The 70,937-nt window shown below is 54.9% G+C and overlaps 1 protein-coding gene across 1 annotated transcript; it reads right to left on the bottom strand.

Moving 5' to 3' along the window:
- Positions 1-16,313: 16,313 nt before the first annotated feature.
- On the bottom strand, positions 16,314-53,662 carry KCNJ12 (potassium inwardly rectifying channel subfamily J member 12). Its single transcript, XM_061143694.1, has 3 exons — positions 53,402-53,662; positions 26,996-27,114; positions 16,314-20,844 (listed from the first exon to the last, which is right to left on the bottom strand). Exon 3 carries the CDS (start codon positions 20,781-20,783, stop codon positions 19,500-19,502), a length of 1,284 nt encoding a protein of 427 aa, XP_060999677.1. The 5' UTR covers positions 20,784-20,844; positions 26,996-27,114; positions 53,402-53,662; the 3' UTR covers positions 16,314-19,499.
- Positions 53,663-70,937: the final 17,275 nt, after the last annotated feature.

Raw genomic sequence — 70,937 nt, 5'->3', positions numbered from 1 at the left:
ACCTCTGAGAGTTGGCTCTGAGCAGGGCAAAGTGAGCTGGAAGGAGACGGTCCTGTATCTCTTCCCTCCAAGTGTCAGGTTTTGAGGGTTCTAACTGCTGGACCCCATTCCTTCCCTTGCTCACTTGACTTTCTCTCCCACCAACTGTCTCCTCAGCCTCCACACTGGGGTAAGGGGAAGGTCCTTAAACACATCAGTGGATCAAGGAATTCTCGTTCACCACCCAGGGGCACAGCTTCTGTCCAAGCCCTGGTCCTCCAGGTGTGCGGAGCCAAGCGGGCATTGTTGGGAGCCCCACAGCAGGGGGGCCACACTGGGCTGGTCTCATTCCATTGTTTGATTTTTAACATCTCCTGAACAGCCAACATAGATTAAGCCCCGGGCCAATCACTGGGTCCAGGGAGACAGAAAACACCCCTCTCCATCATCAGACAAAGGAGTGCCTGGGATGGGAATGGCAGGGGACCACTGACCCCAGCCTCACCACTGATCAGAGCCCTGAGCACTGAGTCAGACACCCAGAACTGGCTCCTCCCCAGAGCACCCATGCCTGGGGTCCATAACCATGGGGGCATCTCTTCTAAGGAGCACAGGCCTGGGAATGCCACTGCTACCACCTTCCCATAGTCCCAAAGTGCCCAGAAACCCCACATGTTCTCGTGGACCAGTTGGCACTCTGAATGGGTGACTGACTGCACCTGCAGGGGAAGCAGAGAAAATAGCAGCCAGTGGTGGAAATGGCCAGAAGACGTCCTAGAGCTCTGGGGGCTGCTATCCTTCTGTCACCAAAGCACACTTGGGTCTGCTTGCCTTTGCAGCAATAAAGCCAATCTAGTAACATCCGGTTGTGTGAAGGAAACTGCAGTGTTTACTGAAAGGCTGCAGTTTAGGAGGCCAGGGCAGCTGGTGCTCAAAATACGGCAACTCCCAAACTCCCTGGAGGGTGGAAGGGAGGCACGTTTAAAGGCCAGGTGAGGGAGGGGAGTCACAGAGTAGGAAGGTCAGCTTGTGCACAATTCTGATGGGTTGATGACGTGGTAACATGGTGGGGTCACAGAGGTGAACATCATCAGTTCTCAGCCTCTAGTAGCTCCATGCTCCTGGTCATCAAATAGTTAACTTCTTTCACTTGGGGGGCTTTTAGCATTTGCAAAACAACTCAGGAGTGTGTATCAGATACTATTGTGAGGACCTAGATGGATGGGAAGGCCCCAAAGGGTCCTGGTTGGATGCACTCCCGACCAGTGAGTCCTCCCTCTGGATGTGGATTCTGAGCCAGGGCTGGTGAGAAGTATCTAGCCTAGAGCTCCTGCTTGCCTGGTCATTGATCTTTCCTTCCTCTGATGTGACCTGGAGTCTTGGAAAGAAATGCTGATTCTGTGAGATTGGCTTTTTCCAGTGGTTTCCTTCCCTCTGGTCCTAAAGCAGGAGGTTGAGGCCCAAAGGTGACTTGATGCTGCCAGGGATGAGCCAGAGAGGGGAGAAGTCAGACCTGGGGCAATTTGCTGCCCTCCATCTCAAAGCGTTAAGACCATCTCACTCACCTAGAACTGGAATTTCTAGTCATCTGTTTGTGGCAGGAGGAAGTGGGTTGGGGGGTTAGATGGGGGTCATTTCAGAACCATGGACATGACTCTGTGTCAGAGCCACACACCCAGGTAGCTCTGCTGGGCGGGCTGGATCCCCTTAGAGAGACTGGGCTTGGAGACTGTTAGTTCTCTGTTCCAGCTTCCATGCAAGTGGCCCATCTGGTTGTGCTGAGGCCATGTCCGTGCCATGGACGTAGGCCAGCCCTGGCGTTGACCACCACCTGGTAGCAGCAGGACCCGTGATCTGATCCATGGAGTGGAGTTTATAGGAGGATCTCAGCTACAGGGCCCAGGTACGGGGCTGTGAGCTGCTGCTCCGTAATTGTGGCTTATTTTCCAGAAAACTTACTTGTGGGGGCAGTCTTCTCTGTCAACTCAGATTTTCAAAATATCTACTTCGGTTTGCTGTCAACTAACGTTAATAGGACAGAACCTAATTTGAGTCTTAATTAGCTAAAGTCATGTCAACGTTCAAAATGCACAAATGTTGCAGAGGAAGGGGCCACATGAGGCCAGACGGGGCTGAATGGGAGATCTCGTCCCCGGTGCAACTCCAGGAGGCCCGGAGACTTGGAGGTCCCCACTGATGCTCTTGTTCCTCGGACAGTGAAAAAGACACCAGCTTTAGTCATGGCTGCCCAGTACCTGGTGCAGAGCCAGGAAACCCCTTGCCCACCAGGGCTGTGGCATGCATGTCTGCAAAATTATTCCTTGGCTCATTGAACAATCATGCAAGAATAGCTCCTAGACCCAAGGGAGCAGCCCTGGCACCACCTGCTCTGTCTGCAGGGCATTCTGATTTCTCAGACCTGCTGCTCACAATTTCCCAGGATCCTCCTCTAGTCACCCCTGCCAGAGTGCCTCTCCTGCAACAGCAAATGCCTCCTGCCTTCCCTTCTATGTGCCCCAGGCGTCCTGCAGCTGAATTTTTTATAACAGAGCACAGAGAACAAGGGCCTGACAAGCACACCAGTGTGACAAGCGGTGGCCTCACCATGACCATCGGGGTGTGGTGTGGCTCCTTAGAGCTTCCTGGATGCCTGGGTCAGTCACACACAGGTGTCGCTGCCCCTATTTCTCATTAGACAAAATGTTTGATCTCAGTGAGGCTGCACACCTGTGCACCAGGTGATACTCAATCTCCTGAGGTTGACAACTGTGAGGGACCGATGCCATCAGGGCCCTGTGTCGGAGTCAGAGAGGGAGCCGACGCTTCCAACACTGCAGGCTCCTGAGGGCAGGCATCTCACCCCCCTCCCCGGATTGGGAGGGGGTGTTCTTCCAGGGGAGCAGCCCACATGACAGGCCCTTTATCTGGAAAAGAGAAGCAAAATCAGGTTGACATCTGCCACGATGACATCTTCATCCTGAATACTACTTGGGTGTATTTATTAGAAGGTCACTGTTATTTATTAGAGCTTAAAAATGGGACATCCAGCAGCATGACACAACAAAGGAATGTTCTGGAACCTTTGAAAACTAAGCAAAGGTGCTCAGGCAGCAGTGTTCACTGAAAGGAGAAGAATGCAAACACTGTGGAAGAGATGTGAATAGGTGCGTGATTCTCCACACCAAGTCAAAGATTGTGACAGTTGTGGACCAAGTATGGGGGCGAGCCAGGAATTTTGAGGTCAGGCAGCAGTGACATAAAGTAGGGGCCTGGTTCCCATGGGTAGCACCCATCTCCCCCAACCCTAGATGCACTTCCTGAGAGCAATGAACACAGAAAGGTTATGTGATACAGCAGACAAAATAACCCACTCATGGGATTAATGTCTCCAAGACCAATTTGTCCTCCACCCAAAGAGCTAAGCATCTTATTAAACAGGGCCTAACCAAGGACAGAGTCAAACACAGAACCTGCCACACAATAGGTGCTCAATAAAGAAGCACTGAATTAATGTAGCTGCTCGTACATGGAGGCCAAGTAAGGGATCTGATGCATCTCACTGCCCTTTGTTGACAGACACTGAAAATGCCAGACTGCTATTGAGGTCTAAGGTGGTTAATTATAGAATTCAATACATTTATTTTAAAAGGCATTGCAAAGAGAGTCTTGATAAACAACATACAGCACCTGTCACGTTCATCCCCCTGAAGATTGACTTACGTGCATTGTAGACACTTAACAAGAAGCTCGCATCTACTAGATGTCAGTTTTTTTCAGGTGACAGCTAGAAATATATCCCAGCTGTGCACATCTATTCACGTGCTCTAGTATGGACACAACCACCTCTCTAGAGGCAGCAAAACATACAAGACATGAGATGCCAATTTATTTTCAGAAGTTCATGATCATATGATGGGGGCAGGAAGAAGAGGAACAAGCTTTAAACTATGGGCCTTTATTCTTAGAGACTTCGGTCCCCCATCCACAAGGGACATGCTTGGTTGAAATAACGGCTAATGTGTATAAAAATGAGATAGGAAATTTGACCTGCCCAGAAATGTCCAGACTAGGTGTTTTCCAGCAGGTGAAGCAGGTGTACGTCTGGAAGCAGGGTAGGGGTGGGTTCTCCATCTCAGAGGAGCCAGGCTCAGGGCAGGAGGGAGGGAGGTGGGGCTGCTTTCCCAGTGGTCTGCAGCGGATCCTGGTACCCCCAAGACTTCACTGAGACCCCAGCCACCCACATGGAGCAAACCCCTCAGGAAGACTCTTCAGATAGGCTCTCAAGACAGCACCAGCTCTTGTCAGCACTCTCCAGGACCCTTTGAGGAGCTGCATCTGAAGGAGCTGGTGGTGCCTCCCTGCCCCTCCCCACATGGGTCCTGCATCTCATCCCCACAGCCTCTGCTTTCTCTGTGGGACAATCTCCCTCTTGCCCACAAGTGTCCTCCAAGACAGTGATGCTGGAAAGTCTGGTGCTCAGACCCAGGAGAAACCAGCAGAGAGGTTTTATGGAGACATCACTCCTGATCTCCCTAGATGGAAAATGCTCCCCTGGGAGAAAAGGGAACTCCTGTGCACTGTTCATAGTTGTGTAAACTGGTGCAGCCACTGTGGAAAACAGGAGGAAGCTACCTTCAAAAATTGAAATAGACCTACCATATGACCCAGCAATTCCACTTCCGGGTATATACCCAAAGGAAATGGAATCAGTATCTCAAAGACATATCTATGTCCCTTGGGCATTGCCACATCACCTGCAAAAGTCAAGATAAACAACCGAAGTGTCCGTTGATGGGTGAGTAAATAAAGAAAATATGAGACGTGTGGAGTGTGCATGTATGTGCTGTAGCCTGCCAGGCTCCTCTGTCCATGGGGGTTCTCCCTGAAAGAATGCTGGAGTGGGTTGCCATGCCCTTCTCCAGGGGATCTTCCCAATCCAGGGACCGAACCCAGGTCTCCCACATTGCAGGTAGATTCTTTACTATCTGAGCCACCAGGGAAGCCCCTATTTGTATGTATGTATAAGGAGATACTCAGCTATCTGGGAGGAAGATTTTCCTCTACCCTTCTAGATTCTTCTGGTTGGTATGAGAATTAAACTGACACAAGGCAGATTAACAGGAGAGCATCAAAGTTTAATAACATGTATACATGGGAGAGACCCAGGGAAACTGAATAACTCACCGATGCCAAAACCCTCACCTTAACTATTAATACCATCTTCAGCTAAAGACAAAAGAGGGTGTCAGGTAGGGATCTGGGACTTCAGTGGGAATGCAGACAATTCACATGGAGATGGGAAAGCAAATTTTGGTAAATCAGTGTCTCCTGAGCCCTGCAGAGACAGTGGGACGAGAGTGGACTCTGGTCTCCAGGCTCTGCTGACTCTACCCACTACACAAAACCCAAGTTCTTGGCAGATTTCTCCAGTGACAGCTCTGTTCCAGGAACGGTCTCTATATCTAAATTCTATAGGCAGCTGAGAGGGAGGTAAAGATAACAAAACAAAACACTTCCTGAGTCTTCTGTTTTTTTAAAAAAATCAGCCTAAATGAATCCTCATGCCAGAGAGATATGTTTTTGGGTAACAGATTTTGCCTCCCTACACAGTCAAGGACTCAGGCCCCTGGCTGGCTGGGCTCTTCACAGACTTACACTTCTAGCCCTGGCACCTCCATTCCCAGTGCTTTTATCTGATGCTTGGACAGGGGTCTTTCCCAGGCGACTTCGAGGAGGAGGGGGAAAACTTGAAGGTGCTTTCCACACTCTGACTTGGTACCTAGTACTTTTCCGCTCCAAGCTCACCCCTTCACACCCACCTTGGGTCCCTAGAACCGCCAGAACCTTTTGCTGGGCCTACCCCCGCAGTGAGATAACCCCCACATGCTCTGCCCCACCTAGCCTCAACAGGTGCACCATTTCCCCGGGGAACAATGGAACAGCTGGAGATGCTTGCATCATTCAACCCAGAAAGTGATTAGAGCTTTCACCGCCCCATTCGGGGCCTGTGGCTTTACTCACCTACTCATACCTCTCAGCTCAGCTCCTGACAGATCGGACCTGCCCTTGTGCCCATAACCAGAGAAAGCTGTCAGTTCGTAAGGGCTTGTGTGATTAGATTAGGCCCACCGGGATCTCATCCTGCCAAAGGTCATTGATCAGTAACTTTAATTCCATCTGCCAAGCCCCTTTGCTCAGTAAAATGACATAATCACAGGAGTGGCAGCGGGGCAGACACGCTGGGAGGCAGCTGCCCACTGAGGTTGCTGTACTTTGCTGGGCCTTCAGCAGCTCCTTATCCTGTGTCCAGCTCTCACACCACCTGGGAACATGCTTGCTCACAGCGTGATCGTGATGACATGAACAAACAAGTAAATGTGAGCAATGTTGGATAGATGGGCTCGGCCAGCAGTCACGCTGCAGGGGCTGTCCAGCTGGGTGAGCCCGGTCCAGCGGTGCCCCACGAAAGCCCCAGTCTCCTGTCAAGTGTCAGGTGGCCTAGGGCTCCACTCCTCTACTGAACTGAGTGGTTGGTACCTGAGACTCTTAGCGGGATGAGATAGTTTGTGGGCTATCGTTTTATACAAAATTCCAGATGCTTCTCTGTACAGACTGACACTTCCGTGCCCCATATGTCTTGCCTATCTGTCCTGGTCAGTCTGCATGAACTGACCTCAGGTTGTACATCGGAGATGCCAGTTTGACAACTGTCCTGTCATGACCATTAGCATCCAGACCACGTGTTGGTAGGTGATCATGCCAGTGAGCATCTTCCTACTCAGGTGAGCATCTTTCTCCAAAGGTAGGGGTGGCATGAAGGATAATTTACTGGTCAAACCCATACCCATTGTAACATTACTATGTTCTGCCCAGTAGCTCCGTGTACATATTTACCCATGGTTTGGCCACTCCTGAATGTTACCAGTCTTCTCAGTTGTTGTCATCAGAGAGCTAACAAGAATAGCAAGTAGATTTAGTTTACATTTTCCAGGTTAGTAATCATGTTGTCATTGTCCAGATGGGGGAAAAAAAAAAACAAAACCATACAGATTAGTCTAGCAGAGACCAGTGCAGCACGTAGAAAGCAGGAGACATACGCAGGAGGCACCCGAGACAAGAGAGAATACACGTGGGAAGCTGACACTGCCAGCAAAGTTGCACGAACAAACGACAGGGCTTGGGGCCCGCAGAGCTCACACCCTTGGGGAAGCGCCGTCACCTGGCTGCAGGGAGGCCTCTAGGGCTGGGCTGGAGGAAAGCTACTCAGACTTGGGATGCAGACCTTGGAGAAGGTCCTGCCTGGAGGAAAGGTGGAACTACAGAGGTCCTGGGAAAAAACACAGGACTTCGTCTTCTTGATGTTACAGCGTGTGTCAACTTGGTGTCAGAAAAGCTTTCTCAAATGGGACTCCAAAAATGGGACTCCAAAAATGCAACAGCCATAAGGTAAAAGATTGTTAAATTGGACTCTGTTAAGATTAAACTTTAGGTAAAAACTATAGCCACAAACAGGGATGATGTATTTGTAATATGTTTATCCCATAGAGGATTCACACCCAGAACATCTTTTAAAAAATGCTATAAATCAATTTTTTAAAAGAGAGCCCAATTAAAAGCAATCAAAAGTTTGAACAAGTCCTTCAAAAAAGAACATATCCAAATGGCTAAGAAGCCTCAGAAAGCCAATTCTACTTCATTACTCTTTAGAAAATTCAAGTGAATATGTCATACACAGCACACACACACATCAGAATGACTGAAATCAAACAGACTAGATAAAATATTTTAAACCTGGCAAGATAAGCATTGCTGATGGAGTGTAAATTAGTACAATATAACAACTTTGGAAAGAAAACTGCTTGGCAATATCTATACATCTGAGCATAGACACATACCCCATATGACACAGCCTGACAGGAATTATGGCTTATGTCCATGAGAAGATGTGCCAGTAGGAAAAAGCTAAAAAAATCAAAGAATTAGAAGGTTTACATCAGTAATTGAACAGACACATATATTTTGAAATAGTCAAACAATAGTAGTACCTAGCAATGATGACAGGAATGACTGTTAAATGAAATAATGATATAATATGGACGAATTTCACAGACTTAACATGAACTGGAAAAGCTAGATATGAAAAAGTACCTAATGTGTGTTTGCACCGATTGGAGGTCCAGGAACTGCAAAGTCCAACAGAGACTCCAAGTGTGGTAGGTCCACAGGGTGAGGCTCACCAAGAGGGCACAGAGGGACTTCCTCTCACCTTGGAGACCGGATGTCTGCATGCTGTCCTAGCTGGAGTCCTCCTGCCATCTCCTAACTCTTTGCACCCATCAAGACTCCAGCAGACTACTGCCTCTAAGCTAATGTTAATGGGAAAACTTGGGTCTTGTAATTTCCGTGTTCAAAGAGGAACATGCTTGATCATATTTATATGGACCAGCCTATTCCTACTTGTTCCAAAATCATAAAAACTTAAGGATGCATCTATAGTTGCAAACCACATTTGAGATGGCAGGCACTAAGGATTGCCTGTAAATACTGATGAATACACAACTAATTGTTGTCAGCAGTTGGATGAAGAGACCACATTGCTGGGACAATGTCAATTGTTGTAACAAGCTTAGATACGCTTTGATTACTTACCTTCCAAAAGTCATTCTTTCTGAACAGCAAACGTATTTCTGCAGATGCAGAATTGAGTAAATTACGCAATATAAAGGAAAATGAATAAGCTTAAAATTGTTAATCACACTAAGATATTCATTCTGGATTGTTGTTTATTCTATCCAATATAATCCCCCTGGACCACCCATAAAATTAATTTTGAGTGGATTTTTGTTTATTTTCCACCCCACTTCGAAGAACAGCTGTGTCCTCTAATACCTCACTGCTGAGAAAGAGCAGAAAGTCTGAATGCTATAAATACTGAAGACTCAGCATGTTCATTAAGGGTGGATGAGTGTGTGCAGCTCTTGGAGTTAACCAAATGCTCAAGAAGCAATGACACAAGCAAATCTTGAGTTTACTTGTCCACAGACCAAGCAACACGATCTAATGACTTCCTGCCCTCTGCTGGCTTAAATTGGAATCCCTCGTTTAGATATATTCCAGGAAAAAGACTTCAGGATAGAATTTTTATGGATTTTTCCTCTTAAACAGAAACAAGCAAAAACAAAATAAAAATATGACCATTCTTAATGTATATCCTTAGTCAAATAATCAAAGAGCAAGAAGTATTCTGATCCCATACGAGATGTCAGATCTACATTGTTTTGCCCTTCATGTCATTTGAAGTCATATGAATTCAAGGCTCATGATTGACAGGAGCTCATAATGGCATTTTAGGTGGCCATGACCTACCCATGCCAGTGTGTCCCACACAGAGGAATTCTATTCAAAGTCAGAGAAAAAAGACAGAAACAATGCTGTCTGCCTCTCTGTTCCACTGGCTCTGCCTCTCTCTCTCTGAACCTACATCTGTGTGTGTGTGTGAGACTGTACCTACATCTGTGTGTGTGAGACTGTACCTACATCTGTGTGTGTGGCTGTACCTACATCTATGAGTGTGACTATACCTACGTCTGTGTATATGGCTATACCTACATCTGTGTGTGTGGCTGTACCTACATCCGTGTGTGTGTATGTAAGAGATTATACCTACATCTGTGTGTGTGACTGTACCTACAACTATGAGTGTAACTATATATACTTATGTCTGTGTATGTGGCTATACCCACATCTGTGAGTGTGACTATACCTACATCTGTGTGTGTGACTGTACCTACAACTGTGTGTGGCTGTACCTACATCTGAGTGAGGGTGGCTGTACCTACATCCGTGTGTGTGTTAGAGACTGTACCTACATATGCGTGTGTGGCTCTACCTACATATATGTGTGTGATTGTATGTACAGATGTGTGTTTGCATGCCTGCCTGGCTGTCTTCCTGTCTGGGTGTCTGCCTCTCTTTTCTGTTGGTTTGCCTGTACCTCTCTATCCGTAATCCTGCCTGTCTTTCTCTCTGTGTTGTCCATACAGCTTTCGGTCTCTTGTTGATGTGTCTGTTTATGTGTCCATCTTTCTGATTCTATCTCTTTGTCCATCTATCAGGCTGTATGTTTTTTGGTCACTTTATCTGTCTCTGTCTATCTATCTTTTTTTTCCCTCACTGAGTTCTCCCATGTGCGTGCAATGCATATACTGCATAAAAGCCCCGTCTTTGATGGGCAGGACACATGGACTGGAAACCTTTCCTTGTCAACTTGCTCCTCCAGAGCCAGGGACTCCTGTTCTCTGAGCCCAAACCTACCAGGTTCTAACCCCTCACCTCCTCCCACAGGCAACCCATGCCCTGAGCTCTAGCCCCACAGACTCAGTATGTCTCCATTTGTGACTGAGGATCCTTCACGTTGGCTCAGGCATTGGGAGCTGCTCTTTGGCACTACTGTGTGATAAGACACATGCTGTCACGTGTGTATGTTTAGTGCACTTGCATTTGCGTACATTTCCGGTGTCTGTGCATGTATATGTGTGGGTCTACGTGAATGTGGTTATGTGCGTGTGTTGGTACAAGGCCTCGTCACCCTTTCAAGTATTTTCCAGGTAGTCAGTCAGTTCACAAAGAAAAGTTGTCCCTGTCTGCAGAAACAGCTCCCATCTTGGCCGGGGCGCCCCACACCACACCTTCCACACGTGCTGTGGACCCTCCCCACAGAGCCTGCGGGCAGTGAAGAGAGGCCAGAGGTCTCAGAGGTTACCACTGCGGTGCACGGTGGAATAGGCCGTGAATGGCCCCCTGGGGTTGTGTGGTACACTGCCTGGGCAGCAGCACTTCTCCAAAGCCCAACCTGGGCCTGCCCTGACCCAGGGCTGTGGGATCCGAGCTCCCGCCTCAGTAGACAACAAGAACAGTCCCAGCCTCAACATTGAAGAAGCAACGACCCAGGAAGGGAAAAGAAGCGTCTTTCCACATCATTCCTCGTGTGTCAGAAACAGAGGTTTCAGGAAGGGGCTGCGGCTGGCAGGTCACTCGGGGAGCACGGAACCAGGATCCAGGTGACTGGTCCGCTCTTCTTCATACAGCCAAGCCTTCTGCCTGCTGGAGCAGGCTTCATGCACTGCTCCCGCGGGCCCATCAGGGCCAGGGAGCCCAGGTCACCCAGACCCAAAGCCCAAGGGACTCTAAAGTCTTGCCCAGATACAGAAGGGCAAGAGGCCCAGGGGACCAGGGAGGTGCTAACTATAATCGTCCAGGTCGGCGATGACAGTGGCCTGGACTGGGTGGATGCAGCGGGATGGAGAAATGCATTGGGGCCCAAAACAAATTCTAAAGATTTAAAAGGTCAAGCTGTTGCACCAGAGTGGAGTGGGGGTTAGGGGGATCCAAAACAGTGCAGAGTTCTGGCTTGAGCAGTGACAGCCCAGTGCACTCCTGCTTGTCCTTGCCTCAGCTTCCTCATCTGTAAAGTGCTGTTGAAAGTCTGCTTTCCAACCATCTTTGGAGTTGCTCATCACTGAGTTCTCCTGTTTGTATGTGTGATATGTATACTGATAAACTTCTGCTTGTTTTTCCCTTGTTCCTCTGTCTTTTATTAGTCCAATTTGCAGGATACAAGTTGAAGAATGTGGGAAGATAGAGGGGAAAACCATTTTTTTCCTCTCCTAAATCAGAGAGGGCCTACTTTGGCTTGGCACCTCTGTAGGGAACACGAGGCCACCTCATCTTACACTCGGGAAGGATTATAACTGTATGAGAGCCAGGACAGGCAGTCAACTCACAAACCTCTGGGGCTCCATCTCCCAGGCAGAAAAACAGCGGTTCTCAGGGTAAGGCAACCCAACAGCTTAACATCACCGGGGAACTTGTTAGAAATACACATTTGGGGACTGCCACAGGCCAGATGGGTCAGAACTCACAGTGGTATGACTTTAAACAAGTTCTCAGAGATTCTGATGTAGCCCACAGCCTGTTTTCATGGCCCTCCAGCTAAGAATAGTTTTGCATTTTTTAATAATGGTGAGGTGGAGGGGAGCAGGGAGTGGAATCAGAGAGTAATAGTCTGTGCCATGTGAAAAATATATGGAATCAGATGTCAGTGTCCATAAATGAGGCATTATTTGAACAGTAATAATAATGGCTTTGCTGTCATGCTAACGGAGCCATGCTGCTCCTACCAACCTTGTGGCCACAAAGCCTACAGTATATTCTCTCAGACATCTGCAGGCGAAGTGTCCCTGCCCTGCCCCACAGCAGCAAGCCTGTCTCCAAACCACTGGGCCTGCAGGGCTAGAACCCAGGCCTGCACGCCCACCAGGGCTCGGGGAATGTACCTGGATGGAAGCATGTACGGCTCTGTGTTCTCACCTCTAATGAAAAGTGACCGTCCTCTTCTTTTACAGATGGAGGCAATTCTGCTGCCTGCAGAATGGTGGTGGGCGGCGGAGGAGGTAGGGGTGGTGTTCTTTGCTGGTGACTTTCTGGGACCCCTGACAGTGAGGCTGTGCTTACCTCCAGGAAGCTGGCATCAACAGTTAGTGAGGAAACATGGTTACTGCGTGCGTGCTCAGTTGGTAATTCATATCTGACTCTTTGAGACCCCACAGACTGTAGCCCACCAGGCTCCTCTATCCATTGGTTTCTCCAAGTAAGAATACTGGAGTGGGTTGCCATGTCCTCCTCCAGGGGGTCTTCCCGACCCAGGGATTGAGCCTGTGTCTCATTGGCAGGCAGGTCTTTACCACTAGCACCACCTGGGAAGCCTGTTGTTATTAATATCCCACAAACTTTTTGTTTGTACTTTGGTAACTGTTTTGCACAAGGACGGGTTCCTTGGCAACCATAGGTTGTTTCATTTTGTGCACTTCTGAGAAGGACACCACCACACACACTGTGCAAGCCTGCAGGCACCTCGCAGCTGGGCCAACAAGGAGGAGGCCTCCTGGACCTGCTCCTCGGCCAACTCCATGGCAAGGCCCCAGGCCCCTCCCAGGACAGGTCATGAACAACTTCCTGTGGTTCTTTTACATCTTCTGGGAGCAGCCCAAGCTGCCCAGCCCAAGCTGAGCACCTACAGGGAGCCAGGCACTAGTTACTCTGGGTGGTGGGGCTCCATCATGAACAAGAAAGGACCAGAGTTCCTGCTCCAGAGAGGCTGCAAGGCCATCACAGAGGGCCGAGGAAGGCTGAGGTCTGGAGAAGGAGGTCAGCCCTGCATGGGGCACTGTGTGGTCTTCCCCACCCCAGCCAAACCATTCCTTTTGCTTCTTCCTATTCTCTCACCCCAGGGGCCTTTGCTGGTGCTGACCCCACTCTGGGAAGCCCCTTCCCATATACCTGGGAAACCTCTACTCATCCTTCAGATCTCAGAGGAAATGCCTCTTCCTTGGACACATTGGTCCCTCCAACAAGGCCTCCCCTGCTTTGTCCTTGGGGCCCGAGCATCCCTCTCACTCAGGGGCTGGGCCCCGTGGTGGCGGCTGCCAGAGGTGTCTTTGAGCCACCGGACGCCTGTACCGGGGTGAGCCCGGTGCCCTGCTGCTGGGTCGTTGCCCAGTGGATCTCAACTGTCCCTTCTCTGGAGAATCATTCAGGTTAATAGGAGCCACCTGGGCCCAAAAGTGCTGACAGGCTGTGCCTCCCCGTGCGAAGGGGCCACAGTTCACACGCCTGAACCCAGGGTCAGGCTGGCTGGGCCTCAGCTGCTCCCATATCTGCCTTTCAGTTCCTCTCCTGCTTCTACTGCTTCCTTCGCCAACTCCCCAGACCCTCCCCTCGCCGCCACTGAGTCACGTGCACATGGATCTATTGCAGGCTCACACCACTGAATGTCTGTCCCCTGACCCCCTAGAGTGATGTCAGGAGCTGGGCCTATCCTGCTTCCTCCCAGGGCTTCAATGCCTGGCACACGGTGGCAATATATAAATGCTAATGGAGGAATAGATGGGGCTCCCGTTTCTCATGCAGGGAAACTGGGGCCCAAAGATGGCTGATCATAAACATTTAGGAGGCAAAAGGCCTTTGAGACCCCAGCCCAGCCTTGGGTAAGGACGACTCCTCCTGTGCTGTCTCAGCAGCACTGACAAGAGGGGGCCCAGGGCATTCAGTGGGCTCAGACTCCCTGGAGCGCCAAGCTCTCTACCCTCCCTGCCCCCAGACCAAGCCACTCTCTTCCCAACGTGGCTGGTGGCTGGGCTCTGCCCACGTGGTGTCAGGGGGAAGGTGGGAGCAGGGGCAGCAGGCTGGTGAGACCTGAAGGCCCCTCTCTGGGTGGGAAACCCACAGGACCCACCCTCTGCCCACCCATCTTCCATCAGATGAACACATAGGGAGCACATCTTACCCTGCTTCTGGCACTAGGCCCTCAACAGTGGGTCGAAACACACCGTCCTTGCCCACGGGGAGCCTCTGCAGGAGGCCAGGAAGGATGGGGAGGTGAATCTAGAGGAAGGGTGAGGGGGTGAGGGGAAGGGTTGTCCAGGCAAAGGGAATAGCCCTTGCACAGACTGTGGAGTGGGGACAAAAACGTGCTTTCAAGGGACTAAAGGAAGGCAGGGTGCCTGGAGCAGAGGAGGGGGATGAGGTGGGCAGGATGAAGGCAGGTTGGACAGACAGGACCCAGTGCGGAAGGAAGCCAGGGAAGGCTCACAGGCAGTGGGTGAAAGGCCGGCCTCTGGTTTGGAGACCACTCTGGTCCTGGGGAAGAGTGGCTTGTGGGAGGGGAAGGGGGTGTCCTTTGAGGACACTGCTGTGACCTCGACTCCTTGGCACTGAAGAGAAACCCATTTCCAATTTCCTCCCAAGTCGCAGGCCCCCCCAACAGAAGGTGGACTTGGGGAGACCCTCTAACCAGGCTGTCTGTCCTGACTAGGAGGGCAGTGGCCTCTGCGTCCAATGACCAGACATGAGGCCCACATGGGGCGCTGGGGCTTGAGGCCTAGCTGTGACCCCAGGTCAGATAACTACCCTCCTGCTGCCCTTGGGCAATGCCCTCAACAACCCTGAACTGACCTCCTCCAGGACAATAAGCCTGTCCCCTTATCTCAGATTTTCTCTGCCCCCTCAACCCATTTTTATCTGTTTTAGGGAAGACTCCAAGGTGGACTCATTTCATCCTCTGGGAGGCGGGAAAGAGTAGAGGCAGCTAGTGGGCACGGCTACACACGGATGGGGGTGTGAGGATTTGTGTTCCAACCCAAGGGCACGGTGTCAAGGCTCTCGCTGAATTACCAGGCTCTCTCCTTCACTCTCCAACAAATCTGCAAGCTGGCTGCTGTTGGGAACACCCTTCTTCACCAATGGGGAGACTGAGGCCAGAGGGGTAAGGAAGCCACTCTTAACTGGTGAGCAAGCATGTGGCCTGGGGTTGGACTGAGTCAGGACTGGCCTGAAGGACTCCTCCTGCCTGGAGGCCCAGCCTGGAGGTGCTTTGGTGAGAACTCTCGGGGGTGGGGGTGTCAGGGGTTGGCAGGGAAGGCCATAACTGGCTTAGATTCTGGCACTGGGACCACAGGGAAAGCTTCAGGGCCAGAGGAGGAGAGCACCCACCCCCCTCATCAAGCCAGTCACCTCTGGGTCCAACCCATGGGAACATGAACCAAGAAGACTTCACAGGCACCACAGCCCTTCCCCCAACCCGGCTTCCTCTCCAGCGGCCCGGAATCATTGCGTGGATCTTCACTGACACAAAGGGATCTCCACTCAGGGAAAGTTTGGGCAAAGGGAAGGATTCTTTCCTTGGGGGGGTTCTTCCAACGGAGACCCTCGAGGCGACGATATTCTTAGCCCAGAACAGACCAGCGCGTCCACACTGCAGCCGCACGTGCCTGCCCTCTGCAGCCCCACTGCCCCCACTTCAACCCCTCTCAGCTCACCCACAGCGGTGGGAGCCAGGCCTGCCTCATTCTGGGGGCTCAGCACACATCAGCCCTGCCCTCACCAAACCCCTGTGGGAGAAAGAGAAAGGGAGGCACAGGCCTGGGGAGGACCCTGCAGGGGCCCAGGGCCCAGCTGTGGTGGCTGTCTGGCACACTTGGGCCAGGTCACAGCCTGAGGAGCACTCAGGGGTCTTGCAAGGAGGCCGCTTCTGTCCTCTCTGTCCTCCCTCATCGGCCTCTGTGGAGTGCCCCCCAGGTCACGGGGTGTTGGGTGGGGGTGGGGGGCAACACGAGGGGCAGTGTGCACCACACCAGGCAGGGCCTTTAAACACACGTCTGCACACGGCGCCACTCTAGGAGGCTGAAATGAGTGTAGTGTGGTCTAGTCTCGTGGCCTACATCTCCAGACACTGCTGTGTGTTGAAAATAACATGAAAATTCTCCTCGTTTCACCATTTAAAATATATTTGACATCGATTTAACCTTTGCAGGGGCCTCCTTCCCACCAGGTCCCCTGCCCCCACTGGGAGCCTCTGGGGGCAGGGACTGGGCGGCACAGCACCAGCAGGTATGGCAGGCAGGGGCACCGTGTTCTGAGAAACACACCTGGGCCTGACCGGACACGAGTGGCCCACAGAGACACACACGCCACCCTCGGCAGGCAGGTGCAGCTCTGCTGCCGGAGCCTGGCTCATGCATGTACATGTGTTTGTGAACAGATGCACACAGGCCTCCTAACATGCAGTCGTGTACAGATGCTCACCTTTGGAGGTGGCACACTCACACACTCGTGTGGCTGTCACCTTGTGCCAACGTGCACAGAAGCCTCACCCTGTCACCCATGCTCCTTACATGCCCACGTGGCCAGAATCGGGGCAGAGGGCTGGTGGGACCACAGCTGGGGTCTGTCCTCAGTGCTGTGTGCCCAGCCCCATAGCCTGGAAACAGATTAACCAACAAACATACAAACAGACCCATGGGTAGATACACACGTAGTATCATCCACAGACACCACCTGTCCGGATTCACACACACGTGGAGATGGTCGTGGGCACACATCTGCAGGACACTCCCATGCACAGACTCGAGCACTTCCAGGAAAAACCATCACTGGACACACTTCACCGGCACATGGATGAAATGACTCAACATGGGAATTCACACCTCGGCTCTCACACACTTGGCTCCAGGCCCCTCCCCACGTAAGCAGCTAGCTTTCTCAGGGCAGAGGGCGCCTTGGGCAGCTCCAGCCTCCGCACCACCAGACCCAGGCTGCCAGGAAGCTTCCTGGAAATACCACTGCCAGGGGGCAGGGGCAGAGCAAGTTTGTACACCCACCTGTATAGCACACAGGCAACATGTGACCTACACATGTGTGCCCACAGACTCCCACACAACACACGTGCTCACACACACAGAGCACATGGCACTGAATACCCAGTGGGTTCACACACTCCACACCCCACACACAGGCACACACACCCCAGGGACCACCTGATCCTGCCTCTGCACACAAAGCTCCTCCATCTGCCCTCCTGCTTCAAGGGCACTAAAGAGGAAGACTATTTTGGTCTTTAGCACAAGCAATAAATAAATAAATAAACACAGAGGAGGCAAAAAGCAGATAGTGGAGTTTGAAAACACAGCATCTGCCTTTGGTGAGAGATGAAAGGCAGCTCGGAGTGGCCCTCCTGCAGAGTCTGTGACCTGAGCCGTCCAGTGTGAGCCTGGGAGGTGGACAGGCCTGAGAGGAGGTGCCCCAGGCCACTCCAGACAGCTGGGGCCTGGGTGGGGTGAGTGGAGGGCTGGCCTGGCAGGCCTGTGTGCCAGCCCCAAGCGACCAGGGCCATCTGCTACCCTTATGGCTCCCACGGGGACCCCACACCCCCAGGACTAAGGCTGAAGAAGCCTGGGGCTCAGGGCTGCGAGGGACAGAGGCCCATCCAGTAGATCTTGAGCGGAAGGGCCGCCTCCATCTACCTCGGATTGACCCTTTTGACTATTCCTGACTGAAAGTTAGGGTGCGATCTGAGGCCAGGGCAGGGCTGTCTGGGTGGGAACGGACAGTTGGTGCCAGGACCCCGCATGGCCCCTGACCTTGGGGCAAGCCTCCAGCTGCCTCGGGGTGGGAGGAGGGGAGGGGCTGGAGTCCTAGCACCTCCTGGTCATGAGTTGTCCCACAGCACCTGGGCAGGTGGGCCGGGGAGATGCCTGCTTTCTAATGACTGAACAGCCCAATCATATGTGAGCACAATGCTCTCAGCAGTCCCAGGAAAGGTCCAGACTCCATCCTGAGGCCTGGCCCCTGCCAGCTGCTTTCTCCAAGAACAAGCCTGTGCTGGGCAGCTCTTGGGCTGGCAGAGCCAAAAGCCAGTGACAAACAAGGAACCCAAGCCTCTACCCGACCCAGAGGTGTGTGCTGACAAGCTCACCTTTCCTAGGGCACTCCTGTGCGTTCAACATCAGGGCACAGCCCGGCTGGGCCCCACCCGGGCACACCTGCACTGCTTGCCTTGGGAGGGTGGGGTGCCAGGTCAGCCCAACCTCTGCAGAGGAGTATGGTGGAGTCGGGGGCTGTGAAGAGGACGCGTGAATCCAATTAAAAACAGTGACAATTGGAGCCAGACTCCCAGGGTCTCTAAGGCACGACTCATGCTGGGGCCCCGTGGGGATGGGGCTGAAACACTGCCTTGGAGTTGGGGAACCCAGCTCTCCTTCCCATGGAGCCATCCACCCCCACAGTTCTGGGGAAGGGGTAGAGGCCGCTGGGCAGAAAAGGAAAGAGACAAACAGGAGAACCCGGCAGGTCAGGGTGGGAGGTGGCTGGGGGTTAGGTCCCATCCCGGCCCTGAGACACGCCTCGCCGGAGGCACAGAGTCAAACTTCAAAGTTCTTCCCAGACTCTTCCTGGCCCTTACCCCCACCCCAGTAACACTGGAAAGCTTCCATTAGGATCATTAACATGGTCTCGGTATTGCCATCACAAACGAAACCCAATTCACTTTGTGAGCATAAAGAATGGGGGTGAGCCCCACGCCTACCCTGCAGGCTGCACCATCAGGCACATGCGCTATCTTCACGGAAGAGAGGCCTACCCAGCATTGGGAACTTGCTGGAAACTCCACTCAGCTGCTTGCACCCTAGCAGACTAACAGAATTCTAACTGTCCTTTTTTCCCCCCCAACAAATTATAAAAATCAATCACATGTTAATTTTTTTTTTTTTGTAAACAGTCTTACTCAAACTAAGATTGAGAATGCCAAAACTGGTGTTTCTCCCCAAGGTAAAAACCAGTGAGGCGCCCTACTGCCTGCTGGCCTTCGCCCGCAGAGGTCGGGTGGCTGGTCAGCCGTCTCTGGACAGCCTGCAGCTCCCTCCTCAGGCAGAAGGCCCTGGCTCCTGCAGACCAGTGCCCGGAGGCCACCTCCCCACCCCTGGGCCTGCCCCAGCCCCGGAGGCAGCACAAGCCACCCACTCTCCCGCCAACATTCACAGGCATTGTAAAGAAACATAAAACATCTAAAACGCTACTGAGTCTGCAACCAGGGCCCAAGCTCATCCTGCTCCGGCCCAGAGCCCTCAAGGGCCTCAGGCCTCTCCTTGGAGGGGGCAGATGCTGCACCTCGGCTGACCGACGGCAGCTCAGATCTCAGACTCCCGTCTGTAAGGCCGCTGGTCAAGGGCTGTGCCGGCCTGCGGCCTGTCAAAGTCGCGCCTGGCCTGGGGGCCGAGGCTGTCTTGCTCTCCGTCCGCCTCGTCCTCCTCGTCACGGCTCAGGAAAGCCAGCTCATTCTCGTAGCAGAAGGAGTTGGTGCTTGGCAGCAGGAACTTGTTCTCCACCAGGTCCTTGGCACTGCAGCGGGGCGTGGATGGCACCTCGTAGGTCTTGTGGAAATGCGAGTAGTCGATCTTGTACTGGTTCTTCTCCTCAAAGAGGACAGGCTCAAAGCGGTGGCCCCATAGGATCTCGTTGGCCAGGTAGGAGCTGCGGGCCTGCGTGGTCATGGCCGTGGCCTCCACCATGCCCTCCAGGATGACCACGATCTCGAAGTCATCCGTTTCCAGGTCCTGCCGGCTGATGCCGAACAGAGGGCTGGCCTCGTCGATCTCGTGCAGGATGGTGATGGGAGACACCAGGAAGATGCGGTCCAGGCCCTTGTCAAAGCCGACATCAATGTCGATCTGGTCCAGCGGGATGTACTCGCCCTCCTCCGTGACCCGGGGCTTGATGAGCTGGGCCCGCACGTGGGCCTCCACGATGTGGCTCTTGCGTAGGTTGCCCACGCGCCACATGAGGCAGAGCTTGCCGTCACGCAGCGCCACCACCGCATTGTGGCTGAAGAGCAGCGTCTGTGCGCGCTTCTTGGGCCGCGCCATCTTGGCCATGATGGCGCCAATCATGAAGGAGTCGATGATGCAGCCCACGATGGACTGCGCCACCACCATGAACACGGCCACCGGGCACTCCTCGGTCACGCAGCGCAGCCCGTAGCCGATGGTGGTCTGCGTCTCGATGGAGAAGAGGAAGGCTGCCATGAAGCCGTGTACCTGCAGCACGCACGGCGTGCGGCCGTGCGCCTCCGCGGGCTCCAGGTCCCCGTGGGCCACCGCAATGACCCAGAAGATGACCCCGAACAGCAACCAGGAGGCGAGGAAGGCCAGCGAGAAGATAAGCAGCATGTAGCGCCAGCGGATGTCCACGCACGTGGTGAACATGTCCGCCAGGTAGCGCTGCGACTTCTCATCCATGTTGGCGAACTCGATGTTGCACTGGCCGTTCTTCTTGACGAAGCGATTCCGGCACCGGCGCCGCGTGTGCACCTTGCCGTTGCCGAAGCCGTTGGCGCCCGACATGGTGACCAGGTGCAGCCCGTCCTCCTCTGAAGACACGATGCTGTAGGGGTTTGTGCGGCCGGACGCAGTCATCCAGGAGGCGGGGGCAGCGGGACCCCGCTCGACCCCAGACTGGCTCAGGGTTGGGCAGCTCCTGCAACAGAGAGGAAGGCAGGGCTGATGGTGGTACCGGCCTGGTAGCCGCCGCCCCCCACCCCCACCTCCACACCTCAGCCCCCGGCCCAGCCATGGTTGTGAGACCCAGACTCACCCACAACCAGCTCCTGGTCCTCCCTCCCATCTTAGCCAGCTCCTTGCCTGCCTCCATCCTCCCAGCTGCTCCAGACAAGAACCCTGGGTTCTTCCTCAGTCCCCCTTTCTCCCACCAAGGGCTCTGCTTTCCAATATATTCAGGATTCAGGATCCATCTCCTTCGTCTACCCTCCTGGCCTGAGTCCTTGAAATCACCCACGAAGACCAGCCTGAAAGCCACCTTGCTGGCCTTCCTGCTCCCACCCTGGTGCCAGTGCTCATGGCAGCCACCAGGAGTCAGTCCATCTCGTCTCCAGCCTTGCCCTTGCTCACCCCGGGGCCCACCTGGACACCCTCTTCCAAGCCCTGGCTTTGATGCCTCGGGGGTATCTCCCAGGGCCTCCCTGCACCTGAGAAAACTATACACCCCCCAGAACCCCACCCGAATCCCACACATTCTCCCTGACCTCCTAACACTAGTGACCACAACAACAGCTTGCTCGGGGCTGCATAAGCCGTCCCACTATGAGACCACCAGCTCCCTGAGTACAGGGGTTTGCTGTTTGTTCACAGCAGTTTCACTCTTGGGGCCTGGACCTGGGCCTGATGGACACCCAAAGCTGGACCCACCACCCTCCTGACACTCACACTCTCCCTCAGGTGCCTATTCTCACTGCCCATAAGCTAGGCCTGTGGCCTCCCCATCAGCAAAGGTGGCTAGAAGGGGGCCCATGAGTCATCCTCCAGGGGGGGTCACTGCCTGCTGACCTCAGCCTGGGGACCTCTGCCACCCCTGCCTTCCTCAGCTCTAAATAAGAGCATGTGGGGAGCACTCAGAAGAGTCCTCATCCTCAGCCCACTCAGCACAGCACCTGGTTGGCAAACACACTCGCACACTGGGCAGTCCCAGGCCACACCTCACGGCACTGTTCCCATGGCCAGACAAACCCTGTTCTCACTGCTGGGGGCAAGCATCCAGGTCCCAGATGCACAGGTAGCCACCCCTCCCCATGGCCCTGTTGGCTCTGGTGCAGCATCTGTAGACGGGAGATCCCAACTCCACTTGGCCCCATGGGTGGGCACTAAGGCCATGTGGCTGTCCGTGTCAGGCACCAAGCGGGAACAGCGTAGCAGGGCACTGATGGGCCCCCTGCACCGCCCCCGCCCCTGAAACCCGAAACCAGTCACACCACGAGGTCAGAGTCAGACAAGCCTGGGAGCACTTCAGTGCACTGAGATGCTGAAGCCCCAGAGAAGGTCCCAGGGCAGCCGGTCCACGAGAAAGAGAATGGAGGTGACAGCCAGGAGGTGGCAAAGTTGGGATCAGCCCTGGTCTGTGGGACAGGGTACAGCCAGAGCTGCAGAGAGGGCACCACCTCTGACCTCTGCTCCAAATACCTGGGAGAAGGTGAAGGTGGAGCTCACTCAACCAGCCAGGCTGCAGACCCCTCCGGGCTCCATCTGGTTGCCAGTGTCACTGGATCCCCAGGTCTGGCAAGTACACAATGCTCCCAGCTCATCCATCCACAGGGAGAGCAGGCCAGACCTGTCAGCAAACACTCCTGGGTCACTCCTCAGCAGCCCAAGGAGGTAACTACTGTGGCTATTTCTACTCTCTGGATGGAGTTTCAGAGAGGTCAAGTGACTTTCCCAAAATCACATAACCACTAAGCAGGAGAGCTGAACTCAGAACTACTTCTGTCTGACACAAGGTCTCTCAGTGTGGGGACCCCAGGCTCTGTGGCAGCTCTCCTCACACTGCCATTCTCCCGTACAGATGCTCCAGCTGACTACCTCACCCTGGGTCTGAGGAGCTGAGGCCTGAGGTTATAATGGTGGGCGCTGCTTCTGCCTGGGCCAGCAGGCAAGGAGCCAGTGGTGGGGGTACCCCAGGGACTGTGCCTGGAAGACAGCCCAGCCCAAGATTCCTGGGCCTTCCAAGTGGAGGTGACCAGGATGGGGCACTCAGAAGCCGGCAGCATGCCACCGGATTGCAAGGGGCAGGTCTGTGTGGCTGGGAGGACTTGTGGGATGTCCAGCAGATCACGGCTGCTTCGGGTAAGGCTCTGAGCAGCTTGAGGCCTATAACAGGGACAGAATCAAAAGAATCAAAGGCCAGGAGAGCCCAAACTGGCACGACTGTTCCCAGCAGCTGGGCAGCCTCACATGGAGGCTGTGACTTGGCCTGCTCCCAGGCAGGTGGCGGGTGTCACAGTGATCACTGGCATCTCTGCCTGGGCTGGGTGCCTATGCCCCACCCAGACCTATATCTATTGATGTTTCTCCTAAAACCATAGAGAAAATCCACAGGCCACATTCACAACCACTCCTCCACTATTCAGAGCTGGAAACTGGTACTTGGAGCAAAGTCACCCAGGCAAAGACCCCCGGAAGCCAAGGAGCAGAGACACAGCAGACAGCTCTGTGTGCACATGTGTGCATGTGTGTGTGTGCATGAGATGCCAGGGGTGTGGGGAATCCTCGCAGGTACTTGGTGAACACACCACCACAAAGAAAGGCTGAGAAAAGGACCCACAGTAGGAGTCCTGGCACCACAAACTTGCCAAACATCCAGGGACCCTCCATACACAGAAGAAGGCAAGGGTGCAGGGCTCTGTGGTCTTTAAGGACTTGGTTTAAGAAATGTGGGGGACATCCCTGGCGGTCTAGTGGCTAGGATTCTGCACTTCTACTGCAGGGGACCTGAGTTGGATCCTGTCTCTGGTCTGGGAACTAACATCCCAAAAGTTTTGGCAGGGCATGGCCAAAAAAAAAAAAAAAGAAAAGTGGGACAATACTTCCCTCAACAAGGGAAGTACAGGCCTATCTGGCTCCTGCTCAATGGGTGCATATGGTTAGATTAGACAGACAGGAAGCTAGATTTGCTTTGCTGGAAGAGGCCTTAGCAAGCAAGGAGGCTAGCTCTCCATTTTATAAGTGGGAAAACTGAGGCTGAGAATTGTTCCGGTCACAAAACACCTCGTGGGCCAAGATGAGATACGTAATAAAGACAATAGTTAATACCACAGCAGTTGGAAGCCCAGGTTGACCGGCGGGGGTCCCAGATGTTGCTAGGAGGGGAAGGGGAGGCACTGGGATCCCCCACCTGAGCCGGGACAGGCGACTACAACAGTGGAGGTGGGGTGTGAGGCACCCCCAGTGGGCTGGACCCAGAGACCCCCAAGGGGAGGCAAACCTGTCCTGATCCCAGCGTCTCCAGAGCCGGCATGCCCGCCGGCCACAGCACCCACACACAGAGGCTCCAGCACCCAGAAGGCTCAGTGTACCAGCAGGGACTGGGCTGGGAGCTTTTAGGCAGGCAGCTAACACATGACTACCGGTGGGGCCGAATCATCAGGAGGTGCCTCCGGATGGAGTGGGCCACCCTCTGCCAGGTCCCCTGAGGCTTTGGGCCTTAGGTTTCTGCAGCATCTGAGAGGAGACCGAGGTGAAGCCAAGAAGCACTGACTAGTTGGGTCGATAGAGGGGTCACTGAGGAGGCGCTCAATGTCCCCCTCCCTGGGAGGCTTCCCAGGTGGCAGGACCCCTTCATAGATGTGAACAGAGTGATTAGTATTTGTCAGGCAGTTACTACCTGCCAGGCACTAAGAGCTCAAACAACTCATGTAATCCCTTCTTATGACTTTCTGGGTGAGGAAACTGAAGCTCAGAAAGCTTGAGTCATTTACCCAGGGTCACATAGCCTTTCATAAGTGAGCACCTAGTGTGGGGAGTTGAAGAGAACTCAACTCCCCATTTCCTTATCTCCTCCAGGCCCCAAGGCCAGATTGTGGATATGATATTGTATTCCTAGCCTCAGTCCTCAGGGTCCCTGCAATGCCACGTGGTGATAGGATACAAGTAGCCCCTCTCTCAGCACACAAAAGCAGAGGCAAGACCCTCACCAGCACTCCTGATCTATGGCCATTCAGGGCCTGCTTGGAACCCAGGGAAGGGACACTCACTACCTCATGGTCAAGTCCTTACAAGTCCATGGTCAACTGGAAGAATCCTTACAAAGCACTTGTCTCAGGGAAAGCCAGCATGTAGCCTACCAACACTTCCTCCCCAGTCCATGCCCAAAGCAGACATCATTAACCCATCACAGAGCACTTTCTCACTACAGCCTGTGGTGGCCATGTCCTCTTTTCTAATCCAAACACTATCTATCAGACTCAGCACAAGGGCTTGAAAAATGCAACCCTTCATCCGCAGGTGGGGAGATGGAGGCTCTGAGAAGGGTGCCTTCACTCAGTCAGGAGGGAGCAAGAGGTCTGGGCCAGGCTTGGAGGGTGCACCACAGGGAGACAGGGCAGCTCAGGGTGCAAAGGTGGGACAGGGGCATCCCTGGGGTAGGGAGGGCAGGCTGGCACCTCAGAGTCCAGTAAGCAGGCTAAGGCTGGTTGGGGAGAGCCCAACACCTCTGCCCTCACAGTCTGGGGTGATGATGGCCATCTCCTGTGCCTGCCCACCTTTCCCAGACACAGTCCTTCCCCTTCCCCAGATGTCACCCCCAGGCTGTAAACATTTGGAGTCAACACTGTGCAGGCCTTCAGGGTGGGGCCCCTGCAAGGTCCATGTGACGTCTGAGGAGAGCTGTGTACTGGTGATGGGCCTGGCCGACGCTCAGCTGTCCCTGGGGCCTCCCCACTTCCAGGCCCACCTGCCCAGTTTCCAGCCACCAACATACAGTCTTTCCGCCTGTGCAGCGGCAAGCCAGGGAGCAGTTCCCCACTCCAAAGAGCACACTTGGGGTGCCTGCTCTACTAAAGCTCGCAGGGCCCCTCAGGCCTGAGCCTTCCTCAGGCCTCTGGGCTGCTCCACAGCAGGGACTCCCAACCCTTAGCCCACCACCCCTATGTCCTCCCAGCACTGCAGAGCCAACAGGCTGCTCCTCTTCTCCAAAGCTTAGCCCCTCCCCTCAGTCTCCTTCTTTCCCCCACTCCCAGGACCCTATGGGGTCACTGGGTAGCCCAGTCATTTCGCCAGTCACCCCAGCAACAGGCCTGGCCACCTCCCTCCTCCTCAGCCCCCAAATCCACTCCCTCCCCAGGTCCTGTGCATTTTATCTCCTGAATGATCAAAGCCATCCACCCACTCCTTGCCCACAGACCCCTCCTGTCCAGGCATTCCTATCTGGACACTGCAACAGGCTCCTTATTGATGTTCCTGTGGTGACCCTCACCCCACATGGTCCGGTCTCCAAATCACAGCTAATGGGAATGCTGGAAATCCATCGGTTAGGAACCAGTGGAAGCCCACCACTTCCCTGAGGCCCTTTTAGATTTCTCCAGCCCTGGCCTTCTTCTGTTAGGACCAGAAGGCGCTTTTCCACCTTGTGTGAGAGTTGGTTTTGCCTTGGCCCCATCTCTGGCCAATCTCAGAAGTCCAGAGAGATTGAGGAAGGCCTGGAACAGAGCGGGCACCCAGTAAATGTTTGCTGCTCAGACAAAGACAAGGGAATAAGCTGCTGAACAGAGGCATAGATGAGGAGATGGCTGAATCAATGAATGAGGAGATCGTTACATGTACCAGTGGGTGGTCAAGCGTGTAGATGGATACACGGGGCTGACAGGTAGATGGATGGATAGAGGATGACTAGAGGGGTGGATCAGTTAGGTGGGTGAGAAACGTCTGGATGAGTTGGGTGAATGGATGAGTGGGTGGATGGATGTTTGAGTGGATTGGTTGATGGATGGATGGACTGAGCGGATGGATGGATGGATGGACAGAGTGGGTGGATGGATGTTTGAGCGGATGGATGAATGAGTGGAAGGACAGATGGACAGATGAATCTATGGATGGGTAGGTGGTTGGATGGATGGATGGATGAATGGCTGACTGGATAGCTGGCAGGGGAGGTGAATGGATGGAAGGATGGCTGGATGGGTTGGGTAGGTAGATAAAGAGTTAGATGGATGGAAGATGGATAGAGGGTGGATGAGAGGTCACATAGGTGGGCGGATGGGTGGATGGGCAGGTGGGTAAAGAGATGAGTGCCTGGATGGAAGGATGACTGGATGGACAGGTGCACATCCATGACCCAATCTTACCTCTGGAACTCTATCTTCTAAGTAATGGTGCTCACCAAGCAAGTGATCGTCTTCAAGGCTGCACTAGCAGTGGCTGCCATGTCCCCACCAGCTGGAGAGGCCTCAGTGGCTGGAAGACCCTGAAGTTGACAGAGCACAGTTACCATTCTCCTTGGTGTGGGGAGTTCAACAGTTATAAACTTCCACACAAACCCCCATTTCTGCTTGCTTTCCCAGGACCCCATGGAAGGTGGAGGACCCTGTGAGTCTGTTCATAACAACCCTTCAGAGAAAGGCAGTATGATGTGGGCCCCCAGAGAAAGTGACCGCTGACAGTTACTGAATGCCTATTGCATGCCAGACACTTCGTAGGTGCTTCACAGACACCAACTCAGGCAAGCCTCACGACATTGGAACCCTATGAAGTCGGAGTCACTGCTGCTCCTGCTGCAGAGACAGGGGCACCATGTGGTTCTCCTCAGTCACTGAGGACCTCAGGGTGCGGCCTGTGCACCCGGATACCTGCAGAGCCTTCAGCACGCCAACCACTGAGGTCAGGGCAGTGAGCAGGGGGACGGAGGCATCAGGGAGTCTTTGGAGGCGAGTCCACCTGAGATGTCCTCTGGCCACGGTGCCCATGCAGGCCACTCTCTCGCAGCCACCACTGGCGGGCGTCCACAGTCACACTGGATCTTCCAGCTGGGATTAAGGGAACTGGTGGTGAGTCAGCCCCACATCACAAGCCTTCTGAGGCAGCACCATTGGTGGGTTTAGAAGCATACAAACCCAGTTTCAGTTGCAACTCTGCCTCTCCTCATATGCCACCAGCCATATGACCTTGGCTGAGTCACTTCCTGGCTCGGGGCACCTGCTCGAGCTTTTAGGAGGTGGCCTGGCTGGTCTCCCTTCACTCCAGGCTCACCTCAAGACACCCAGCCCTCAGCCCCCTGCTTCCCCATCCCTCATGGTTCCCAAAGCAGCAGCCAGGGGCGTTGCCATTGGCCCCTCTAAAACCAATGGAGGCTAGACCCTGGACTCCCATCAGGCAGCTGGACTTTTGACAGTGAGGACCAGTTCCAGGGCCTCTGACCTCTTGTCCTTCTCCTGGAGTGGACACCCACTGTGTCTGGCCCTGGGTGCTGGGTTCCTGACCTCAGTGATACTCCAACTTTCACAGCCCACCCTGAGGGATAGAAGGGAAAACTGAGGCTGAGAAGAGCGAAGTCACCAAGAGCTGGAACTCTGAGCAGGGGAGATGACACCTGGCCATGGGGAGGGCAGACGAAGGAGCACCTGCCTCCCACCTCCTGGCGTCATTTGGCCTGCCTGCCCAGGGCTCTTTCAACCTCTGCCTCCCTGCTCCCTAAAATGGGCTTTCTCCTGTGAGGGAAGCAAAACCAGCTCCACAAGGAGGAGGCGGAGCCTTCAAGCAGAGCAGGGACTTGCCCCGGGTCACAAAGACACAGAGTGAGCGGCAGCTCAGAGACAAGAGCCCAGGATCTGACACCCACCCAGCACTCCGTCTTCCCCTGCAGTGGCCACGGCCCATGAAACAGATGTGACCCCCAACCCTCGGAGGTTCACTAAACATGTTCCCGAGGTGGGGGGTCCATAGTCCTCAACAGGGAAGGTCAGCGCAGGGGCAGCGTCTTCAGCTGACGGGGATGATGTGACGTGACAGCGAGACTGTCCCTCGGCCTCCCAGCAAGCGAGGGGAGCCCTCCGCTTTTCCCCCAGGACTGCCCTGTCAGTCAGGGGCGGGTCCCTTCCCCTTCCTGCTCAGCTGTGCTCCAGTGCCATGGGGGGAGTGCCCTGGGCACAAGCTGGGCACCACGTGGGTCCACCACCACAGTCACCGTGCTCACCAATGACAGCCTCCCCTGGAGGGTGGGGCTCGGGGACCAGCGAGCCTCAGCCCAGCATTCAAGGCCTGATCACCTCCTAGCTCCCAGTGGGAACTTCCCTGGGCCTCAGGCTTCTCATCTGCAAAATGGGGAGGCTACAAAGAGGGTGTCCAATGCAGCAGACGCACAGTAAATGCCGACTGTCCCAGTGTTCTAAGAGGATGACACCCTCCTGTGTGGCCCGGTGTGTTGCTCTCAGGACGCACCCAACAGGCACTGAAGCAGGAGAGGCCTGAGCTCTGCAGGGGTTGGGTCTGGCCGCCCTGCCCCCACCCCCCAGCTCTGTGCCCAGGGTGTCATCTCTGGCAAGGGTGCCCAGTAAGTGCCGGCTACAAGAACCACAGCGACCACAACCCCTCAGGCCCCTCAGACTCCGTGGCCTGGAGACAGGGGCTGGATGCACTGACCACAAGGCTGGGCTGAGCCAAGCGGCCGGGAGGGATAAATATCCATTCTCTGAGCCCCGAGGTGAAGCCAGGGCAGGAAGTTCTGGCCCCCAGTGTGGAAGACAGGTCATGCCAGGCACCAGGAAATACTTCCGAGGGTATTTTTATCTTGAGAACATCCTTCCACGAGGAGTAGGAGCTGGAGGGAGACAGGGTGTCCTTGGCCCCAGGGCCCTGGAAGCAGCAGAGGACAGAGGCTTCTGGTGCCCTTTGCTAGACTGGCCATTATAGACTGCCCCATCCCTGGGCCTCCTTGGGTCACGGGACCAAGTGGAGCCAGGGGGTCTTGGGGTTGGGTTACTCATGGGGCCCCAGCTCTGCTCAGTCACTCTGTGACCTAGGACAGGCCCCCATCCCTCTCTGGACCTCCCTCTGGGAGGCAAACTTTCCTGAGGGCTCGCTCACTGCTGGACTCAGCTGGGCACCAGGGGCTCTGTGAGGGACCAGCAGCCTCTGTCGACAAGGGGCACCTCATCAAGCAGGAAGACAGCAAGCTAGGTCGCAGCCACAGCAGGCAGCATCAGTGGCACGGTCAGAGCCTTTGGAGGCCAGGAGAGGAGTGTGACCCAGTCAGGGGACAGGGGACTCCCTGGAGAGGGCCCAGCTGAGACTGACCACAGCACTGCCAGGAGCACCCGGGGTCCAGAGAACAGGGTGCCCATTGGCTCTGCTCCTCACACACCGGGCCTTGGGCAAAGCTTGCCCAACTCTGAACTCTGTTCCTACTACACACGAGGGGGCTGGCCCTTCCAGCAACTGCATTCAGAATCCTAAAGATTTGGGGCTGAGCAGGGCGTAGAAAGAGACCCTAAAAGCAGGGAGGTGATGGGCTGAGTGCCTGCGCACTTCACACCAATGCATGTAGAAGCAGAGGTCCTGAGAGGCCCTGCACGTCATTTTAGTGAGTTTGGACTTGACCCCAAGGTCAATGGGGTGCCAGAGAAGAGTCTGAAAGTATAAAACCAGAGGCAGTATGGCTTGCATTCAACTCTTGTCTCTGTCCCTTCCTGACCTTGAGCAAGTCATATAACTCTCTGAGCCCAGTTTTCTCACCAGTGAGATGGGATGAAGAATGTTATCTATTTCATGTGGTCATGATGGGTTTCATCAGGTTAGTACATGGAGCTGGAAATATGCTGGTCCCCCCACGCCTTCCCACCACCACATCTCTGAGCCTCTGACTCGCCCTGAAGGGGGAGGGCCTGGACTGCACTTCACTCCAAGCAGGAAGGGGAGAGCAGATAGACAGAATGGGAGGGACCATGCAGTGAGCGAAGGCACTGTGGTGTCTGTTTTCCTTAGAGCTGTAATTTATCACTATTCAACTTAAGTCTCAAAACATTTTCTAAGTGTGCGCAGGAGAGCAGAGACCTGAGACAAAGGGACAAGAAACACCCTGGGATGTGAAAGGCCATGAAACAAAAGGTTGGAAAATTGTCCACCATAAAAATATTCATGATGTTGCTTATTAAAATGCATTATAAGCAAAACGAAAGGTAAATGATAACGTTTGCTATAGAAAGGGCTGATATACTTAGTATATAAAGGGTTCTTATAAATCAACAAGAGAAAAGGACACAGTGGGAATGTGAACCTCCCATCCTCAGTTGGGGACGTCTCAGAAATGTCCACACCCAGAGCCTCAGCCTGGGCTGGACCCTCATCTCAGAAAGCCCTGCTCTGCATTTCATCCTTCAAGTTCCAAGGATGCCTCCTCTACAAAGCCTTTCAAGATTTCCCTGGGTCCCCTGCTGCTCCCTCCCAGGTCCCAGCAGCACATTTCTTAGAACCCTGGAATCGAATGCCTAGCTTCTGCTGAGTGCCTGGCACTGCACCCAAGAACAGTCCAGGTGAGATGGCCCACGTGTCTTTGAGCAAGGAGGAAGTAAGTTGCAGAGAGAAGCATTGTGTCCACCATCGGCAGGCCTTGAGCAGCAGATCCAAGCCCCGCACCCACGACCTGGCCTCTGTCCCTCTGCGTCCAGCCACCTCCTCCCTAAGGAGCCCTCCTGACCGAGGGCCACCTTGCTTCACGGCAGGCTGGGCGCGGTGTGAGGCCTTCCAGCCAAAGGTCAGGCAGAACACGGCCTGACTCCCGGCCTCAGTGACCCATGGACCTGGACGCTTGCTAGGGGAGCAGAGGGACAGTTGTTTTCTCAGCTTTCCTCTTCTCTCCATCCTCATCTTGTAAATCTAGCTTTATTTGGGGAACAGAAGATACACCAGGAAGGCCTGACAGACCTCTGAGGTCCAGGGTTCACCCTGGGATGGGCCTGAGGCTGTGCTCTGAGATCAGGAGTCCAGGAACAGGGTGGCCTTCCGGACGACCCATCATTCCACCCAGGATCCTCTGGAGAGCTGGGCTCCAGGAGCACAACCGAGGCCTTAGGCCTCCGCCTGTTCGATGGACAGGGCATTCACTCACTCAGCAGACACCGCCTGGGCCTCCACTGTATGCAGACATGGTGCTCAGGGCCAAGATTGCATGGGGGCAAGGCAGACAAAAACCACGCTGAAGAGGAAAGAACCGAGTCATACCTGAAGCAGAAAGGCCACAGGAAGACCTCTCTGAGGGGGTGACATGGGACTTGAGGCCTGCAGGAGACAGCAGCGTTCTTGGAAATATGAGCAAGGACAAAGCCCTTGAGGCTGGGATGTCGCTCCCTGTGCTCAGGGAACTGGAGGGAGGCAGCGGGGCTAGAGCTGCGTGTGCCGGGGCACCCGAGCCTCCTCTTTCTCATCTGCCAGCAGTAAGAACAATCCACGCCCCAGAAATGGCTTTTGGAGGAAACACTCCCACATCCTGCCTTGCTCGAGGAGACTGAGGCTCAGGGTGGGAAGGCAGCAAGCTAGAGGGCATCTGACCCTCTGACCCACACAGCCTCACACTGGCTTCTGCCACAGACGCTTTTCCAACCCTAACAACTAGAGCTGTGCACCCACGTGGACACTGTGACACGTGCTACTTGCACTCACACTATGGTTCCTTTGGATAGTCACAACAGACTGGGGCTCAGAGAGGGTGAGCACCATGCCCAGGGTCACACAGCTGGTTCAGCAGCGCTGGGTAGGAATCACTGGAGTCCAGATTCAGGGCCATGGAAACCAAGACTCGGGCACTGACCACATGTCTGGCCCCGATGTCTCCAGGAAAAACCACAGTTTTCTCCAAGGGGCTCAGGACTGCCTCCTACAGGAAGCTTTCCCCTGGCTGCCTCTCCTTCACGGCAAACCAGTACTGGGGGAAGGCAGGGGCTGCAGAGAGCCCAAGACTAGGGGACGGGGGCCTGGCGTCTGGACCGTATTAGGCCCAGCTGTGCTGTGTGGCCTTGAGCCACTGACCCTCTCTGAGCCTGTGCCCAGGAAGATGAGGTAGATAGTGGGGGTGGTTTCCCCAAGAGCAGGAAGGCTGGCCACTGAGAGCCCCAGGAAAAGCTTTCTCCTACCTCTGTGTGCACCTTTCAACAATCCTGAGACTCTGCCCCAAGAGGAAGCAACAGGGTCAGAGAGACCTTGCCCCAAGTCTACAGGTTAGTCAGTGCCATCCTTAGGCCGGGCATCCTGGAGAGGTCATGCGTACCCAGGGGCTGGAGCACATGACCAGAAGCCAAGGGATGGGGAGGCTGCTCCCACCTTCATCTGAACTGTCAGCACTGCCAGCAGCCGGGGCTGGGGAATCCTCCTGCACACGGTCCCAGCCTCGCCGGCTCCAGCCTACCCTCCTCTACCTCTGAGCTGCGTGTTTATATGACTAATCCTTGCCTCATTTCCAAATTTGTGAAAGGGACCCAGTTCTACTGCCTGCCTGTTAGTCTACGCACAGTGCCCAGACCCCAGTCCAGCACACAAAGGTATGCACAAGCATGTGTACACGTCCTGCGTGGACAGACGGCCTGGGGTGTGGGTGCATGTGACTTCAGGAGCGTCAGGGTGTGCATGCACGTGGCCCCAGTTTGTTTCCCCAGAAACAGATCTAGAGTGGAGGGTTTAGGAGCAGGCAGTTTACTTGGGAGGTGACCAGAGAAGGACAGTGCTGGAAGCAGGTGCTGTGGGAGCTGGAGGCTGCAGGGGCTGGGAGACAGGGTGCTATGGTTCATCGCACAGCTGCGTGGCCAGAGGTGGCACTCATGTAGAGACCAGGGCACGAGAAACAACGCTCACACACTGATCGGTGAGCATCTACACACCCCTGCTCCTCTGGGAACATCAGCAAAGGGGCCTGGGCTGTGCCCTCATGAGGGCACATCTGTGCCTCCATCATGCCAGGGCCAGACACCCTGGGGTGAGTCTCCATGTGTCTGTTCTTGCATGCATGTATCTGTATATGTGAGCTGTGTGTACACACATGGGTAGGAGGTGTGACACAGCCATGCACACATGTTCAGGCTACATGCATGTGCATGCACTGAAGTCCCTCACCTGACCCTGGCTGCAGCTGTGGGGTGAAGGAGATGGCTGGCCTGGTCACCCTGGTAATGGGGCAGGAGCTGACTAAGCTGGGGCAGCCTTGGTTCAAAAGAAAAAAAAAATCAAACCACTGAACACAAAGAGGAGCAGGAGGGCTGAGAGGGCCAGTCTTGGCCCAGGCTCCACTCGCAGCCTGGCTTGTCTGTCCTTGAACCAGTGAGGGCTGCCAGAGCCAGGACACGAGTGCTCGACCCAGTGGGCAGACAGTCGGTGGTGTGGGGTCCCTTCGGAGACTCGGGAGCCCACCCGGGAAGGCAGCAGGCAGGGACAGGGACTGGGTGGGGCCGCCCTGCAGGCTCACCGGGCCCCAGGAGAGGGCGCTCCAGACGCCAGGCACACCAGGGCCGCCGGGCCGAGCCGCACGCGTCACCCTCTCCCGCCTGTTGAGGCGCTAACTGCACCGCCGCCTTGAGGCCGGGGCACTAACCCGGGTCGTGTGATGATTTATTCACGAGCTCCCGTCCCCTTCCCGTCCCCACGACCAGCTCGTCAGCCTCGCTGCCCTGCCGGCTGGGGAGGGAGGCGGATCCTTGCTCGCAAACATTGCCCGCTATTTATATCTCATCAGACGGAACCAGCCGGGCGCCGCTCCCCGCAGGCAGCCACCCGGCAGCGTCAGGCGGAGTCGAGGTGCGCACACTCTGCTCGGGAGCCTGGGCCAGACCTCCGCTCACTGCTACAGGGGCTTTGCCCTGCCGGCTCACTGCGTCCTGAGAAGGCCCTCTGAGGGAGGGTCTGCTGCTGTCCCCAGCGGGCAGATAAGGAAACTGAGGGCTAAAGTGACTTCTCCAAGGCCACACAGCCTATAAGATGCAGAGCTGGGGACGAACCCCCAGCCAGGCCGCCCCCAAAGCCTGGGCCTTCGCTGCCCAGCACAGACCTCCCCAGTTGAATCCCAGAGGCGAGGGACTCATTACGACTCCTGTTTTACAGAAGAGGAAACTAAGGCTCAGAGAGGAGAAGGGACTTGCCCACGGTCATGCAGCCGGGAAGGGAAGCCAGACATATGACCCTGCCTGGTAATGTGCCCCAATCCATGCCCTGGTGACCCTCCGGTGCGTGCAGGGAGCAGCCCCGGGGGGAGAGAATGGCTCAGCATAGCCAGTCCCCACTGCTACCTGAAGCAGAAGCCATGTGGAGCCCCTTCACCTTTCAAGGTGGCCCTGCCTCAACACCCAGCCCACCTTCCAGACAGCTGTGGAGGCCAGCTTGCCAGGCTCCAGTGCCTCCAAGGGCCCAGCTGTCAGCACAGGGACAAGTGTGAAGAGGCTTGGCATCCTACTGCTAACCTCTGACCATCACCCTCACAGACAAGGGCCCCTTCACCAGGCCACAGCAGCACTGGATGGGGGATTCCGGGAATCCCTTGCCCATCCCCCAGGCATCCTGTAATCCCTGGCTTCTCTTGAGACCCTGGGAACTGAGCCAGCTAGAACTCTGGCTACCGAAGGGCAGTGCGGGCCCCTCTCGGGGCCTCAGTGTCCTCATCTGTAAGACAGGTGCACACAGGCCCTCTGGGGGACTGGGCCCTTGAGACGTGGGGCCCAGCACCGGGCCTTCACACAGTCACCACTCAGCCTGTGGCCACAGGGTAGAGGCTTTCATGTCAACGTTTACAAAGCGGGAAGCAGCCCACCTGTGACCCACAGAGCTGCATGGGCTTCGCATTGTGCCAATTCTGGGCTCAGATTCCATCTCTGACTCCTTGGTTGTGTGTCTAGGCACCTGGCAGCCCCTCTGAGCCATGGTCTCCCTGCCTTCCCGCAGGCCTGTCCAGGTGTCTGCCGGACTCCACTCCAGCCTCAGCAAGCGCCTGAGAGCCAAACAGCTCCTCATTCCACTCGACCCCAAGGTCAGGGCAGCAGACACCTCTGAGGGACTCCTCCACCTGGGCCTCCCCTCGGGGCCCAGTGAGGGCCCGCAGTGCCCCGGCCACAGGGCACGGCCCCTCCCTCCCCTCCCCCAGCCAGTCCACAACCCTGCCTGTGTGCTGACTACGTGCAATCCTAGGGTTGCAGCTCAGACGAGGCCCAGAGGAAGCTCAGATGTGACTGCTTTGAGGACTGACAAGTTCATAAAGAGCCTAGAGAAGAGTGACCACCATCACCATCATGAGCAGCAGCAGCATTTCTGTGCCAAGCACCAGGGGGACAGCAGGAGGGACCTGCTCACTCCAGCACTGGCCATGCTGTGCGCTCGTGGTCTGTTTCCAGGCCTGCCAGGCCCCAGGAGTCCTCAAGCATGACCAGGCAGCCCTTTTCTGTGGCCCCAGCAGGGCCAAGAAAGGGTTGCTGGAAAGAAGATGAACGCATGTTTTCCAATGGTTCGCCTCTGGCAATGCTGAACCCTAGCAGCTCCCACTGGCAGAGTGCCAGCCGCTGGCCAAATTCTGCCTCATCCCTCGGCCTGGGTCTGGGGCCACCCCCACCCTCCATGGCCCCTGGGTTTCTTTGTGTCACACAAACCCTGGCCACACTAGGTGTCCTGAGTTTCTGGATCTGATTCATCTCACCCAGCACAATGCCGGGCAGGAGCGAGGGCTGATGTCTGGGTGCAGAACCCGAAATGAGTGTGCACGCCCACCAGGACTTTATCTCTATGCTCTCCCTTAAGCCTCCCAAGAGTCTTGCTTTGACATGAGAAGAAACTGAGGCACAGGAAGGTGGCCTCTGAACGCTGAAGACTATGTAGGCTGTGACCAGCAGTGGCAACAGCCCCCTTGAGCCCTGGTGGCACTCCCAGCCCCAAGCTTAGGGAAGCCACATTCTAGCCCGAGTGGAGGCCCTCAATGGAGACGTGGAGGCTGGAAGGTGAAGCAGGAGGCTGCACTCGGGTCTCTGCGGCCTGCTGTGTATAGTGGTTGTAGGGACAAGCCCAGCACCTGGCGGTGGGCACTCAGCCACCAGCTGTGGAAGGCAGGGCAGGGGGTCCTCACTGTCCAGGGTCCACCAGCCTCCTGCCACTCAGGCCTCCACCTCCTATTGACAGGTCACCGGTTCAGGGGTCTCAGGCCCCCAGAGGGGCATTAAAGGTCCTGGCACCAGGTCAACAGCCAGCAGACAGTGATGGCCCGATAAGCAACGAAGAGGAGGTACCAGGCCTGGCACAAAGGCAGGGAGTTGCAGAGACTCTGTGCCCATCAGCAAGGGCAGCATGGGGGTGAAGTGAGCAGACCAGCCCTGAAAATAGCCAGGGATGTGGGGACAGACCATTTGGGGCCCTGAAGCCAGGCTTTTGAAGGCTTCTCTGTCAGCCACAGCCAGACTTCTACACAGAGGCTCAGAGGGACACCTCAAGCCCCAGAAAGTCCCCGAACCCCTCTGAGCCTCGTGCCTTCCTCTGTAAACAGGGTCAGAAGAGCACTGGCCCCTCCTGAGGTCACCTCAGCCATGCATCAATATCCATGAAAGCCCAAGGCAGCAGAAGCTTCCAGGAGCGTCCTTTCCTGAGACGGAGGAGCCCGCCCTCCCTGCAGCTGGGGAGGGGGGGCGGAGGGGTGACAGGGTCAGAAAACCCATGAGCTGGGGAGGTGCTGGGATAGAGTGCAGGACGGGGGACAGCAGACGGCACCGGGACCTAAAAGTTACTGAGGGTCTGAGCACAATACACGCAGCAGCGGGGCCCAAACTCTCAGGTGCTGCCCACACGCATTGTGCTCTCCCCCACCTGCACCATCGGCTGCATCCGCTTCACTGGTCACAGTGCCCGAACTCCTCACGCCCTCTTACACACTCAGACACATGCCCTCCACACAATCACGGCCCTGAACGGCCACTGAACACACAGTCAAGCGCCCCTCCTGCCCACTGTCGGTCCACACTGTTTACCATTCACGCAGCCTGACCCTGTCTACAAGACTGGTCCCAAGCCTACACTCTGAACCCACTTGCTTGGGCTCTCCCCCTTGAGGACGCTGTGTTGTAAGAAGGGGGACACAGAAAGGAGGGTGGGGGTCCGTGAGACCCTGCACTCCCACAGCCCCCGCACCCCAGGCCAAGGGGAGCCAGGTGGCTTGGACTCCCTCCAAATCCAGCCACCAGCATAGTGCTGATGGGAGCTCCTGCCAGCTCCTCAGTGCTGACAGGCTGATTAGGGGGTGGGGGGCCAGCTGGGCCCCCGCCTCCCACTGGAGCAGCTGCAGCCTTTGAGGGGTGCCGCAGGAGGGGCTCCTGTCCCCTGCCTGCCTTTCTGCCCTCCCTGCAGCAGGCGGACTCACCCTTCCCTGGGGAGCCCACGCCTGGGGGACCGGGCACTGCAGGGCATACACACGTCCACAACTGTGCCCCTTAAGTGAGCACACGCTGAGCACCTACTGTGTGCCAGGCCTGTGGGACCCAGGGTTCCTGCGGCTCCGCTTGGGTCTGGAGTGGGCGATGTGACTCCATCGCACTCCCAGCGACACGGGGCTCAGGGGCTCCTCAGTTCACCGTGATCCTCTCCTATGAGGGCATACACCAAAGAGTCAAGAACCCGACTGCAGCCTGACACACCTGACCTGGTGAACAGCGTCCACCCCAGCCTCTCCCCTCAGGCCCCCTCTTGGTTCCTCCCCAAGTCCACATGGATCTCTGCTCAGACGACCCTGCCCTCTCACAGGTTCTCAGGTCACTAACTCAGCCGCCCATGGACACGTGAGGGCCGGGATTCTTTTTTTCCTCAAGAATGTTTCTTAGAGCAGTTTTAGGTTTACAACAAAATTAAGGGGAGGGAACAGAGAGTTGCCATTTACCCTGACCCCGCACATGCACAGCCTCCCCCATCATCAATATTCCTCAATACAGCAGGACCTTCGCTATGACCCATGGCCCTGCCTGGGCCCGTCAACATCACCCAGAGTCCACAGGTTACATCAGGACCCACTCGTGGTGCTGTACGGCCTGTGGGTTTGGACAAATGGACAAAGACTTGTATCTGCCTTGACAGTATCACACAGAACAGTTCACTGACCTAAAAACTCTGTGCTCTGCCTATCCATCTCCCCTTCTCCACCCCTGGCAACCACCGATCTGCCTGTTGTTTCCATAGGTCTGCCTTTTCCAGAACATTTGGTAGCTGGAATCAATGGCACAGCATGCAGCCCTTCGGGATTGGCTTCTTTCACGCATACAGCTAAGTATGCATTTGGGTTCTTCCATGTCTTTTCATGGCTTCAAAGCTTGTTTCTTTTTAGTGCTAAAGAATACTGCACTGTCAGGGTGGACCACAGTTTATTTATCCATCACCTACTGAAGGACCTATTGCTTCCAAGTTTTAGCAATAACCACTAAAGCTGCTAGAAACATCTGCATGCAGGGTTTTGTGTGCATATAAGTTTTCAGCTTCCTTGGGTAAATACCAAGGGGTATCTGTTGGGTTATATGGTAAAATATGTTTAGTTTTATAAGAAACATCCAAAGTGTCTTCCAAAGTGACTCTACCATTTGTATTCCATCAGCAGTGATGAGAGTTCCTGTTGCTCCACCTCCTCGCCAGCCCTTCTAAAGGTATGTAGCAGTATCTCACTGTTGTTTTGACTTACACTTCCCTGAAGATAAATGATATAGAGCATCTTTTCATATGTTTACTTGCCATTTGTATATCTTCTTTTGCTGAGGTATCTGTTCAGGTCTCTGGTCCGTGTTTTTTTTTTTTTTTTAATTGTCTGTCATTTGTTCTCTATTGCTGAGTGTTAAGAGTTTTTGGTTTATTTTGGATAACAGCCCTTGATCAGATGTGTCTTTTGCAAATATTTTCTCCCTGTCTGAAGCTTGCCTTCTCATTCTATTGACATCATCTTTCCCAGAGCATTTAATTTTAATGAAGTCCATCCAGCTTGTCAATTCTTTCTTTCATGGATCATGCCTTTGATATTGCATCTAAAAAGCCATTAACTATACCCAAGGTCATCTTAGTTTTCTCCTACACCATCTTCTAGGAGTTTCATAGCTTTGTGCCTTACATTTACATTGATGACCCAGTTTGCGTTAAGTCTGGTGAAGGGTAATGTGGTCTGTGTCCAGATTAAGTTCTTTGCATGTGGACATCCAGTGGTTCCAGCACCATTTGTTGAAGGACCATCCTTGCTCCCCTGCCTCTACTCCACTGTCAATGATCTGTTGGCTGTGTTTGTGTGTGTCTATTTCTGGGCTCTCTATTTCGCTCCATTGATCTATCTGTCTGTTCCGTTGCCAATCCCACACTGTCTTGATTACTGTAGCTTTATAGTAAGTCTTTAAGTCAGTTAGCATCAGTCCTACAACTTTGTTCTTCTCCTTCAATAGTGTGTTGGCTGCTCTGGGTCCTTCACTTCTCCATATAAACCTTAGAATTAGTTTGTCGATATCTACTAAATAACTTTCTGGGATTTTTGATTGGGATACATTGAACCTGTAGATCAAGCTGGGAATAACTGACATCTAACAATATTGAGTCTTCCTATCCATGTACATGGAATATCTCTCCATTTATTTTAGCTTTTCTTTGATCTCATTCATCAGAGTTTTGTTGGATTTATATCTAGGTAGTTTGAGGGCTTCCCTGGTAGCTCAGGTGGTAAAAATCCACCTGCAATGCAGGAGACCCAGGTTTTATTCCTGGGTCAGGAAGATCCCCTGGAGAAGGGATAGGCTACCCACTCCAGTATTCATGGGCTTCCCTGGTGGTTCAGAAGGTGAAAAATCTGCCCACAATGCAGGAGACCCAGGTTTGAGCCTAGGTCAGGAAGATTCCCTGGAGGAGGGCATGGCAACCCACTATTCTTGCCTGGAGAATCCCCACTGATAGAGGAGCCTGGCAGACACGACTGAGCAACTAAGCCCAGCACAATTTCATTGTCGGGGTGCTAATACAAATGGTATTGTGATTTTAATTTTAGATTTCACTTGTTTACTGCTAGTGTATATGAAAGTGATTGACTTTTATACATTAACCTTGTATCCTGCAACCTTGTTTTAACTGCGTATTAGGTTGGTGCAAAAGTAATTGCAGTTTTGCATTGTTAACCTTTGCCATCTGATATTGGAATACATTCTTAAATAAATGTGGTTATGTTATACATCATTTTAATACACATATTTTGCTTTATTTTTTTTGCTAATGACATCACTTGCTATTTATTTTATATGTAGTTTAGACTATGGAAATGATGTTTGACAAAAAGCAAATTCAAGCAATTTTCTTATTCGAGTTCAAAATGGGTCGTAAAGCAGTTGAGACAACTTGCAACATTAACAGTGCATTTGGCCCAGGAACTGCTAGCAAAGGTACAATGCAGGGATGTTCAAGAAGTTTTGCAAAGGAGGTGAGAGCCTTGAAGATGGGGAGCATAGTAGCCCGCCATCACAAGTTGACAACAACCAACTGAGAGCAATCATCAAAGCTGATTCTCTCACAACTGCATGAGAAGTCACCGGAGAACTCAATGTCGACCATTAACAGTCATTCAGCATCTGAAGCAAATTGGAAAGATGAAAAGCTCAATAAGTGGGTGTCTCATGAGCTGACCAAAACCAAAAAAATTGTTTTGAAGTGTCATCTTCTCTTATTCTATGCAACAACAACAAACCATTTCTCTATCAGATTATTGTGACATCTGACAAAAAGTGGATTTTATATGACAACTGGTGATGACCAGCTCAGTGGTTGGACTGATAAGAAGGTCCAAAGCACTTCCCAAAGCCAAATTTGCACCAAAAGAAGGTCACGGTCACTGTTTGGTGGTCTGCTGCCCATCTGATCCACTACAGCGTTCTGAATCCTGGTTAAACCATTAAATCTGAGAAGTATGCTCAGCAAATCGATGAGATGCACCCAAAACTGCAATGCCTGCAGCCATACTGGTCAACTGAATGGGCCCAATTCTTCTCCACAACAACACGAGACTGAATGCCACACAACCAGCGCTTCAAAAGTTAAACAACTTGGGTTACGAAGTTTTGCCTCATCCACCATATTCATCTGACCTCTCACCAACCAACTACCACTTCTTGAAGCTTCTCGACAGGTTTTTGCAGGGAAAACACTTCCACAACCAACAGGAGGCAGAAAATGCTTTCCAAGAGTTCATCTAATCCCAAAACATGGGTTTTTACGCTACAGGAATAAACACACTGATTTCCTTATTTCTCATTGGCAAAAATGTATTGATTGTAATGGTTCCTATTTTGAGTAATCAAGATGTGTTTGAACCTAGTTATAATGATTTAAAATTCACATCTGAAACTGCAATTACATTTGCACCAATCTAAATAGTTCCATGGGCTTCCCTGGTGGCTTGGTGGTAAAGAACCTGTCTGTCAATGCAGGAGATGCAGGAGACACAGGTTCGATCCCTGGGTCGGGAAGATCCCCTGGAGAAGGAAATGGTAACCCACTCCAGTACTCTTGCCTGGAGAATCCCATGGACAGAGAAGCCTGGTGGGCTACAGTCCATGGGGTCGATTGCAAAGAGCTGGACACAACTGAAGCAACTTAGCATGGAGCACGGAAATATTTCCTGGAGTTTTTGTGTCAATTTCTTCAGATTTTCTACATAGATGATCATGTCATTTGTGGATAGAGACAGTTTTATGTCTTCCTCCCCAATGTGTATATCTTTTACTTCCTCTTCTTATCTCCTTAGCCAGGATTGCCAGTAAGATGTTGAAAAACAGTCATGAGAGACAACTTCCTTGCCTTGTTCCTGATTCTAGTGGGAAGTTTCTCATCGTTCAGTAGGATGTCACTTCTAGATTTCTGTAGCTGCCTTTAACAAGTTGAGAAAGTTTCCCTCGATTCCTAGTTCACTGAGAATCTGTAATTACAAACGGATGTTGGCCGGGCTTTGTTTTGTCCCCTGGTATGTCCTGGTGCTTGGAGGAAGCGTCGGCCCATGGCAGGCCCTCAGTGGTCACCTCTGGAAGGAACGGGTGCAGCAATGTAGAGAAGGTTTTAGCAGGGAGAAGGAGACACCACAGCGCTGGCCTTGGGTGGGTGGGAGCGGAGGGGCCGAGTGGACATGGAGCACAACAATCCAGTCACAGGAAAGGGATGAAGGCAGGGTAAAGGGATGCAGGTGGCGGGAGGTGGGAAGTCACAGGGAAGGGATGCAGGCGTGGTGAAGGGGTGCAGGTGGCAGGAGGTGGGAGCTGCAGTGGGAGCAAGTAGAAGGCTCCTCTTCGATTTTCTCAGTAATGAGGAGGCCACACTGTCGGCTGAGAGTCCAGGTGCCTAGAAGGGAGGCAGGGCCCCAGGACCAAGATAGCAGCTTCTGGATGGAGAGGGAGGAGGTGGGTCTGGGGCCAGAGCAAGAGAGGGGTTCATGAAGCACCAGGGCAGAAGACAGTCATGCCCTTTAAATCTCATCTCCTGCATGTCCAAGAGGGACAAGGTGGGCTCAGGAAGCAGGTGGCAGGGGACCAGGGCACCAGGGATGGTTCTGAAGGGCTCTCTAAGTTCCACTGGCTGCACACTCACCCTGGGAGGCACGGGCGCCACCACAGCCTTCTGTGGGGCCAGGGCCAGACACCCCTCCCCTGAGGTACCTTCTTTGCTCCACCAGCCCCAGTCCTTGCCGAGGACTTCTACTCAGGCCACGTGAATTCATTTAACTTAGGTCCAAAGTGAAGTGGATGGGGGATGAATTGATGGGCAGTGCTGCTCCACCCCAAGCGGCTCCACTGTGCCCTCGCATCCTAGCCTCTCAGCAGCACTCACGGGAAGGTCTGCGGAAAGTCCAACACACCCACCTATGCAGAAGCACAGAACTCAGCCCTGGGAGGGGTCAGGGCTCCTGGGACAAGGGGCTGATGGAGAGATGGGCGCCTCCCCTCTGCCTAAGGAAAGGATAAAGGAGGCCTGATCCCTACCCTGAGAGCTTTAGCAGGGCCCTGGCCTAAATCTTTCCCTTGCATGAGCCTCTCAGCACAGAGCAGTTGCTCAAACAATGACCTGTCTTCCTATCCCAGTTTTGTGGGAGTAAAGATGAGGGAGATTGGACCAGCCCCAAGTCCTGTGGCTGAGGTCTCAGGGGATGGAGGGGGGAAGATCATTCAGCCCCTCCCCTTCTTGAGCCTCAATTTTCCCAGTGGTAAAATGGACAGGCCGCTGAGAACCCTTCACCATCTAGGCTTCTGAAATACTCCTAAAACCTGGCACACAGAATCACGTTTGAAAGGGCAGACTTGGCCCTGTTTCTCAGAATAGTGAGACTCAGAAGGGTGAAGCTACTTGCCTGGAGCCACAAACAGGGCAAGGGGCAGCCCTACTTAAATCCAGGCCAACCTGGCTCATGCCCAACACTGCACCTGGATCCTCAGCCCAGGTCTCAGCCTTCCCTCAAGGGAGAGCCCAGCAGGACCCGTGGCCTTCCTACAGGACCTCACGTCTTTGGAAGGCCCTGGGGCCTCCAGCCTCGGCGCTTCTCCACCTGGCCGCCTGCCTCCGTTGGTGCCTCATCTCTCAATCCTGCCCCTCTCCCAGCCAGTACATTTGAGAATTAAATGAGACAAAGTTCGGGAGAGCACTGTGCGCAGTGCCTGGAACCAGAAGCCAGAGCAAACAGTCATCTTCATTATTATCTTTGGGTGCCGAGTCTCAGTGAAACATCAGAGCACTTCCTGAGAAATAAAGGCACCCAGTGACACCATGGGTTGCTGAAGTCACAGCCAAGGCAGGGATTTTGCTGAAGCATCCAAAATATCCTGATGGTCATCAGGAGCCAAGGGAGGGGGCTGAGGACACCCAAGCTCCCAGGGCAGCAACCTCAGGCCAGCAGATCCCAGCGGCTCAACAGCACATCAGCCATCTCCAAAGGGACTCTGGCAGCCTAGGGAAGCAGCCAGGATGGGGGCACAGGAATATTGAAGCCCATCTTTCTCTCTCCAGTGACAGCAGGCTTGCAGGGAAACCAAGACACCTGAGGAGGCCCTGCAGGCTCCAGGTGCAAATGGACTATTAGAAACGAGAGAGGCTGGGCTGCTATGTGAGCTCTCTGAGCCTCAGTGTTGGCATCTGGAAAATAGGGCAGCTGCTTCTCCATCCTTGGGTCTAACCATGAGGACCCACCAGGATGAGAAAGGGTGCCACATGTGGAAGGGGCACCAGGAAAGACCTCAACCTGGGGAAGGACAATGGTTAAGGAAATAAGCGTTCAGCAGGAGCTAGCAGCAGCCAGGAAGGGAACCACAGAAAGGTATTTCAACAGGAAGAAAAGCTCCACTGGCTCTAAAACGAGAAAGGTGCCCGTGGAGGCGCTGACAAGGACAGAGTCTCGTCCTCTCTCCCAGGGGCAGGGAGCGACCACCCTGGAGGGCACATCGCTAGTGGCTCTAAGAGTTGCCAAGGCACAGGCCCTCTGACCCAGCAGGGCCACATGCGGACTTCTTGCTTGTGTAATCCTGGCACAGGGACCTCAGGACCCAGGTGATCACAGCAGCATTATGTGGGGTGTCGAGGCCACTCATGAACCAGAAATCCAGCCCAATGCACGCAATGCGGGTGACTGTAAAACCATTCTGCTCATGGATGTACTGATCAAAGGTGCCATCTACTATACCCCTCCTCTGCATTTACTCTGAGAGTTCCCAGCAGTCTGATGAGGAGGAGGACCATCAATGCCTCCACTTGCAGATGAGCAAATAGAGACACAGAACAGTCAAGCGATCTGCCCAAGGACACACAACTGGTAAGTAGCACAAACCAAGCATACTGAATGTGCTTCTCTCTCCAAGATACATTGCCTAAAACTACATATTTTTCTTAAAGGAGAAAAAAATCAGGATGCAGGGCAGCATACCCAGGTTGACCACGTGTAATGGGTTGAGTGATGGCTCTCCCAAACTACGTGTTCACCCAGTACCTGTGAATGTGAGTTCATTTAAGTAAAGAGTCTTTTCAGATATAATTAAGCAAGGGATCTGGAGATGAGATCATCCTGGATCATACACACTAAGTCACTTCAGTGATGTCTGACTTTGTGTGACCCCATGGACTGTAGCTGCCAAGCTCCTCTGTCTATAGGAATCTCCAGGCAAGAATACTGGAGTGGGTAGCCATGCCCTCCTCCAGGGGATCTTCCCAACCCAGGGATCAAACCTATGTCTCTTAAGTCTCCTGCATTGATAGGCGGGTTCTTTACCACTGAGTCATCAGGGGAAAATGGCCCTAAATCCAATGACAAGTGTCCTCTAGGGAGGAGAGAAGACTCAGGGAGCAGAAGGCCATGTGCAGACACATGGAAGGGACACGTCTACCAGCCAAGGAACCCCAGGAAGCCTCAAGGAGGAAGCGACTCTGCCAACATCTTGAATTCAGACTTTGGCCCTGGAACTGAGAGACAATAGCTTGCTCTGTTTTAAGCCCCCCAGTCTGTTTTGTCTTATTATGGAAGAAAGTAGTACAGACTCCACCTGCTGCCCACCATCCGACTTCTATTTTCCCCTTGGGACCTAGCTGACTGATGGAGACGGCAGCTCCACGCAGGGCAGTGCAGACAGGTCAGCCGTGCAGATTTGTTCAACCACTTGCCCTCATGTGCCCAGTTCCCAGATGAGCAGACTGCGACCACAGGCTCAGGTCACAGCTCCCAGGGGTGCTGCTCCCCCGCCACCCTCTCCTCCAGTGTCTGATCTGAGGCCCACCAGGAGGGCAGCTGGGTCAGGAAAGGACCCAGAGCTTGGTCACCTCACTCTGCAGCCTCAGGGTCAGGGCATCTGCCACAGGATTGGGACAAAGCCCACAAGTGCCCTGAGGCTATAGCTGGCAGGGCCAGCAGAGGAAAGAAAGAAGGTGGCTGGGGTCTCCTCTGCTATGAAGCCCCCAGGGAGGGGACAGGCCATTCTGTGGCTGCCCTCAAGGACTTCTGAAGGCATCCCCTCCAACGGTCCTGAAGGCTCCTGGAGCTGGGCTGGGGGTTGGGGGGAACTTGGCCACCCTGGCCAGGCAGGTGCTGCTAACAGCTTGAGGCACAGCGGGCCAAGGTGATGGGCACAGTTAGCCTCCGGCCTGCATGGCAGAGGGGCTGGGGGCAGGGAGCGAGGAGGCTGCCCTGACCACAGAGCTGGAGCGGAAAGGGGATAAGGAAACAGATTCCCAGACGGACGCATGATGCTCACATCCACTTCACAAGCAGGACTGCTGAGGCTCAGGCTGATCACCCGGGCAGTCCTCTCAACTCAGCCTCTCAGACCCTTTCCACAGGGGCCCTCAGTGGGGCCAGGCGGGGACCGTCCTTCTGATTCCTCCAAACCAGGTGACAGGAGTGATGGTGGCACCCAGCAGGAAGTTCAGTGGCAGATTGAGGGTGACCGTCCCCAGCAGAGGCCTGTTTCCCCCCACCACCACCACCCCCAGGGCCTCAGAGGAGCAACCTGGCCGGTGCTTTCCCTGCAGGGTCAGGCACCACACCGGCCTCAGCCGCACATTTGTCCATGCTGGGCCACGTGGTCCCTGAGACCCAGAGGGCATGGACAGCCCAGGTTTGACTGCAGCAGGGTGACCTCCCCACGGATGCTGAGCCAGGGCTCCACCCTGGGCCCCTGGAACTAGGATTTCTGAGGGTGGAGCCAGATCTGGATTCTCCAACTGCTGCCCCAGGGGGCTGAGGAAGGAGGTACCCCAGCAAAGATCCAACACACCTGCCAGGGCCGAGATACACCAATTCTGCAATCCCAGGGTCTCTGTCCCAAAGAGGCCACAACCATAACTCAGAGCCCACTGCCTGGGAACTTGGGTGGCTGTACGTTCCTAGATTCCACAGCTAAGATTCCATGGTCCCAAGGCTCTGACTTAGCCCTCAAGCCAACACCATCGAAGGAGATAGGATGAAGCCCCTGGGGATGGGGCCTGGGCACCAGCATGTACAGCAGGGATGGAAGATGAGAAACATGGAAATGGGGATGGGGAGAGAGACACAGGGCGCTGCTGATGGATGTACTGGTGAAGCACTCGGACAACCCAGAAAGTTCTCTAATGACAGTCACCTCAAGAGCATGTAACTTCATGGTAGGGGTGAGGGGAAGACAAAGTTTGAGAAAAAGAAATTCATTTCTATCCTTAAAATTGTCTGATGCTTTACCATGAGCATGTAACACTCTTGTCATAAAAAGCTGTGATAATTAGCAGAAGAATATGACAAAGTCTATGCTTCTTTAAGTGTCTGTTCACTTGTTTCATGAGCCCCCCAACTGAGACATCAGTTCCCAGGCCCCAGCCCCAGGCACAGGGCATAGCAGTGATGCTTGCTGGAGACTTAATTGTCAGAAGAATGAATAATGCTGAATTCTGAGCTCCTCGAGGCCTGTGTCGCCTGTGTCACTAAAACTCACCCATCGGAGACCTCCAGGGCTCTTTGAGAACAGAAAGAGAGCCCAGCAAGGATAGCGAGATCTAGGGGCCCATCCCAAGGGTGTCATGTGAGAGGGGCTCCAGGGCCCTGCCCACACCCTGCCTCCACAAGGTCATGGCCCAGGCCCCTGGGAAACCCCACCTCTGAGCCCCCACCTGCCCCCAGATCCCAGCTCCCGCAGGAGTCGCCAACATCCATCCACCTCTACCCTCCCAGTGACAGTGACCCAGAGAGGCACCTCTCTGGAAAGAAGCCAGATGAAGCCAGCTCCCCTTGGCACCCCTGGCCCAGCTTGGCCTGGAACCAATAGCCCAGAGGCACAGGGTCGGGGCAGGGGGTGGCGTGACTGCTACCACCCAGAATGCCAGCTGCTGGCAGAGATTTATTTTTGCTTTAAGTGCTGGGGAATTGCAGGCTGGAGCAGCCAACTCAGGGGGCTTGGGTTGCAGCTGGAAGGAGAGGAGGTGGGCGGGGAGTGGGGGCACACAGCCCCTCCCTGACCTCGGCCATCGGCTGTTCAAACACACACACAGAGCTCAATACCTCTATCTCCACATTCCCCCCACCCACCCACCCAGCGCAGCTCTCCAAGGGATGCCTCCAAGATGCTGTGAGGAGGCTTTAGGGGCAGAGGGTCTCAACTGCTGCCCCCAACTCTGCTCCTAGAGAGACCTGCCACCTCCAGCTGGGGCTGGCCCCCTCAGGCCACAGGCTGCCCACTCCCACAGTGGGCATGTCCCACCGTCCTCTCCCCCAGGATGCCCCCACAGTTGGGGACCATGGCCACAGTGAGCTGGTGGAACCAGGTTGTGTCCCAGAGGTGAGCTCAGGAGATGAGCTCTCAAGGTACTAACACTCCAAGACAGGAAACATGACAAACACGAGGTACTGCTTTGCCCAGGGGAGCCTGGAGAGGCAAGACCTGAAGGTGATGAGGGCGGAGTCAAGTGGACGCCTGCAGGGGAGTGTCAGGGCTGGAGCTGGCCTTTGTGCTGGAGGTGCAGAGGGGAGGGAGCAGGATGACCTGACGGGAAGAGGAAGTGAAGGCATAAGAAGGACCAGTCTGCAGGGCCCGGTGGACCAGGACGAGGAGGGCCCAGAGCCCAGACCCTAGGGGCCACGCAAAGAGAGCCATGTGTGGTGCTACATGACTGAAGGCTAATTAGGGGCCCAGGGCCCCCACGGCCTCACGCAGCCTTTGCAGCTGCCACTTCAGCAGCTGGGCAGGAAGAAGGAGCAGCGGGACACGGGTGGGGTGAGTGGAGGCAGTGGAGTGGGGAGGGGACTCGCCTGCCCTCGCTGGGCCTCAGTTTCCCCACCTGTCCAAGGAGAGGAAGGTATCAGGGGAGGGGCAGGTGTGCCCAGGGTCACTCACAGCTAAAGCCCCAGCACTGGCCCATGCCCTCCGCCACAGAGCCCCCTCCACTCCACACCCCATTTCTTTTAGGAACCCCCCCACCCAAGAGGCTCACACAGAAGCTCACATTTCACTGTCCCGTCCTGGGCATCTCAGAAGCCTCCCAGCCTGGTGCTTTGATCCCACTTCACAGATGACAGACTGAGGCCCAAGAGGAGAAGTGACTCGCCACAGTCAGGCCACCGGCTGCACTTGCCCCAGTTGCCTGCCCCAAAGTCTCTCCCGAAACAAGGAGATCCCTGAGGGCAAGGGCCGGGTCTCCATTTACTCAACACCCATTTATTAATCACCTTCTGTATGCCAGACGCTGCACTGGGGCCACAGCTAAGTAGAGAGAACCAGAGTCTCCACCCCAGGAGCACACTTCTGCTGAGGCTCTGCGGCAGAGAAAGCAGCCCAGACACAGACCCGCTGAACATTTACAGAGCTCCTACTGCATGCCAGGCCTTAACCAGGCCCTGAGGACACAGCAACCTGGGACTGGGATGGCGGGCAGACACCAGGGCCTGTAGGGGACCAGCCCTGGGTGCAGAAGCCGCCTCAGTCAGCCTGGCACAGAGACGCATCTGGGCAGGGTATCTGGGGGATGCAGGAAGGTGGGCTCTGGGTCAGAGCCGTGTTCCAGTCTCTCCGGGAACCTCCCTGGGACTCAAAAGCTACTGCCACCCTCTGCACTGGCTGACCATTAGGAAATTAAATCAGCTGGCAGAGTGCTGGGCCCTCAGCCAGTGCCCAGTGAGGGCTCCAATTCTGCTCTCGGCCCCAGATCCTCTGGAAAACCCGCCCGCCTGAGCCTGGCCTCACCCCCACCCCCACCCCCACTCCCCACCCCCATGGCTTCTCTGAAGCCTCTGAGCCTCCTGCTCTGCCCGCAGCCCAGTTTCAGGCTGGCTCTCTTTCATCTCTGGCCTTCCCCTGGCTGTCTCCCTACCACATGGCCAAATTCCTCTGGAGCAGCCATCCTGTGGACCAAGCCCACACCCACCACACCTTCCGAGTGGCCAACCCAGCCTCCACCCCCTTGCTGTCCATGAGCTGCCTCCCCCAGCCCCTCCTCCAGGTCAGCGGGGGCCAGGCTCCAGCTGCAGCCCCAGGGGAGGGGCACGTGTGCCCAGTGTCACTCACAGCAAAAGCCCCAGCAGGGGCCCAGCAACAGGCACCAGGTGAACCCAGTCAAAGGAGAGCCAGCCCCAGCTGGGAGCAGCAGGCTGAGAGTGGGATTCAGGTGGGCCCTGAGGGGGCTCCAGCAGCCTGCAGCCTGGAGCCAGACAAGGGCCACAGAGGCTGCTGGGAGTGACGGTGCATTTGCTTCCACCCCAGACGCTGTGCCAAGGCTCCGGGTGCCATGCTTGGTGCTGCCAGCCATGGCCCAGGGCACCTGAGGCCTCGCCAGGCCAGAGGAATCTGCCCACAGCCAAGCCGGTCCCAGTGCTTCCCAACGACAGGGCGCTGCCGTCGCTGTGACTGCTGTTACTGTTATCACTCCTGTTGCTACCACTTCACTGCCTCCGGGCCACCCGTGTCACCTGGTCCTGTCTGGGCACACATGAGAGGAGGGACAGCATGGCCCTGGGACAGGAAACCCACCAGGGCGGCCCTCTGGCCTAGGGAGAGCAAGGTGGAGTTTTATGCTCAAACTCCTGACAAGCTGTGTGGCTCTGGGCAAGATCTTACCCCTCCCCGGGCACCTTTTCCTCCCAGTACAGCACAGTTCACTGAACATCCTTCCACCAGGCACATATCTCAGGGGGTCCCCTCCTGAGCAACCGGCAGCCCAATGGGGGTCTGACATGGCAGTCGGGCATGGGAGGAGGTCCAGGGAGAGACCAACAAAGTCAGGCTCTGCCCCTTTCACCAAGGGAAGGACCATCCCATTCAGGTCTAGGGATGGGGCTCTGCTCTACCCTCAGCTGGACATGGGGCACAGGTAAGGTCTGGGACTGGGGATTCAGATGTGCCAGGTGTGTCCCAATCACAGTGGTAAAGAATCCACCTGCCAGTACAGGAGACCTCGGTTTGATCCCTGGGTTGGGAAGATCCCTTGGAGAAGGAAATGGCAACCCATGCCCATGTTCTTACCTGGAGAATCCCATGGACAGAGGAGCCTGGCGGGCTACAGCCCATGGGGTCGCAAAGAGTTGGACATGACTGAGCACACAAACATATACACACACAGGTGTCTTTAAACACCTGTGTTTATAGAATGCCCAGCACATGCTCTTAGCAGTACATCAGTAGAGAAGAGGGACCTCCCCTGCTGTCCAGCATACTGGTGCCCACTTCTTGTCCCCAAGGGTGCTCAAGCAAGCCCCTCCCCCTTGCACCCTGCTCTCCCTTGGGGTCTTGGCCCCAAATGATGGAAGCCCCCTTTCTGGAGCTGCCAAAACTGGGCCCCCTACCTGGAAGGGAGGGGCTTCCGGAAAGCTGAGGGGCAGATTTTGCTGGGGAGTTTCTTTGGGATGGGAATCCAGCATGAGGTGGAGGTGCTCTTCTCACAACGGAGGAGTGAGCACGCCACAGGAAGGCCAGAAGCCCCCACTGCTCCATGGGTTGTCCGCTCTCTGGCCCTCCCTGGCCACATGGTGGCGGTCGGGGTGGAGACCTGTGATGAGGCACGGCAAAGGAGCAAACTAGCACAAGGGGAGGCTGGGGTCTCAGTCAGGCAGCAGCCAGGGCCTGGCTGTCCTTTGCACCTAGGGAGCAGGTGAGGGGTAGGCCAGAGGCTACCAGCTTCTGGGTTCACACCTTCGAGGAGGCGGCTGCTGATTTCAGGGGCGTGTGGGCGCCTCTGTGCTCCCAGGAAACCGAGCCTGAAAACCCCGGGCAGTGGGACGCAACATGGATATGGGGGACAGGAGGTCCCCAGCACTTTATTCCAGGGTCCGTCCTGGGCACGGGGGAGCAGAGAAGAAGCGGGCAGTGGTCCCAGGCAGGGCAGTGCTGCCGGAGGGTGAGCCGCCCAGGAAAAGGGAAGCAGGGTGGCCAGGTCCTAGCAGATTCAGGCCGTGGGGAGGCAGAACTAAAGACCACCTCCAAAGAGACACTTTCCTGTGCTCTCCCATTCTGAACACAGGTGTTTAAATATTCACATGACATGTGCACACTCGTCAGAACAGGCCTCGAATCCCATCTGAAGCCCGACAGGAGCTCTGCGCCCAGCTGCTCTCGCCGGGGCCCCTCCCCACGCCCCAGGACGTCCAGAGCAGACCGCGGCACAGTGAGGGGACCCCGGCCCTGAATCCGCCGGGCTTCTCAGCCAAGCCCCCTGCTCCGCGATCAAGGCCGATTTCTAAAAGCAAAGAAAAAAAAAAAAAGGTGCGCCTGGACTCACTGGCTAGCTCACTCGCCAGCGGAGAACACCGTTTCCAGAATGTTTTTGCTCCATTAGAGCACAGAAGATGGGAAAGAGAGCCGACTCCAAGGACCCGGAGCCCTTGGGCCTGGGGGCATTTTCCCGGCCGACAGTAATCCGCACTTCCCTCCGCACCCCGACCCCGGTCGGGGGTCTCCGGAGAAGGTCATGGATAAAACTGACGCTGCCCACGAAAGTGCCTTCCCACGCTCCCTCCCGAATCTTTTCGTGCAAGTAGTCCAGAAGGGGACCGTGGGCGCCTCAAAGTTTCCCGGAGCGCCCCCAGGACGAAGGTTAGCAAGAAGCGAAGTTCCTTGGTGGCGGTGGCTGGAGACATGGCAGGGGAGAAAAGCTTGCAGTCAGCATTTCCTCCGATAGCTCACCAGGGAGGGGGAGAAAGGGGGGAAAAAAGAAAAAACAGAAAACGAGAGGACGAACCAAGCCCGCCGTCCCACCTGCCCTGCTGCGGCACCCTCTCTTGCTCGGTCGGCCCGGGAGGGGACCGGCGGGGAGCTGGAGCCGAGCCCCCGGGCGCTTACCTCGGTCAGTGCCCTGGGCACTGCGCGCTCCGCGTCCTCCGAGCTCCGGGCGGCTGTTCCTGGCCCCGGCAGCCGCCGCGCTGCCTGCATCGCTGCCGCCGCCTCAGGGCAGCCCCCGGGGGCGCTCCATGCTGAGGGGCGCGTCGGTCTGGGCCGCCGATCGCCCTGGTCCAGCCGCGGGTCGGGGGCGCGCGCCTGGACGGCGCCCCCGGTCGCGGGGCGCACGCTCCGGTCGGCGCGGTTGGCTTCCGTCCCTCCGTCCGGCAGCTCGTGCGGCCGATCCAACCCCTCCCCCGCCTGCTGCTATCTGATCCCGGGCTGGGCCCGGCGCGCTCCCCTACGCCCAGGCGCCCCGCGCCTCCACGCCCGCTCCGGCCGCTCGCCCTCAGCTACGGTTCCCCGGGAGGCGGTGGCAGAGGCAAGGCCCGGAGAAGGCGGGGAGAGTGGAATGGAGGGCGAGGAGGCGGCAGGAGACTGAGGCTCGGCGCGCTCCCAGCTCCGCGCCCGGCTGTCACCAGAACCCAGCTCGGCAACAACTCTAACTCTCCGCCGAGAGCACTCCCGCCCTGAGCCGCTCCGCCGCCGCCCCCGCCCACCAGACCCAGGCCTGACCGGGCGTCCCTGGCCCTGGCCCCCCTCCACACACAGACACACCACCAGCCACTTGCGCACTGGAGCGCGCGCGGGAGCGTGCACACGCGCGCGCACACACACATACACACACACAGGCGGAGGCATGTCCTCCCAGGGACCCACACAGGTGCATGGCGAACGCACACACAGCCAAGTACACGAGCTCAGGCGTCTGGATCCACACATGCAGAATGCATGCTGTGACATACATGATGGTTGAAAGTGCACAGGTGGGATAAACACTCATACTTCCACGTGCAGGCTGGTGGCTGCAGGAGGGCACCTGTGCACAGATATCAACTTGCACATTCCCATGGACTCCTTTCCCGTTCCACACCAGGCATGCACACTCGGACACACATATTTCCCCCTCTTTAATAGAATTTCTCTCCTCATCTTGTGCTCTGCTTGACTCTTCCTCTCTCCTACTTTCTCTCTGTGCTCCTCCCCCTGCCCTCTTTCTCGGAGAACCTGACCCCCATGTGACCCTCTTCTCTTGCCACCCCTGCCTCTGCCTCTTCCCAGCCTGTTCCCACAGGCCTGCCCTTCAAGCCTCCTGGGGCCTATTGTCTGGGCCTCAGATCTCTCAGCCATTGGCAGGGCCCAGGCCTTTCATCCCGGCACACAGACCTGCCCTGCTGGACCTTGGCCTAAAAGGGAGACCCCATTTTATCACCAATCTGAACCCTTGCTCAGCTCAGGGGCCACAGATTTGGGCCAAGGAGGCAGGTCTGTGCCCAGAGCAGCAGCCTCAAAGAGCTCTCTGGCCCCCTCAGCCTCCAGCTTCCCCTTTAATGTGAAATATAATTATGTGTCTGCACAGCAGGGAGACTGGCTGCAGGATTCTAACCAAGGAGGATGGCTTTCTGGCCACCGCCCAGATTGCTGGCGGCTCAGACAGAGCGGTCTACAGGCCCCACCAGCCCCAGGCTCCCAGCCCCAGGCAGCTGGTGGTTTGGCCTGGCCAAGGCCACCCAGAAAACTCACCCCAGGCTGTTCAGAGTTGGAGCCACACCAGGTCTTCTGCCCAGCGGTGGCGACGGATCCCCTCACCTCCCTGTGCCTCACTCTCCTCGCCCGGGTCGTGCAGCTACAGAGAGGACTGAGGACCAAGCAGACCCAACGCCCTCGGCAGGCTCACGGCAGAACGCTGACCGAGCGCTGGCTCACAACCACACTTCACTGTTACCACGACACTGGCCCTGTTTCACCAGCTCAAAGGTATATCTGCCCCCAGAATGAGCGCCCTTGCTTTGACAGCTTGCGGTGGAGAGAAGGGGCATCCCAGGAGATCCCAGCCACAGCCCCTCCCCCTGCCCACTGGTACTTGGTGTCCTGGTTTTCTCCTCCTCGGAGACCAGCTCCCTAGGGACCAAAGGCTCTCAGGAAACTTTTCCTCCCTCTCCCTCACAGTGACCGAGGAGGGAGGTGGCTCAGTTCCCCACCCTCCCCGGCCCAGTTTCCCAGAAGACAGAGGACAGAGTACCACCCTAGGAGGAAGGGACCCCAAGACACCCAGGGTCCCCAGAGGAGCCAAGACACCTCTCAGCTGGGAGACAGTTCCTCTCAGCTGGGGAATAGACAGGAATACCTTGGATCAACTCTGTGTCGAACTCAAGCAGGTCTTGGGACGAGGGCACCCTCAGCCCCAAGTACAGAGCCCCCACACAGAGGGCCAGTCTCAGAACTAGTCAGCTGGACCCCGGGGCCCCAGCCTCCCCCAGAACCTTTATCAGACCTATTTCCCAGAGAAGCAGGCATCTTCCCAAGGTCATCCAGCAGAGGTATAAGCCTGACTCCTCAGGCTCTGCAACCCCCTCCTGACCGGCCTGCCAGGTGGGAACTCAATTTCTCACCCTAGTACGCACCCACCAGCAGCCACTATGGGCCCCTGGCTGGGCAACAAGGGTCACCACCTTCCCTGGGGAGGCACTCCCATGTCCGGATGCAGGCACTGTCTACCTGTGGGCAGAGGGCTCATGGCCCTTCCAGGGCACTGCCCACAGCAGTGGGGGGCATCACACCTCCTTCTGATGTGGAGGGAGCCCAGCAGGGCCAGGTAGGGGGAACTTGGACTCACCCTGTGAGGTCCCACTTCCTTCTCTGTAAAACAAACCCCCTCCCACAGCTGCGTGAGAAGCCAGTGAGATGAGCAGGAGCTTTGGCTACAGCTAGCCCTTCCCAGCACACCTTGCTCTGAAATACTCTCTTCTACTCCAGGGTGGGGCCCAGACCCTCCCAGCCTTGAGTGGGGCACACAGTAGCTGTTCAAGAAACATTCACTGAGCCGGGCATTCTCAGAGCCACAGACAGGCCAGAAGGGCAAAAAGCCCCTTGGTCCAATTGAGCTGCTCCTTTATTTGAGAAGTGTGAGGCCCAGAGACTAGGGGCTGCTCCTGAGGCCACAGAGCCATGAGGAGCAGGGGTGGGTGAGGAGGGGACCCTGCAGGCTGGGGTTTACTGGGCTGAGTGGCCAGCAGGCTCAGAGCTGCCAGCTCCTGTAACACTGGCATCTTAATATGACAACACCAGTGTCAATTAACCAGTGACTGGGATATGAAAACCAGGCAGTACCTCACTGGTACCTCGCCCTGCAGACTGCCACCCTGAGGCTCCCAAGGTTCCTTCCAGTGTCACAGCCCCAGGAACTGCCTCCTCCCCAAACCTGCCCAGGTCTCTCATTCCTCAGCAGGAAACCCTCAAAACATATAAGGGGCTCACAGCCTCCCAGGGCAGGAGAGAAAACCAAAGTCCCAGTGCTCCCCACCCTCAGCCTCCCTGTTCCCAACACACTGCCTGGCCATCCAGGCCTCAGAGGCCACCAGCTTGGTTCTGCTGCTGAGCCCTCCTCCCAGGTTGTTCTTCCTTCAGGGGCACCTCAGGGCACCTCTTGGAGAGGCCCGCCCACAGTCTCCCTTCCCCCGCTTTGCTTTCTTCCCAGCAGGCCACTTTCTGCAGCATCTTGTTTACTGTCGGTCTTCTCCAAGGTATGTCGGCTGTATGAGGGCAGGGATAACATCCACCCAGCATGCTCGCAGCCCACAGCCCCAGAACAGTAGAAAGGGGTTGCCTGGGGAGGATGTGACAGGCGCGCAGGTCGAGGCTGAGGTCCTCTGTCAGGGGTGCTGTGGAGACATGACTGCAGGTAGAGGTCCAGAACGTGACAGCTGGGAGCTCCTGACCATGAATTCCTCTGTCCCCGGGCACCTGCAGGCCCTGGGCTGACCCTCAGCATCTATCTGATGAGAACAGAACTCCAGGAACAGAGGGCAGCCCTGGAAACAGGACACTGAGTCCTGCCCAGCCGGTCAGGAAGCAGGCATTGATCTCAGCCTGGAGCAGGCTGGCTGACGTCTCCCTCCCGCAGGCTCTGCACTCAGCCTCCTCCCCATGCTGCCCCGCGGCTGCAGCTGTCTGGAGGTCAGGGGGCAGCACCAGGGTGAAGGCCACTCCATCCAGTGTCTCCTGTCCGCTGGGCAGGTGCCGTCCTGGCTGGGCCACTTGGGAGGCCTTGGTGGTCCACATCCTCCCACTCTTTGGGACCCTCTCCTGAGAATCTTACCCAGGCCAACCCTGTGCCCTCTGCCACCTGCTTGCTGGAGGGATGGCTGGAATCACAGTGAGCCCAGAACACAGGTGACCCACGCCTGGCTGTGAGCTTTACTGTGATTGGTTGGAGGTGGACATGTGATCGAAGTCAACCAATGAGAACCAGCCCCAAGACTTTAAATTAGCTGTCCGATGAACTCTGTCCGCAGGGGCTGCTAGGGACACATTTGCACCAATGTGGGCTCAGCCCACCTGAGAGGACCCCTCCCAGAGGAGAGCAGAAGTGAGAGTGCAAAAAAACTGACTGCAGACGAGGTCGTGGGAGCCCCTTTAGAGCAATCCCTGGGCTCTGCTCCTAGCGTCAAGGGGTTGCTGAGGAGGTAAGCAGTCCAGCAAGGCCTCCACACCACCCCCAGACTTCCCGAACCTCTCTCTCCTCCTCCTTGGCAGAACCGTGGGGGTCCAAGACCTTCTCCCTTCCTCTGGAGGGGCTATGACCTGCGGGTCCAGGCCGACAGGAATAAAGGGCAACAGAGGTGGGGAGGGAAGTCGCTTCAGCTCTCACAGTGAAAAATTGCTTTCCCCAAGGAGGCCTTCCCGCTGGGATAATCCACCCAGTGGGCACTGCCTGTACCCATTGCAGTCTCTACAGGGGACCATCACCCATCTATGGAGCCTCTGCCCCAGGACCAGCCCCTCACCCCTCCCTCCTCAAAAGGGGGCAGGGCTGGAGCTCTCTGCCTCCATCTCTCTTCTGAACTGGGCCTGACTCCGAAATAGAGGTATCTGTAAGGCCGGACAACGGAGAGTGAATTGGCCAAGACATCGTCTCCACTTCCTCACCAGCCCCCAGAGGATCAAGAAGCAGAACAGGGCCTATTACATGATCCTATTTATGTTAAGAACAGCTACAGATAGATTTGCATCAGCAAAGCAAAAACTCTGGAGGTCTGGAGCCTTTTTCCCTCACTCACTTCTGTGTGGAGGCAAATGTCCACCCTGCTTCCTGAGTTCTCTGGGCTCAGGCCAGTCTGGGGGGTCCCTGCCCCTGCGCCGCCCCCCACCAGACCTCTCAGCAGGAGCTCAGCCTCCACCCTGAGGAATGAGAGTGGTTTGCACAGTACAACAGGTGGGTTTCAGGGCTGGTCATTTTTGTTTGTTTTTTCTTTTTAATTTTGTGCAGAAAGCATTTATCACATCAGCATTTTTTAAGTCAAGTTATCTCATAAATGTAATAAAGTGACAGGGTGGACAGGGCTCCCTGGTGTCCTAAGTGCCCGTCTCAGGGATCAGCCTGGGTGGAAGCGCCTGTATAAGGAGCACCGACAGCCTGGGCTCTTAACAGGGGCAGGGCTGGGGTGGAGGGAGGGAGGAGACTTGGCTCCTGCCTTCTCCTCCTATACCTCCGTTTCCTCCACTGTGGAGCACGTGTGGCACCCAGGTATAGTGCCCAGCACCTGGGCAGCCCTCAGATGCTTCACTGGAAGAGCAGACAGAGGATGCGGCTCTCCCATCGCGGTAGGCGGTTCCTCCGCCTCGCTGGTGCCTTGCCCTCCCAGCCCGGGTCCCACGCCTGCCCCAGGCACCCACAGCCTGCCAGCTGCCCACACCACATCACTGTCCTTCTCCAAGCCTGATTCTCCCTCAGATTGGGGGCTCCTCAAGAGCAGAGGGGGCTTCCCCCCTCCCCTTCCCCAAACACATCCCCCTTCCAGCTTGGGTATCTCCCTCTCCACTGCATCAGAACTACCTCCAGCCCGGGTCACCCCCTGCCTGCAGCCTAGCCACCACCGCCCAAGTTAAGAAGACACATCCCTTGATGCTGGGGATTCACCCCATACCCAGGGAGGTGAGGAGCACACAGTTTTGGGGAGTGAGGACCATGCTCTGGTCTGGAAGGACAAGGGTCTGGAAGTGCCACAAATGGCACTCAGTAGGTACTCGATAAATATTTGCTGAATGAACCTAATGGGGCAAATTCTTTAAGACACAGTGAAGAAGCACAATGCAGAAGAGACGGGATTGGATGTCATCAGTGTATGTTGCTTAAGCAGGGCATGTGCACACACACAACCTAGGACACCTTCTGAAAAGACACCAGAAACTGACTCCCCAGAGGAGGATCAGGAGGTTAGGGGCAGGAGGGAGATGCGCTGTTCTCTGTGGGTCGGTTGCCGGTTGTGCCTTTACACCACCTTCAAGAGTTCCGTGTGCCCCCCCACCCCACACACACACATCAATTCATTTAAAAATAGCCCGGGAACTTCCCTGGTGGTCCAGTGGTTGGCAGTCTGCCTTACAGTGCTGGGGACATGGATTCGATCCCTGGTCCAGGAAGATTCCACATGCTGCAGGGCAACTAAGCCTGGGTCAAAACTACTGAAGCCCTCATGCCCCGGAGCCCATACTCCAGAAAAAGAAGCCACTGCCATGAGAAACTGCATGCCCACAATTAGAGAGTAGCCCCTGCTCCCTGCAAATAGAGAAAGCCCTCCCACAGCAAGGAAGACCCAGCATAGCCAGAAATAAATAAAATAAAAGCTGGAGGGGAGAAGGGGCTCCCTGCTGCCCAGGAGCCTGGTCCAGAGAGCCATCCTGACCCCCCTTCCCCCCACCCCTGCCGCTCCTTCCTGTGACCGCTCCTTCCGGCTCCAGATTCCCCGTGGAGCTGCCCAACCCCGTCCTGTCTGTGGTGATTAATAAACACTCTGTGATGACCTAAATCTCACAGAAGCTCCTTGGGGACAGCTTCGCCCTGTGCCAGGGGCCAGGAGGAGCTGCTGGTCTGAGGGAAGGGACCTCACGGCTCCCCAGTGGTCTGTAGGAGCCTACACACCTGGGCCTGCCCTGTTCTCTTGGCCCAGTGCTACCCCTACTGGCATCTTGGCAACAGGCTCAGAGCTGGAGGGAACTCTGCCCCCAGACTGGGCCATCCACAGCTGGGGACAGTTAGTACCGCCTCCATTTAAAATCCATTAACCTAGGGATGGGGACGACAAACAGAATCAACTGTACATCCTTAGAACCTGGCCCAGCCCCAGGGAACATCCCTCTGTGAACACAGAGGGTTCAGTAATGACCACAGGTTCTGGGGTTAGATAGGCTTGGATTAAAATCCTGATACCATCACTTACAAGCTGCGTGACCTTGGGTGAGTTACTTAACTTCTCTGTGCCTTAGTTTATTCCTCTGCACAGTGGGGACTATACTAGTGCCTACCCTGCAGGCACTATGGTAAGGATGTGCTGTGTGTACTTAATTGCTTCAGTCATGTCTGACTCTTTGCGACCCTAGGGACTGTAACCCACCAGGTTCCTCTGTCCATGGAGATCCTCCAGGCAAGGATACTGGAGTGAGTTGCCATGCCCTCCTCCAGGGGATCTTCCCAGCCCCAGGATCAAACACAGATCTCCCACATTACAGGCAGATTCTTTACTGTCTATGCCACCAAGGAACTGGTAAGGATAAGACACAGAAAAATCACTCACCCAGTGTTTGGCACAGTGCAAGGCCTCCATAAAGACCAGTGATCGTCACTTGTCACTGTCCATCACTGAATGTGGCCTTGTTATTGCTGCTGTTCTTCCTGGCAGAGAGGGTAGGAGCAGGCAAAATGTCAGGGATGGACTTGGGCCCACGTGTTTGAATGGGGAGAGTATCACTATTTTTACCAAGCACAGCTGAAATTTAGCATTTCCTTCAGCTGTAAATTGAAGCAGCAAACCCTGGTATCTGCAGTAGCAGTAGATGAAGTAGTAGTACTTCATCACCAAGAAGAGACACAGAAGTGCTCATATCCCACTCTTGGGGCTGGGGTTATGTCACTGATGTTCATTTCTGGCCCCAAAGTGTGGTTGAGATGAAACGTGCCGTTCGGCTTTATCATCAATGTGCACACACAGCTCACATCTTGCCATATCACAGCGAGCTTTTTAGCCTCTGTGATAACTGGCCCTGCAGGGATCCTGGATGTTAGGTGATGCATTTAAAAACTAAGATTCTGAGGAGGTGTCTAAGGCACAGGAAAGGGCCAGAAAGTCCCAGAGAGGCGGCACCACAACTCTGGCCCTGGGCCTGTGGCCACACACTTCAGAGCCCCAAGCTCACCCTTCCTAAAGCACAGCTATCTGCATAAGCTCCAAGGTCAGACCAGAAGGGGATTCTGTGCTCTGGGGTGGGGGCCAGGCAGGTCTGTCCTTGGGGGTGCCCTAAGAGACCTCATGCCTTCACTACTGGCCTTGCTGTTTCTAAGTCCACCAGGGAGCTGTCTTCCCCAGGTGCAGCTTTCAGTCCCTCCCCAGCATCCGGGCTGAGGCTCCTGATACCCCTGGAGAGCCAGAATCTCCAGCACCCAAAACCAGCACTCAGAAGATGGGGCAGCGAAAGAGATGAGAGGGCCCAGGTCGGGGAAGCTGGGAGGGTGCAGGCATTGTTCACAAGGGACTCTGTAATGGGGCAGGTGGGTTGCCTGGAGAAAGCAGTCCCTCCTCCCATTCCCACAGCCAGCAGCTCAGCTGAATATGGGGGCCCAGAACCCGGGTTTCTTGGAGAGGCCGGCCCCAAGACCTCAGAATATTTTCAGCTCATCCCTGGGTTCAACACACTGAATTCTCCAGGCAACCTCTCCACCTACACCCCATTCTCCCTGTGAGAGCACCTTGGCCACTTTGTGTTGAGGGAAACCAAGGTACAGAGACCTTGAGTCCAATATCACATGGCCATGAAGTACTGACTCCAGACTTGAGGTTCACAACAGCTGCTGCCCCCTTCCTGACAGAGTCTCGGGGCTGTTTCCGCCTACTCCTCAGGTGCCTAAATGCCCAGCATTACAAAATGAATGGGAGCAAGGAGGGCCTTTGGGCAGAGAGAACAGAAAAGACAAATGGTTGGTGGTGGGACCAGGTGGTAGGTGTGGAATCAAAGTCTCTTGGAGGCCAAAAGTCAGCCTCCTTCTGGTCCATTCTTCCTGCAGAAGAAAGAGCAACTTTTCCTACCACCAGGGCAGCTCAAAGCCAGACATAGCTGCCATTGGGGTAGTCAGAGCCACATTATAAGAGGTGTGCAAATAGCCAGGACTCTTCTGTCCTTGAGCAGCAGGCAGGGGCTGCTTCTGTCTGGGTGGGGCTCTGGTCAGCGTGTCGTGTGTGTGTGTGTTCATCGGGACAGGGGGCATGTCGAGACGAGAGGGCAGTGCCCAGAGCTGGGGCACCATTGTCCAGGGATCTCTCCTGGGCTTTCCATCAAACCAGGTCTTAGGCACAAAATGGGTGCAGTGAGGGAAGCAAGATGAGGAATCCGGGGTCTTGTGTCAGCACATAGCTCACACCGGGTGAGGAGGTGCTGCCCTTACCTGCGCCCCCCCATCCCAGTTGGGGCCCCTTTCAGCCTTGCTGGTCTCAGGGGCTCTGAAGGTTGGGCTCACACTCACCCCCAGCATCATTTGAGGAGGACAGAGGGGGGTTAAGAAAGGGTTTTTGTCATTTGTTGTTAGCCCTTAGTAAGTCATTTCACATCTCAGACTCAGCTTTTTTCATCTCTGAAATGGGGACATAAATGCCTCCATCACCAAGTTGAAATGGGAATTTAATGAGATTGAGTATGTGAAATGCAGGCGGGGCACATAGGAGTCCCTCCGTGCATCATAGCTGCTTCTTCTCATCATCGTCATAATTGTCCTTCTCCTAGCCATCTGTTCACCCACCCATCCTCTCATCGATTGATCCATCCATCCATCTGCCTGCCTATCCAGCCACCTATTGATCCATTCATCTATCCATTGACCCTCCGTCTGTCCCTCAATTCCCTTTCTTAATCATTTACAGCACCAGTTTTTTATTCACCTCTCACCTCCATCTAGTGGGGAGGTTGAAGTCAGAGGGAGGTGAGAGGTGAATGAAAAAACTGATCCTGTAAATGAGGAAGAAAGGAAACTGAGGGATAGGTAGGTGAATGAGGCCTCAGACGGGTGGGGGCTCAGGAGGGCCTCCTCTGGAGCCTGGAGAAATTTTGATTTTGTCTCCACGGGAGGTGGAGCTGTTACAGCTACTGTCAATAACACTGAGCCTCTCTAACACACTCAATCCTCCATGGAGACCTGCGTGCTCCCATTTCACAGATGGGGAAGTGGAGGCCCATGGGGTGGTTCCTGGGAGCCCCCAGAAATGATTCTCTATCAGGTTCCCATTTCCCAGCCACTGTTCCATTCCCAGACATATTTGTAAAAACAAAATCATGATTTAAAAAATTAGTCTGAGGGGCTTCCCTGGTGGTCCAGTGGCTAAGACTCCACACTCCCAGTGCTGGGGGCCCAGGTTCCATCTCTGGTCAGGGAACTAGATCCCCACGCTGCAACTAAGAGTTCACCTGTTGTGACTAAGGATCCTGAGTGCCACAACTCCTGGTGCAGCCAAATAAAATTTTTTTAATTAATTTGAAATTTAAAATTTAATTCTAAAATGGAATTCAAAATGTTCAGCTTTTCCTCACTCACCCTGACTACCTGCCAATGGCCAGACTCTGCTGAGGGCCAAGCTCCTGGGGATGACAATCTCTGGCCGACCACTGTGGAAACCTTCTCGAGGGCCTGTGGGTTGGAGACCCTGATCCTTCCCGGCACAGGCACTTCAGAATTCTGAAATTTCAGTCCAGCCTCCATCCCAGCTGAAGAGATGAGGTAACTAAGGGCCGAGGACACACCAGGGACTCCTGCCAGCAGGTGAGACACATGGGATGATTTACTGAGAAAAGTTGAACCAAACCAGGAAAAAAATGACATCAAGTTCTCCAGCTGTGAGCAAAAGGAAGATGGTGGTCCAGGTAGCAGGAACCTACCAGGCCTGGTTAAGAATCAAAGCGACTCAGGGTAGGGCCCGGCAGGGCCAGAGGGAGACCATGAGACAAGCTGATGAGGACCACTCAGGCCAGGGAACTGGGACCTTATCAGGAGGGCGAGGCAGGCAGTGGAGGGGAGAGGGATGGAGGGTATAAAGCCGATGGTGACCCAGACAGAGATAAACACTGGTCTGTCCTTCCCAGAAGGCCCTCCTTTCCACTTAGCATGGTCAAGGAGAAAGGGTCTGTCTGCTTCTGGGATCCTCACCGAAGTGTCCCCCACAGCACCTGGAATTCCTCCATCATGAGGGCATGAGCTTGTAGGATAAGAGGACCCTCCTGGCCTTGACACTTAAAGAAACCTCCATTCCTCCCTCCCCTAGCACCAGTGCCCACCCCCCACACCAGCTTTGCCGAGATTTGGGGCTCTCTCCTCACCATGATGGGCTTGATATAAAATAATTGAGCATGTGTAACAGTTTTTCTCCCATGCTGCTCAGTTGCTTCAGCCATGTCCAACGCTTTGTGACCTCGTGGACTATAGCCCACCAGGCTCCTCTGTCCATGGGGATTCTCTAGGCAAGAATTCTGGGCTGGATTGCCGTGCCCTCCTCCAGAGGATCTTCCTGACCCAGGGATCAAACCCATATCTCCTGCAGCTCCTGCATTGCAGGCAGATTCTTCACCCACTGAACCACTTCCTGGAGTATCCCAATTACAGCACCACTTGACATTCCTCCCCACTTGAAGACCGTCTTCCCCTCCCCCCACCATCCCCTTAGCAAGGCAGGCAGGCGGCCGCCCTCCCACCGCACCCACTCACACTCCTCTCCAGCCTGTCCCCCATGGTTGGCAAAGGCCGGATCCCGACCCTTGCTGAACCTCAGTTCCTTCCTGCATGAAGCCCAAAGGGTAGCAGCCCGCATCTCATCAGGGCCCCGGGAGGAGCCAGTAAAGGAATATTACGAAGCACTCAGTGTGGACAGCCTGGGTCACCGGCCAGTCCTGCCATGAGGGACGCAGGCGGCACAGCCTTTCAGCACCGGCCCTGCAGTCCACCAACACTCTGGGGGCCCTCAGCTCAGTGGTGTCCTCCCCGACAGCCCCCAGCCCAAGTCCCCAGACTACAGAGGCCCCCTGACTCTTGCTCACGGGAAACCGTGTTTTATATCCTGCACGGCACTTTCCTTCAGAAATTGCCCCATTGGTCGCTTCACATGTTTATTTTCCACCTCGCCCCGGGAATATTTGTCTCTTTCACTGCTATGCTCAGGGCCTGACATACAGTGGATCCTCAATAAATGGAATTAGACTCTCCCAGTTAGAAAGTATGAGAAGCTGGCAGGAAGCTCAGGAGACCTAGGGTTGGTGAATGAATGAATTCGGTAACTAGGAGAGTCTGAGTCTTGTTCTTACACTGAAGGGTTGATAGAACACTGGGGCTGTGAGCTCGGTGGATGTTTGTTGACTGCCTACCTGATCTGGCACAGCTGCTCCTGGGTAAAAGGCACTTCATGCACACTGGAGGGAGGACGCAGAGGACAGCATACGACCCCTACTTGGTAAAGGGACAGAGGGGAGTTTGGGCTGCTGGCCCCACAGCCCACCCCCTCCCTACCTGCCATCACCCCCTGCTCAGAGGTCCAGCCACCAGCTCACATCTGCCAGGCTCTCCCTTGCCTTTGTCCTCCTCAGCCCTACACAGGCTAGCCAGCCCTTGAGCAGAGGTGGGGGCCTCTGAGCCTGCCGGGTTAGTGTGGGGGCAGAAGCTCTGCCAGGAAGCGCAGGTCCCCGGCTGGAGTGGGGGTTGGGACGGGGCTAATGGATTGTTAATGGCCAAGCTGCTGCTGCGACCCGACCTGGTGGCCCTCGCTTCCCCGGGGGCTGTTAACAGTGTTAATGGGGCTGACGGGCCCTCCAGAAGCAGCCCTCCCCTCTTGGCCCAAGGTCATCAGGGCTGTTAAGTGGATAAGTAGCAGAGAGGGAAGGGAAGAGCAAGCCCCGCTCCTCCACCACCCTGGGGAGTCTAAAAACCAGCTTGGAACCTGGGGAGAGGACACTGCCCTCCATGCCCTCTCACAAGTGAGAAGACAGAGGCCGGTGCCTGCTTCCGGTTCTGTTCATCCCTCTCCGTTGCCCCTGTGACCATGGCTCACCCCTCCTCTCTGGGCCTCAGTCACAGACTGAGTCAGGAGCCCAGTCACAGACCCTCGGGGACACTTCCAACCCAGGCCAAGGGGGCATCTGAGGGTGACTCAGCAGTGGGGCCCATGGGTTTTCAGGACCAACAGCAGGCATAAAAGGGGAGAGCAGAGGGAAACTAGGAGGGCCGTGAAGCCCAGCCACGCTTGAAGTTTGGGCTCCTACTGTCAGCAGTAGTGGGTGAACAGGGGATCTCTGTGCTGGGAAGGTTGGAATCAGGTGCCAGAAAAATCCAGGTGCCATGTGAAGAGGAATTTAGGTGGACAAGTGTGACCCAGGGTGGCCACAAGGCAGCCACTGACCATGTCCAGCCAGGGATAGTGGCAGTGGAGGTGGGGAGGAGGTTTGGAATTCAGCAGGTAGAACTGCAGAGGTTACTGAGGGCCTGAGTGTTGTGGGGGAGGGGAAGCAAGGAAGTAAAAGCCCACCCCAGGGCCTTTGCACCCGCTGTTGCCTCTGCCAGGAATGCTCTTCCCCAAATGGATTCTCATTCAGTCCTTCACCTGTTAAGTCTTTGCTCAGCCGTGACCTGCTCTGGGAGGCCTTCCCAGACCACTAGATGTTAACCTGCAGTTCCTCCCATCCAGCAGCATGGGCCCTTCTCTCCTGCCTTTTTCTTTTCAATGCACTATGTCCCCCCGATATTTATTAATCCCCAACTTGAATGTCAGCTCCATGAGGACAGGGCCATTGTTCTGCCACCACTGTGCCCCTAGCCCCTTGCACAGGGCCTGGCATTCAGTAGGTGCCCAGTAAGTGTCATAGAATAGGGAAGACTGACACGAAATGGGTTTGGGGGGGGGGGGGGGCGGAGGCAGAAGTCAGTGAGCACAGAACTGGCAACCACTGATTTGACAGTATTTGCAGAGCACCTACTGTGTGCCAGGCATGGCTCTGAGCACTGAGAGGTGAGCACATCAGATGATGTGGAGGCAACACTCCCCAGGGAGACAATAGGTAAACACGCCGGTGCAGCTGGGGGAAACAGGGTGGCTCAGGTGTGCATGGGGCTGGGAAGACGCAGAGCACAGGCGCTGGCAGACTGCCCAGGGTTGGCACAGGGGGACCCTGCCCGTCTTCTGCCCAGTGACAGGTGGGGACAGCTCCAGCTTCCTGGCAGTCTTGACGCTCCGTGTGACCTGGGACGTTGTCTACCACCTGAGGTCCCCCGGGCCCCTCCCCCCGCCTGAAATGGGAGGAACAACCCCCATCTGCCATGCGGGCCTCGCACCTCTCGGAACCTCAGTTTGCCCGAGTGCTCGGTGGTGGTAGACGCGTGGCTTCTGGCTTTCACCTCAAGCCAGGATGAATGCCCCCACCCCAGGAGGGGAGAGGGGCCTGAATGATGGGGGAGGAAGGCAGAGCCCAAGCCCAAAATAGCCTGAGATGGCAGAATGATGGAGGCGGCGCGGGCTGGGCAGCAGAGATGGATGGCTCTGTGCCGGCCATGAATAAAACATCGGGCTCCCTCCACCCTGTGCTCAGTGTTTGGAGGGTCGCCCTGCCTGTCCACCCTGGGTCCTGCCTTCTCCTTCGCCTGCTTGACTCCTCAGCACCAAGAGGGCAAATCGAGGCTCTCACAGGCCGGTCCTGTCCCCTCCTGCCAAGCCAACAGCCTTACAGCACCCTAAACCCACACTCACGGCCACACCTCCCCGACTGGCCTGCAGTGACTCACCTCCCAGGAGGCCCTGCCTCTTTCTCCCCTGCAGCAATAATGCCTCCATCTGGAGGGCCAGACAACGGCAATCTCTCAGGAAGACTTGCTTGCCCCTGACACAGAGGACCACCCCGTGTGACAGCCAACCGCCTCACCAGGGGTCCCTCCCTCTCCCTCAGCCTCTACTCTGCCAGTGCACTCCAAATGCAGTCAACTGGAGGTACCATTTCACCCCAGAAGGGCATGGGGAAGTGGGCATCACACTCACCACTGGCCAAATGGCCACCATGGAGGGCCATTCAGCCAAGCTTGCCAGAGACCACTGACCCCTGGGCCTGATGAACACTTTGTTCTTGTTTAGTCACTCAGTCATGTCCGATTCTTTGTGACCCCATAGACTGTAGCCCATCAGGCTCCTCTGTCCACAGGATTTCCCAGGCAAGAATATTTGAGTGGGTTGCCATTCCCTCCTCCAGGGAATATTTTCGATCCAGGGATCAAATCCATGTCTCCTGCATTGGTAGGAGCCACATGGGAATCCCACTGAAGACTCTAGCTCATGAATATCCTCAAACACATGTGGCACGCCTGATCAAGGACACTTGCTGCACCATTTCAGTTCAGTTCAGTTCAGTCCTTCGATCGCATCTGACTCTATGTGACCCCATGGACTGCAAATGCCAGGCTCCCTGTCCATCACCAACTCCTGGAGCTTGCTCAAACTCATGTCCATCGAGTTGGTAATGCCACCCAACCATCTCATCCTCTGTCATCCCCTTCTCTCCCCGCCTTCAATCTTTCTCAGCATCAGGGTCTTTTCCAATGAGTCGGTTCTTTGCATCAGGTAGCCAAAGTATTGGACCTTCAGCTTCAGCATCAGTCCTGCCAATGAATATTCAGGATTGATTTCCTTTAGGATGGACTGGTTGGATCTCCTTGCAGTCCAAGGGACTCTCAAGAGTCTTCTCCAACACCACAGTTCAAAAGCATCAATTCTTCGGTGCTCAGCCTCCAAGTCTCACATTCATACATGACTACTGGAAAAACCATAGCTTTGACCAGACGGACCTTTGTCAGCAAAGTAATGTTTCTGCATTTTATTTTATTTTATTATTTTATTTTATTTTTATTAGTTGGAGGTGTTTCTGCATTTTAATATGCTGTCTAGGTTGGTCATAGTTTTACTTCCAAGGAGCAAGTGTCTTCTAATTTCATGGCTGCAGTCACCATCTGCGGTGATTTTGGAGCCCAAGAAAATAAAGTCTGTCACTGTTTCCATTGTTTCCCCATCTGTTTGCAAGAAGTGATGGGACTGGATGCCATGATCCTCATTTTTTGAATGTTGCATTTTAAGTCAGCTTTTTCACTCTCCTCTTTTACTTTCATCAAGAGGCTCCTTAGTTCCTCTTTGCTTTCTGCCATAAGGATGGTGTCATCTGCATATCTGGGGTTATTGATATTTCTCCCGGCAATCTTGATACCAACTTGGGCTTCATCCAGCCCTACATTTCACATGATTTACTCTGCATAGAAGTTAAACAAGCAGGGTGACAGTATACAGCCTTGACATACCCCTTTCCCAATTTGGAACCAGTCCATTGTTCCATGTCCAGTTCTAACTGTTGCTTCTTGACGTGCATACAGATTTTTCAGGAGGCAGGTAAGGTGGTCTGGTATTCCCATCTCTTTAAGAATTTTCCACAGTTTGTTGTGATCCACACAGTCAAAGGCTTTGGCGTAGTCAATGAAGCAGAAATAGATGTTTTTCTGGAGCACTTTTGCTTTTTCTATGATCCAACGCATGTTGGCAATTTGATCTCTGATTCCTCTGCCTCTTCTAAATCTATCTTAAACATCTGGAAGTTCTCGGTTCATGGAATGGACTGTTGAAGCCTAGCTTGGAGAATTTTGAGCATTACTTTGCTAGCATGTGAGATGAGTGCAATTGTGCAGTAGTTTGAACATTCTTTGGCATTGCCTTTCTTTGGGATTGGAATGAAAACTGACCTTTCCCAGTCCTGTGGCCACTGCTGAGTTTCCCAAATTTGCTGGCATATTGAGTGCAGCACTTTCACAGCATAATCTTTTAGGATTTGAAATAGCTCAGCTGGAATTACATCACCTCCACTAGCTTTGTTCATAGTGATGCTTCATAAGGCCCACTTGACCTCGCACTCCAGGATGTCTGGCTCTAGGTGAGTGATCACACCATCATGGTTACCTGGGTCATGAAGATTTTTTTGTATAATTCTTCTGTGCATTCTTGCCACCTCTTGTTAATATCTTCTGCTTCTGTGAAGTTCGTACCTTTTCTGTCTTTTATTGTGCCCATCTTTGTATGAGATGTTCACTTGGTATCTCTAAATTTTCTTGAAGAGATCTCTAATCTTTCCCAGTCTGTTGTTTTCCTCTATTTCTTTGCATTGATCACTTAGGAAGGCTTTCTTCTCTCTCCTTGCTATTCTTTGGAACTCTGCATTCAGATGTATACATCTTTCCTTTTCTCCTTTGCCTTTTGACTCTCTTTTCTCAGTCATTTGTAAGGCCTCCTCAGACAACCATTTTGCCTTTTTGCATTTCTTTTTCTTTGGGATGGTTTTGATCATAGCCTCCTGTACAATGTTACAAACCTCCATCCATAGTTCTTCAGGCACTCAGTCT

The sequence above is a fragment of the Dama dama genome, chromosome 5, assembly GCF_033118175.1.
Source record: "Dama dama isolate Ldn47 chromosome 5, ASM3311817v1, whole genome shotgun sequence".
Classification (NCBI taxonomy): domain Eukaryota; kingdom Metazoa; phylum Chordata; class Mammalia; order Artiodactyla; family Cervidae; genus Dama; species Dama dama.
The sequence above is the reverse complement of the archived record's forward strand: the minus strand, read 5'-3'. Positions and strand labels throughout refer to the sequence as shown.

Bases quoted from the DNA above. Each gene is read 5' to 3' on its own strand.
- KCNJ12 (XM_061143694.1), bottom strand. From the start codon at position 20,783: ATGACTGCGTCCGGCCGCACAAACCCCTACAGCATCGTGTCTTCAGAG.